This window comes from Cetorhinus maximus, unplaced genomic scaffold, assembly GCF_964194155.1.
Source record: "Cetorhinus maximus unplaced genomic scaffold, sCetMax3.hap1.1 HAP1_SCAFFOLD_2070, whole genome shotgun sequence".
Lineage (NCBI taxonomy): Eukaryota > Metazoa > Chordata > Chondrichthyes > Lamniformes > Cetorhinidae > Cetorhinus > Cetorhinus maximus.
This window is the reverse complement of record NW_027598010.1, coordinates 1-57,213: the sequence shown is the minus strand read 5'-3', so window position 1 is coordinate 57,213 and position 57,213 is coordinate 1. Positions and strand designations below refer to the sequence as shown.

The 57,213-nt window shown below is 49.5% G+C and overlaps 1 protein-coding gene and 1 long non-coding RNA gene across 3 annotated transcripts; both read right to left on the bottom strand.

Annotated features, from left to right (window-relative positions):
- Window positions 1-703: 703 nt before the first annotated feature.
- On the bottom strand, window positions 704-11,200 carry LOC144676910 (uncharacterized). Its single transcript, XR_013575448.1, has 3 exons — window positions 11,073-11,200; window positions 1,590-1,684; window positions 704-904 (listed from the first exon to the last, which is right to left on the bottom strand). It is a non-coding gene; the product is annotated as an uncharacterized LOC144676910 (long non-coding RNA).
- Window positions 11,201-15,710: 4,510 nt separating this feature from the next.
- On the bottom strand, window positions 15,711-57,002 carry sin3b (SIN3 transcription regulator family member B). 2 transcript variants are annotated; one of them, XM_078537227.1, is made up of 20 exons: window positions 56,747-57,002; window positions 52,409-52,573; window positions 50,689-50,807; window positions 49,318-49,477; window positions 45,689-46,009; window positions 41,646-41,798; window positions 40,397-40,525; window positions 39,179-39,268; window positions 33,698-33,816; window positions 31,927-32,137; window positions 28,743-28,859; window positions 28,140-28,378; window positions 27,230-27,413; window positions 26,028-26,622; window positions 25,546-25,715; window positions 21,082-21,255; window positions 19,749-19,841; window positions 19,297-19,391; window positions 18,862-19,066; window positions 15,711-17,288 (listed from the first exon to the last, which is right to left on the bottom strand). In XM_078537227.1, exons 1-20 carry the CDS (start codon window positions 56,969-56,971, stop codon window positions 17,058-17,060), a joined length of 3,795 nt encoding a protein of 1,264 aa, XP_078393353.1. In that variant the 5' UTR covers window positions 56,972-57,002; the 3' UTR covers window positions 15,711-17,057. The 2 variants fall into 2 exon arrangements, with proteins under 2 accessions (XP_078393353.1, XP_078393354.1); XM_078537228.1 differs by having other exon boundaries at window positions 50,689-50,795.
- Between the last annotated feature and the right edge of the window lie 211 nt (window positions 57,003-57,213).

Below are 57,213 nucleotides of genomic sequence, written 5' to 3'. Positions count from 1 at the left end.
CTTTACAATCATGTCGGTGACTTCGGTGTTCTGGTTATTATATGACTACAAGTTATGCTGAACCAATACAGTACTTTGCATTTCTTTGTGCAACTAGCGGTTGAGGCATTTGACAGTGGTCATTCTGTGTTTTAAAACAGATATCCACTCTGTTTACAGTAATCATTTCATTTTAAAGCTAAGCTACTTCCTGCTTTACATATAGCACAGTGAACATGTCCTCCTTGTGCTTTTAAACAGGTCTCAATTTTCAGTTAAATATGTCTGACCCCTTTTGATGCCTAGAGCCATGTGTCACCCCCCTTTCTATATAGTTGTCTAATAATTTCTGTATCTATATCTTCCTTCAATTCCCCACCCCCCCCCCCGACCTCCATGTGGCCCTTGGCGGTGCCCAGGAAAGCCATTACCATTGGTGGTGCTCGCTCCTTGCCCCTGTTTCCAGTGGCCAGTTGGTAAATTGGATTCGTGAGTTCCAATGGGTCTGTACACTTATATTACATACCTCCCCAGTAGCTCCTGCCTATCTGCCCACAACCCTTTGGATAGTGCCTTCGCCAGTGCCTTCACCAGTGCCCGCTGGCATTGATGCTGGTAGTGAATTCCCCATTCATTCACAAGCCCGAGCCAAACTATCAGCTGTACCAGCACCAACATATATGATGCAATCCTCACCCATGGGTGTATCTCCAACGCTGCTACCCCAGTCCCAGAGCCTCCACGTCGTGTTCCAGCTGCTGCAACTCTCGGCATATCTGATGGAACCGCTCCACTGCCCCTCAGGCCTCCTTCCACACTCCCATCAGTTCCTCTGGTATTTGGGGAATGGTGACCCCATCGTGCTCCAGATACCTCGTCAGTCCTTCCATGATGTTGATCTGTTCCTTCAGTGGAGGAAGGTGTTCTAGTACATGAGTCACAAAAAGTTAGTATGCAGATACAGCAAGTAATTAAGAAGGCTAATGGAATGCTTGAACATGAAAGTAAGGATGTTATGCTTCAGTTATACAGGGCTTTGGTGAGACCGCACCTCGAATACTGTGTGCAGTTTTGGTCTCCTTATTTAAGGAAGGATGTAAAAACATTGGAGGTGGTTCAAAGGAGGTTTACTAGATTGCTACCTGGAATGAGCGGGTTGTCTTATGAGGAAAGGTTGGACAGACTGATTGAAGTATATAAGGTCCTGAACGGCCTTGAGAAGGTGGTCGTAAAAAAGGATGTTTCCTCTTGTGGGTGAGTCCAGAATTAGGGGGCACTGTTTTAAAATTAGGGGTCACTCTTTTAGGACAGAGATGAGGAGAAATTTTTTCTCTTGTGCGACTTTGGAACTCTCTGCCTCAGGAGGCGATGGAGGGTCATTGAATATTTTTATGACAGAGGTAGATAGATTCTTGTTAGGCAAGGGAATCTAAGGTTATCGGGATTAGATGGGAATGTGGAAATCGAAACATAAGAAGATCAGCCATGATCTTATTGAATGGCGGAGCAGGCTCGAGAGGCCGAATGGTCCACTCCTGTTCCTTTTTCTTATGTTCTTATGATGCAAGTATGTTATTGGCATTAGTCCGATGGTCGTGGGGAGTTCCGGCCTGAAGCAGAAGCTGGTGTCTTTGATGGGCCAGAGCGAGGGAGCAGGTCATTCAACAGCGGCCGTAGTGGTCTGGCAATGCCCGGCTCCCGATGCCTGGAAAGCAATGTGTGATATAACTCTCTAGTTTTGTCCCCATGCCACACAGAGTTCTACCTGCCTTATATTTAGTATCACTGATAGCATTTCATGCTGTACATTTTCAAACAGGATTTTATCGGTGCCCCTTAAAACTAACCTGCTCTGTGGCCCTACTCATGTTGTTGGGCATTTTGGGGGTTCGTTAGAAGCAGTAATAACAGGTGCCCTTCAGGGTCCTGGTTGTTGGTATACGTGTTGTGGTTGCGTGCTTCTTGTCCCAGCACATCACCCACCTGGGACACCCTGAGGTAAAGCCCTGGGGCAGGTCAAGTCCGAACCCATCGGTATATCTGCAGGTGGTTGAATATTACCCCTTACGATGCACAGGGAGGCCAACTGGAACCTCCCATAGCGCTGGGGCCATCCATACAAAACTGACCGTCCACCCTCCTCCCTCATCTGCCCCAGCGAAGGTCCTGGTACCTCGAGCACACCCTGTACATATCCGCTCCCCTTCACTCACCTCCAAATGCCCCAGCCTAACGGCACATATTTCATCCTGGGGTAAATCATTTGGGGTGAGTCACCCATGTCTGTATTTGCACGTTTGACTTCTGGGCGCCACAAACTATCCCATAGGTTCCGGTGAAGATCAGCATCCTCAGTGTGATCACCCTGTGGATAGTGAGCAGAGGCGGATTTCCCAGCCATCACTGCTTGGTCCTTATTCAGTTCTTTACACCTTTTAAGTTGCAGCCACTGCTTCCATCTGCTGTGCCTCTCACACCTGCACAAGCATAGGTATCACTGCTGAGGAACAATCTCATATGGTCCATCTCGGCGCTACCTTGACCATCACTTATCCTGGGTCCTCGCCCTGCTCTGCTCCAGTTCTAAGTCCTCGATTAACAGTCTGTCTCTGACCTCCTGTCTGACACATTCCCTTCACAAAGCTCTCAGCCCGCTCCCTGCCTGGGCCCATACCCTCCGTCCCAGTGCATGTCCCATCATTGCTCACCCTGTCATCAGCTCGAATGGTGTCAATCCCATAGCCCTAAGTCTCCTTGGGATACTGGGCAACCTGTCCGCCCATCCCTTCCCACCCTTGGCTATGGCCTTGGCTGACAATGTCTTATGTGCCCGTTTCATCTGTTCTGCCATTCCCAAAATCTGCGGGTGGTATGGGATGTGAAATTTCTGTTTTATCCCCATCCAAGTGTGCACTTATTTGATAACCTTGCCTGTGAAATGTGTCCTTTGATCAGTATCTATTTGCAAGGGGCACCCCACTCAGGCGAATATGCAACTCACCTGTTGGCCGGACAGTCCCTAATGGTGAAGACCTGAAGCCAGCTCATAAATTGATCTATTACGAGTAAACAATGTCCCTTGCCTCTGCTGGGGGCAACGGTCCTATAAGGTCCACTTGGGGGTGTTCCCAGGGACCCTCTGGCAGCGGTTGATGGGATCCTTTTACCTTTATGGCCTTCTCTGTGTGATACTGGGCACACACGATACACCTCCTGCTCCATGCCGGGCCACCACCAGTATTGTTCAAGATGTGCGATCATGGCAGGGCATCCTGAGTGCTGATATCCATGTTAGAGCTGGACTATGGCCCGTCGTATGCACTCGGGTGTTACCACTCACTCATCCTTTCTTCACATCCCATCCTTCCCCTCAACCGCACCGGCTTTATTCCATTCATCTCTCTCCTGCCAGCTGCTATCCGCTCGCACCACCTATAGAAACATAGAAACTAGGAGCAGGAGTAGGCCATTCGGCCCTACGAGCCTGCTCCACCATTCATTATGATCATGGCTGATCATCCAATTCAATAGCCTGCTCCCGCTTTCTTCCCATACCCTTTGATCCCTTTCGCCCCAAGAGCTATATCTAACTCATTCTTGAAAACATACAATGTTTTGGCTTCAAACAACTTTGTGGTAGCGAATTCCACAGGCTCACCACTCTCTGTGTCCTCAGACTGTGACCCCTGGTTCTGGACTTCCCCACCATCGGGAATATCCTTCCTGCATCTACCCTGTTAGAATTTTATAGGTTTCTATGAGATCCCCCCTCATTCTTCTGAACTCCATCGAATATAATCCTAACCTACTCAATCCCTCCTCATATGTCAGTCCCGCCATCCCAGGAATAAGTCTGATAAACCTTTGCTACACTCCCTCTATAGCAAGAACATCCTTCCTCAGGTAAGACCAAAACTGCACACAATATTCCAGGTGTGGTCTCACCAAGACCCTGTATAATTGCAGCAAAACCTCTCTGCTCCTGTACTCGAATCCTCTCACTATGAAGGCATTTGCCTTCTTTACCACCTGCTGCACCTGTATGCTTACCTTCAGCGACTGGTGTATGAGGACACCCAGGTCTCGTTGCACATTCCCCTCTCTCAATTTATAGCCATTCAGATAATAATCTGCCTTCCTGTTTTTCCTACCAAAGTGGATAACCTCACATTTATCCACATTTTATTGCATCTGCCATGCATTTGCCCACTCACTCAGCTTGTCCAAATCACCCTGAAGCATCTCTGCATCCTCCTCACAGCTCACCCTCCTGCTGTGGAGATATTACATTTAGCTCCCTCATCTAAATCATTAATATATATTGTGAACAGCTGAGTTCCAAACACCGATCCCTGTGGTACCCCACTAGTCACTGCCTGCCATTCGGAAAAAGACCCATTTATTCCTACTCTTTGTTTCCTGTCTGTCAACCAGTTTTCTATTCATCTCAATACACTACCCCAATCCCATACGCTTTAATTTTACACGCTAGTCTCTTATGTGGGACTTTGTCGAAAGCCTTCTGAAAGTCCAAATAAACCACATCCACTGGCTCCCCCTCATCAGCTCTACTAGTTACATTCTCGAAAAATTCCAGTAGATTTGTCAAGTATGATTTCCCTTTCGTAAATCCATGCTGACTCTGTCCGATTCTGCCACTGTTTTCCAAGTGCTCAGTTATTAAATCTTTTATAATGGACTCTAGAATTTTCCCCACTACCGATGTCAGGCTGACTGATCTATGATTCCCTGTTTTCTCTCTACCTCCCTTTTTAAATAGTGGGGTTACATTAGCTACCCTCCAATCTGTAGGAACTGTTCCAGAGTCTATAGAATCTCGGAAGATGACCACCAATGCATCCACTATTTCTAGGGCCACTTCCTTAAGTACTCTGGGATGTAGATTATCAGGCCCTGGGGATTTATCGGCCCTCAATCTCATCAATTTCTCCAACACCATTTCCCTACTAATACTGATTTCTTTCAGTTCCTCCCTCTCCCTAAACCCTGTGTTCCCCAACATTTCTGGTATGTTATTTGTGTCCTCCTTTGTGAAGACAGAACCAAAGTATGTGTTTAGCTGGTCAGCCATTTCTTTGTTCCCCATTATAAATTCCCCTGTTTCAGACAGTAAGGGACCTACAGTGCTGTTAGGGAGGGCGTTCTAGGATTTTGATCCAGCATCAGTGAAGGAACGGCGATATATTTCCAAGTCAGGATGGTGATTGACTTGGAGGGGAACTTCCAGGTGGTGGTGTTCCCATCTATCTGCTGTCCTTGTCCTTCTAGATGGTAGCGGTTGTGGGTTTGGAAGATGCTGTCTCAGGATCCTTGGTGAATTCCTGCAATGCATCTTGTAGATGGTACACACTGCTGCAACTGTGCGTCAGTGGTGGAGGGAGTGAATGTTTATGGATGTAGTGCCAATCAAGTGGGCTGCTTTGTCCTGAATGGTGTCAACCTTCTTGAATGTTGTGGGAGCTGCATTCATCCAGGTAAGTGGGGAGTATTCCAACACACTCCTGAGTTGTGCCTTGTAGATGGTGGACAGGCTTTGGGGAGTCAGGAGGTGAGTTACTCACCACAGGATTCCTAGCCTCTGACCTACAGCCACAGTGTTTATATGGCTAGTCCAGTTCAGTTTCCAGTCAATGGTAACCCCCCAGGATGTTGATAGTGGGGGATTCAGTGATGGTAATACCATTGAACATCAAGGGGCGATGGTTGGATTCTCTCTTGTTGGAGATGGTCATTGCCTGACACTTGTGTGGCGCGAATGTTACTTGCCACTTGTCAGCCCAAGCCTGGATATTGTCCAGGTCTTGCTGCATATGGACATGAACTGCTTCAGTATCTGAGGAGTCGCAAATGGTGCTGAACATTGTGCAATCATCAGCAAACATCCCCACTCCTGACGTTATGATGGAAGGAAGGTCATTGATGAAGCAGCTGAAGATGGTTGGGCCGAGGACACTACCCTGAGGAACTCCTGCAGTGATGTCCTGGAGCTGAGATGATTGATCTCCAACAAACACAACCATCTTTCTTTATGCTAGGTATGGCTCCATGGAGTGGAGAGTTTTCCCCTGATTCCCATTGACTCCAGTTTTGCTAGGGCTCCTTGATGCCACACTCGGTCAAATGCTGCCTTGATGTCAAGGGCAGTCACCCTCACCTCACCTCGGGAGTTCAGCTCTTTATTCCATGTTTGAACTAAGGCTGGAATGAGGTCAGGAGCTGAGTGGTCCTGGCGGAATCTAAACTGGGCGTCAGTGAGCAGGTTATTGCGAAGCAAGTGCCACTTGATAGCATTGTTTATGACCCCTTCCATCACTTTACTGATGATCAAGAGTAGACTGATAGGGCATGATTGGCCGGGTTGAATTTGTCCTGCTTTTTGTGTACAGGACATACCTGGGCAATTTTGCATATAGCCGGGTAGGTGCCAGTGTTGTAGCTGTACTGGAACAGCTTGACTAGGGGCGCAGCAAGTTCTGAAGCACAAGTCTTCAGTACTATTGCCAGAATGTTGTCAGGGCCCATAGCTTTTGCAGTATCCAGTGCCTTCAGCTGTTTTTTGATATCACGTTGAGTGAATTGAATTAGCTGAAGACTGGCATCTGTGATGCTGAGGACCTCCGGAATCGGCCGAGAGGCAGCCTTATCTTTTGCACTGATATGCTGGGCTCCCCCGTCATTGAGGATGGGGATATTTGTGGAGCCTCCTCCTCCAGTGAGTTGTTTCATTGTCCACCACCAATCATGATTGGATGTGGCAGGACTGCAGAGTTTAGATCTGATCCGTTAGTTGTGGGATCGCTTTGCTCTGTCTATCACTTGCTGCTTATGCTGTTTGGCACACAAGTAGCCCTGTGTTATAGCTTCACCAGGTTGACACCTCATTTTTAGGTATGCCTGGTGCTGCTCCTGGCATGCCCTCCTGCACTCTTCATTGAACCAGGGTTGATCCCCTGGCTTGATGGTAATGGTAGAATGGGGGATATGCCGGGCCATGAGGTCACAGATTGTGTTTGAGTACAATTCTGATGCTGCTGATGGCCCACAGCACCTCATGGATGCCCAGTCTTGAGTTGCTAAATCTGTTTGAAATCTATCCCACTTAGCACAGTGGTAGTGCCACACAACACAATGGAGGGCATCCTCAATGAAGGCGGGACTTCGTCTCCACAAGGACTGTGTGGTGGTCACTCCTACCGGTATTGTCATGGACAGATGCACCTGCAGCAGGCAGGTTGGTGAGGATGAGGTCAAGTATGTTTTTCCCTCTTGTTGATTCCCTCACCACCTGCTGCAGACCCAGTCTAGCAGTTATGTCATTTAGGACTTGGCCAGCTCGGTCAGTAGTGGTGCCACTGAGCCACTCTTGGTGATGGACATTGAACAGCTCTACCCAGAGTACATTCTGCACCCTTACCACCCTCAGTGTTGCTCAACACGGAGGAGCTCTGATTCATCAGCTGAGGGAGGGCAGCACATGGTAATCAGCAGGAGGTTTCCTAGCCCATGTTTGACCTGATGCCACGAGACTTCATGAGGTCCAGAGTTGATGTTGAGGACACACAGGGCAACTCTCTCCTGACTGTAAACCACTGTGCCGCCACCTCAGCTGGTCTGCCAGTGGGACAGAACATACCCAGGGATGGTGATGGTGGTGTCTGGGACATTATCTGTAAGGTAAGATTCCGTGAGGACCGCTATGTCAGGCTGTTGCTTGTCTACTCTGCGAGACAGCTCTCCCCATTGTGGCACTAGCCCCCACAGGTTAGTAAGGAGGTCTTTGCAAGGTCAACAGGGCTAAGTTTGCTGTTGTCATTTCCGGTGCCTGAGTCAATGCCGGGTGGTCCGTCCAGTTTCATTCCTTTTTTGAGACTTTGTCATGGTTTTATACAACTGAGTGGCTTGCTGGGTCGTTTCAGAGTTAGCCACATTGCTGTGGGTCTGGTGTCACGTGTAGGCCCAGACCAGGTAAGGACGACAAATTTCATTCCCTAAAGGGCATTTTTACATCAATTGACAATGGTTTCATGGTCATCATTTGACTTTTAATTCCAGGTTTTTATTGAATCCAAATTCCAGCATCTGCCGTGGTGGGATTCAAACCCGGACCCCCAGAACATTCCCCTGGGTCTCTAGATCACCAGTCCAGCAAGTGTCGGTGTATATATTCACGGCCTTGCCTTCTCCTAACTTCAAAGCTTCACTGAGGGCTGTTAACTCCGCTACTTGGGCAGGGCAGACAGTTCCCCAGGAAGGGTTCCTTTCACTGGGATATCTCCTTCCACATCTACCACCGCCCACCCTGGTTCTGGGGCAGCCGGCCACATATCGACGTGACCCACCCGTGAACGAGGTGAGGTCTACCTCGCTCCAGGGATCCTCAAGGATACCACACCAGGGTCTGCGATGTCTGGGTCTCCCCCACACTCACCCGGTATCTAAGCAGCTTCAGCGGCGCTGCTGCCAAATCCCCCATTAGCTGCACCGACTTGTCTCTGGGCAACAGCCGCTCCCGGGTCTGTACATTCCGGCCTCACCCCATCCCCCTGAGCCTGGTGACCAGGGCGCTGTGCGCCCTGCGGTCCTTATTAGTGAACAGATGGAGGGGCTGCCCCATTTGGGGTAGAGCCAGGGTGGGGGCACATGTGAGTGCTCGGGGGCACATCTGCCTCTTCCTACTCCCCACCCCCCCTCACCCTGCCCCCCACTCAACGGGGTCCAGGGCTGCTCAGCCCCTGTTCACCGGGCTCTGCGCTGGGGCGGCCCATCTCTGTGAAGCCTGCAATAAAATTGCAGCATTAATTAAAAAGCCCCCGGACTACCCCACCTCCCAACCCCTCACCACCAACCCCCCCTCCCAACCCCTCACCACCCCCCCACCCCTCACCCCCCCAACCCCTCACCACCCCCCCACCCCTCACCCCCCCAACCCCTCACCCCCCCAACCCCTCACACCCCCCACCCCTCACTCATCCGCCAACCCCGCTCACCGCCCTCTCACCCCCAACCCCACTCACCCCCCAACCCCACTCACCCCCCCATCACCCCCTCTCACCCCCACCCACCCCTCAACCCCCACCCACCCCTCAACCCCTCTCACCCCCACTCACCCCTCAACCCCCACCCACTCTCACCCCCTCTCACCCCCCTCACCCCCACTCTCCCCTCCTCACCCCCACCCCCTCTCCCACCCCACCCCTCTCACACCCCCACCCCTCACCCCTCAACCACCCCTCACCCCTCAACCACCCCTCACACCCACCCCTTCTCACCCCCCCTCACCCCCAACCCCTCTCACCCCCCATCACCCCTTCTCACCCCTTCTCATCCCCCATCACCTCACCCCCTCTCACCCCCACCCCCTCACTTACCCTCCCTTACCCTCCCTCACCCCCCACCCCTCCACTTACCCTCCCTCACCCCCCACCCCTCCACTTACCCTCCCTCACCCCCCCACCCCTCCCCCTTTTACCCTCCCTCACCCCCCCACCCCTTACCCTTCCTCACCCCCCAACACTCACCCCCTCCCCCTCTACCCCTCTTATCCTCCCTCACGCTCCCCACACCTCACCTCCTCTCACCCCCACCCCTCTTACCCTCCCTCACCACCCCCCCCTCTCTCACCCCCCACCCCCCCTCTCTCCCCCTACCCCACACGTTGGCCGGGCGAGGCATCTTATCAACAGCCTCCTTCCGATCCCCTGTGTGGCGGAGGTGAGAAGTGAATGGTCCACATTATGTCGGATTCTGCTGCTCCCAGGACACCACCCATGGCCCAGGGGAATATCCGGCCCCTGTGACACCCGGTCCACGTGTATTGGGTCATCCAAGGTGAAGGCGAGTTTCTGCCAGTCTCAGCAGGGTATCGCCCAGGGGCCATTGGCTGTGTCCAGTCCTGTGGATACCTGGTGTCTGGGGGCTGGGCTCTTCCCAATGGGGGAAGCTCCCGGGGCTACTCCATTCAGGGCAGTGCGGCTGACCGGGAGTCGGCAGGGCCGGGTGGGGTTTCTTCACTCGGCCGCCCTGGGGAGGTTGGTGCCGGGCGTGGTGGGGTCTCAGGAACCCCCCCCCCCGTGTTAATGGGCTATGATCGCTTGGCGGGTCTCAGCTTTTATTGGGTGATGTGTGGCTGCCTGTCCCGGGCCCGCACTTCGGGAACACGCCGGCCACTCACACCCACCCCACCTTGTTGTTGACCATTTGGCCCGTTTATCTCCCCGTCCTTCTTTGACCAGTTGTTTAAATGTCTATTTTTTTCCCGCGCCACTAATTTAAACCCAACTGCGCCCGACACTATGTTGCTCATCTCTAACCCCAGGGACCACAGGGTCTGGGCAGTTTGGAGCGGACCAGGTCCTGAGCCTGTGGAATGTCCCATCATTTCCTCTGGCTTATCCCGGAGTTGGGTGTTTGGTCTGCTTGTGCCTCGGGCTGTTTGTAGGCAGCTCTTGGCCATCACTCGTTTCTCAGCCGGAGTGAAGGGCACACGTTCCTCGAGTTGCCTCTAACACCCTGTCCCTGCTGCTGTGTTATGGGTGCCATTGGCACACAATCCCCCCCCACCCTTGGGTGGTAAAGTGGGACTTGGCCCATTAGACATGGGGAGGGTTCCCCCCACCCACCCAATGTCACTGTCACATGGCGCGACTTCCCCGTCTAGACCAACCTCTCCAAGTCCTTTCTACCTGGACCCATGAACCGTGGCTCCTCCTGTCGGTAAATTCCCGGATCGATCTTCTCAATTCCAAATAACTCATCACAATCACTATCCCTCATCTTCCCTGTCCTTGTTCGGGGTGTCCCACTTGGCGGATCCCCCAATTCCAGCTCCTCTCCAACATCATCTGTTACTCTCTCTTACCCACCCAAAATGTAGCTATTGACCCCCTCGGGCCCCCAGCTAAAGTTGTCGTTATCAGACATGTCCCTGACCACCACTTCATGTGGCTTCTCCTTATATTAAAGCCGTCCTTTGCTCCTGGCCTCTGCCCTGCAGTGATTCTCACCCCTATCAATCCGCGGCTCTGGCTCTACCCCCTCCCGGCTTAACCCACCTGGCGCTTTCGTGCGTTAACCCTTTGACTTGCCTCCAAATTTGCTCTCAGTGGTCCGTGCGTCCGGCCGCCAGACTAACGCCCTATCCTATGGGTGGTAAATAAAGGACTGGAATAACTGGAGCACAGAGGGCCATAAATACAAAATCTGAAATAAAAACAGAAAATGCTCAAAATGGAAGTCTGAGAAACAGGAAAGAGAGATATTAAATTATTTAAAGTCGTTGAACTCAAATGTTGAGTTCAGAAGTTTGCAAAGTGTCTAATCAAAAGGGTTAGGGTGGATCAGGGTATCACAGGATTGAGGTGTGTAAAATTATAAGGGGCATAGATAGGTTAGAGAGGAAGGAACTTTCCCCCTTGGTGGAGGGATCAATAACCAGGGGGGCAGAGATTTAAGGTAAGGGGCAGGAGGTTTAGAGGGGATGTGAGGGAGGATTTTTTCACCCAGAGGGTGGTGGGAATCTGGAGCTCACTGCCTGAAAGGGTGGTAGAGACAGAAACCCTCATAACATTTAAGAAGTACTTGGATGTGTCGGTGAGATGCCATGGCATACAAGGCTATGGGCCTAGTGCTGGAAAATGGGATTAGAATAGTTAGGTACTTGTTTGACTGGTGCAGACTCGAGGGGCCGAAGGGTCTTTTTCTGTGCTGTAGACTTCAATGACTCTACTGAAAGATGGAGTGGGGGGTTCTGGAAGATGTGGAGGTAGACGGTTGAGGTGGCTTGTGATGTTCCACTGCTAAGTGCAAGGGGAATTTGATCATGGTTTTTGGGGCAGGATGGGAGGGGGTGAGAGGAGTAGTGACGGATGCGGGTTAGACACAACCAAAGCTCCTGTCAACCAGGAGAGCAGGTGAAACCTCAGTTGAGGAAAAAGGGTATTTCAGAAGCCCCATCCACCCGCACCACTCCCACCAGGCATTGGCACTGAGAGCATTTCTAACGGCCTTCCACCCCACTCCTGTGCCTCCAGCAGCCCAGGCACTGAGGGCAATAGTCAAATCAGATATAGAAGTATCAAGTTCTTCACCATTTTCTGCCCCACTGACTTCAGCCCCTCTCCCATCCGCCCAACTCCCCATCCCACCCAAACCTCAATGCAATTCCCATACCCACACCCTTACTGACTCCCATACCCACACCCTCACTGACTCCCATACCCACACCCTCACTGACTCCCATACCCACACCCTCACTGACTCCCATACCCACACCTACCCCCTCACTGACTCCCATACCCACACCCACCCCCCTTCACTAACTCCCATACCCACACCCTCAGACTCCCATACCCACACCTACCCCCCTCACAGACTCCCATACCCACACCTACCCCCCTCACTGACTCCCATACCCACACCTACCCCCCTCACTGACTCCCATACCCACCCCTCACTGACTCCCAAACCCACACCCCTTCACTAACTCCCATACCCACACCCTCACTGACTCCCATACCCACACCTACCCCCCTGACTCCCATACCCACCCCTCACTGACTCCCATACCCACACCCACCCCCCTTCACTGACTCCCATACCCACACCCACCCCCCTTCACTAACTCCCATACCCACCCCTCACCGACTCCCATACCCACCCCCCCCTCAGACTCCCATACCCACCCACCCCTCGCTGACTCCCATACCCACACCCACCCCCACTTCGCTGACTCCCATTTCCACTCCCACCCCCCCTCACTGACTCCCATACCCACACCCCCTTCACTGACTCCCATAGCCACACCCATCTCCCCCACTGACTCCCATATCCATACCCACCCCCTCACTGACCCCCATACCCCTCAACCATAGCACACCCAAACCCTCACTGACTCCCATTCCCACACCCCCTTCACTGACTCCCATAGCCACACCCATCGCCCCCACTGACTCCCATACCCATACCCACCCCCCTCACTGATCCCCATACCCCTCAGACAACCATAGCACACCCACATCCTCACTGACTCCCATGCCAGCAAACTGCCAGAGTCCAGGAACAATCCATTTTTCGCTTTTATTATTTTGAGTGAAGGTACAATGTTTCAAAGAGTGAGGAACACTGGAATGCAGGGAATTGGAATCGCTGACCACCCTCCTCCCCAAATACCCCCTCCCTGTACAGCTCTGTTTCAAATCAATCTGAATGAAGAATCATCAGCAATGATAGAGAACTTAAATACTCAGAATTACAAACCCCCAGGACCCCTGCCCCCAGTGGGGATCAGAACCCCCAGGACCCCTGCTCCCAGTGGGGATCAGAACCCCCGGGACCCCTGCCCCCAGTGGGGATCAGGACCTCCAGGACCCCTGCCCCCAGTGGGGATCAGGACCCCCGGGACCCCTGCCCCCAGTGGGGATCAGGACCTCCAGGACCCCTGCCCCCAGTGGGGATCAGGACCCTCAGGCTCCTCAAGCCCGTCCCCCAGTGGGGATCACGACCCTCAGGCTTTCCCCCACCCTGTGGAGATCCAGCCCCACCCCTTGTGGGGATCAGGCCCATCTCCCCCCCCTCCCAACCCTCCCTCCCCCTCCCCCACAGTGGGGATCTGGCTCCTCAAGCACCCCCCCGCCCCCCTCCCCCCAGTCTGAAAGAGTTTATATGTCAGTGAAGGTGTTTTGAACGGGGCAGAAGCAAAGTTTAAATCGAGAGAGAAAGTTCCGGTAAAAGTGACCTCACAAATAACCATCCTCATTACAAAAACAACCAGACGCAGCACAGCATCGACACAAAGATTTTCTTTTAAACATTGATAATTCCATAGATTCAGATTATCACAATTAAAATCACATCAAGTGTTTCACACACATTAGGAACAAAATGAAATTTATTCATTGTAACCAGGCAACATTCCAGCAGCTAGCCCGCTACCGAAGGATTGGTCTCCGTGGCAATGTCCTTATCTGGCACACCCCCATTTAGCGGTGCGCACTCATGGCCTCTTACTCTCTAGTATAACTCCCGTCAAGTGAACTTTTAAATTTCCTCTCCCCGCAGCTCCCCCCCACCCCCCCTCCTCCCCGCCTGCTTCACCAGGCAATGCTGCAGGGTGAGGGTGGGGGGGCTTGAAGTCCAAACAGTGAATCGGGGGCCCTCCCCTCCCAAATATAATAAATAAAAGTGGGATGTTTCAGAGGCAGGCTGGCGGTGAGGGGTCACACCAAACACCCCCATACCCCCCCCCACACTGGAACTGAACATGCCACTTAGTGCATCTTAACATTTTCATTTTAAAAAGCATCATCAAAATGCTTGCTAAAGACATTATGTATAACTCTCCCTCCCAGCCCCTTATTTAACAAGTCAGGTTACAGCTAAGGGCTGTAAGTGCCCCTCCACGGGGTCCCCCCCCCCTGGCTTTGTGCTAATGTCCGTGATTGGTTGTGTGGCGGAGACCCTGCAGAGTGGCTCGGGAAGCCCTGTGCCTCTGGGCTCCCGGCTCCCCCACCCTCCTCCTACCCCGCTTCCCCTCTGCAGGCGGACAAAGTGCAACAGTGACATCGGGAGGCAAAGACTCGGTACTGCGCACACTTCCAAATCACAGCAGCAATCCGGGACCGGAGGCATTCCAAACACCGAGCTGCGAACGGGGCAGCTTTCAATCCAGAACAGGGTCCATGATCTCTCCAAAAGTGCAGCCCTCCTCCTCATTGATAACTTAACCTGGCAGATACTGCAGAGTCACAGAGTGTCCATTGCATTGAGCTGTGGGACTGGGTGGCTGTAACGGACAATGGTACAGACTCCTTGTCTGTGTTTCACAGAATAAACACACAGCCCCTTCCACAGGTGTGGTATTGAGTTTCAGTGATCAGGGACTCTGGGTCCCTATCCCAGCTCTGTGCTAAGTCAGCTGATCTGATTCCTGCACATCACCATCAGGGGACGCAGGAGCCATTTCAGCCAGTGTCCATAACTGGACGAGACAGTCAAACAGAAGCAGTATCAAGAGCTCAGACAGAGAGGTGACCAGCACCAACAGGTCAGCCCACACCAGGTCCACAATAAACAAAACTTTGATATGATGGAAAGCTTATTATTTGGCACCAGTTTTCTCCATTGTCCTCCATAAAGCCACTCAGTATCTCACCCAAGTGGCCATTCTTTCAGGCATTATGTTAGACAGTGGGGTGCCAGGGGGATAATCCAGCATGGCAGAATTACACTCAAACCCAATTCTATCCTCACTCGACATCTGCACAAGCATCTTGCCAGTTAAGGTCAGCGGATAATGAGCATAAATAGGAGCCCCTCTGGTTGCCCCTCCTTGACTGAGATCAGCATGAACCATGGATCTGAGAGACTTGGTTACTGACCCAGGCATTCAGGGAGCTTCTGGTAAACTCTCCACGGCCACAAGCAATCATTCTGCCTCCCACACACCTCCGCTGCTTACCATCCTGAAACCTAAACAAGCCAAGATCATCCCTTGTTTAAAGGTGAAGAGTTTCTAAACCTCCCGGAAAAGATGCTCCTGCACACAAAACCATTTCAAAAATTCTCCTTGGGACAGTGAAACTCCAACAAGACACCAACTTAAACTGTGATCTTTCCACAAGTGAAAGAGTCTAAAACCTGAAACCTTTCCATAATACTCTCACAAAAGAATCCCCTGAATTTCAGGCAGTTAATACAAAAACGCATTTGTGTGTTTGCTTTTGCATTTCCAGACTCTCATCCAGCCAACTCACTCAGAGGGTAATGTACATTATCACTTCATACACAGCACAGCTTCAGAGAAAGTTAAACACTCAACAGGGTTCAAACAAATGTCACTGTGAAGATCAGAGAAACAAAAGGAGCCCTGTGAAATAAGCAGGTTCTCGACTCCAAGAAAAACCATCTCCATTCACTGATCCTTCTCCACTGTAGTCAGAGTCGGAGTCAACTTAGTCCATCTCTGAGCAAGCGGCAGTTTGAGCTCACAGCCCAGACTGAGTTTCAGTTCACAAAGACACACTAATTACTTTGAAGTTTCAATTGGTAGCTTTGACTCCGTTTGTATGTTCACAGACTCAACTCTCACTAACTTGGCTTCCATACATCAAGAACAGGAATACTTTCTCAGACAGGAATACTGAACGCTGGGTATAGACTGGAACAAAGCTGCCCACCAGCTCTAACATCAGAACATCATAGCTCACAGACAGTCCCAATGTTTAATAACACTCAATAGCCGCAAATTGAGAAAACAACAGGTTTCAGCAACTTGGTAACTCCTCGGGTTCATTCAAAGCTGGACTGTGTGGGTCCTGATGAGTTTGGATTGGTGTAGAGTTTGAGCCCTCAGTTGAATGCAGCACTCCAGGGTTGACTGATGCCTCAGGCAGGTGCAGACTCCACAGTAACAGCGGCTCAGCCTCAAGTCTGACTGTCGAGGTCAATGCACAGCTTCCCGAGTCGACAGATTCACAAATCTCCCAATGTTTCTCAAAGGCTGCGCCGGATATATACTACGTGTAAAAGGTGAGCTACATCTTCAAGCAATGATACCCTCTGCTTTTCTTTCAGGACGGGGGAGTGTGGGGAGAGGGGGCAATGGCGAGACCACACGAGTCAACACTTACCAGTCCTACTATCCAGTGGTCCAGTTGCTTCAGTCCATCTCCTGTGCACAGAATCACACAGTGTACACATCAGCAAGCTGTGCATTACCAAAAATATCTCATGCAGTGTCACAAAGTTTGACCAATCTTTTGCAAGATGTTGGGGATGCGAATACAGCAATTGGCAGGGAAGGGGCAGGAGTGGGATGAAGAGAGAAAGAAAACGGGGTCAAGGATCACAAGTAGATTCATGTCAAATGCATTTCCTCATTGATAATACTGGCTGTGTTCAGTAGGTTGGTGCTGCAATGATCATTCTCTTATACAGGAGTCAGGCAGCTAACACAATCACCTCACCAGCCTTAAGCATCGTGTATTGACCACACGTGGGTACGCAGTACACTTGCGACTGCAGTGTGTGAGTGTGTAAGCACAAGTGCGTGCAGAAGCGTTTCATGGCGACGGAGGGAAGCGGCTGTATTGAACACGGTATCTGTTGACAGCAATGTCATGGATGGTGTCGGTTTCACAAATGGTTTTACATGGGATTAGATCCTCGACGTCTTCGCCCATCAGCCAATCCTGAACCAGCTCTCCCATCTCATCAGTCACATGGTTCTCCAGCCAGCGGTTGTGCCATTCCAGAAACTGCTGGTGCTGGTATCTGGTAACTTGGCACTGCGACTGCAGGGGACAGGAGGTGGGGGGGGAGAGAAGGGGAGGCGGGGTGGGGGGAGGAGAAGGGGAGGCAGGAGGGGGAGAGAAAGAGGAAGAGAGGCGGGAGAGGGAGGGAGGCAGGAGAGAGGGAGGGAGGCAGGAGAGGGAGGGAGGGAGGGAGGTGGGAGAGTGAGAGAGGGAGGCGGGAGTGAGAGAGGGAGGGAGGCGGGAGAGAGGGAGGGAGGCGGGAGTGAGAGGGAGGCAGGAGAGGGGGAGGCGGGAGTGGGAGAGGGGGAGGCAGGAGTGTGAGAGGGGGAGGCGGGAGTGAGAGAGGGGGAGGCGGGAGTGAGAGAGGGGGAGGCGGGAGTGGGAGAGGGGGAGGCGGGAGTGAGAGAGGGGGAGGCGGGAGTGAGAGAGGGGGAGGCAGGAGTGTGAGAGGGGGAGGCGGGAGTGAGAGAGGGGGAGGCGGGAGTGAGAGAGGGGGAGGCGGGAGTGAGAGAGGGGGAGGGAGGCGGAGTGAGAGAGGGGGAGGGAGGCGGGAGTGAGAGAGGGAAGGCGGGAGTGAAGGGGGAGGCGGGAGTGAGGAGGGAGGCGGGAGTGAGGGGGGAGGCGGGAGTGAGGGGGGAGGCGGGAGTGAGGGGGGAGGCGGGGAGGTAATATCAAGGGAAAGGAAATAAGGGAACAGGTGCAGAGACAGAGAGAAAATCAGAATAGGAGTGTCAATGTTTGTAGCATAAAGCACAGACATTCACTACAGTGTGCAACCCATTGATAAATTTCAGTAACAAATAAATGCAGGCAGTGCAGAATGTTGGAGCTGCAGATAACAGACACGCAAACACACAACTGCTCTTTGAGTTGAGCCTGTCAGTACCATGAATGGAATAAATTCCATTTCATGCACCCACTAACCCTGAGTAGGTTCAGCATAGCATTAGGTACAGAGTAAAGCTCCCTCTACACCGTCCCCATCAAACACTCCCAGGACAGGTACAGCACGGGGTTAGATACAGAGTAAAGCTCCCTCTACACCGTCCCCATCAAACACTCCCAGGACAGGTACAGCACGGTGTTAGATACAGAGTAAAGCTTCCTCTACACTGTCCCCATCAAACACTCCCAGGACAGGTACAGCACGGGGTTAGATACAGAGTAAAGCTCCCTCTACACCGTCCCCATCAAACACTCCCAGGACAGGTACAGCACGGGGTTAGATACAGAGTAAAGCTCCCTCTACACCGTCCCCATCAAATACTCCCAGGGCAGGTACAGCACGGGGTTAGATATAGAGTAAAGCTCCCTCTACACTGTTCCAGATGGGTCTCAGTCCCCCCAACTCAGAAGAACCCTGGTTTTTAGGGATCTATCATTCTAACATCACGCTGAAACAGTGGCCCTGACACCCAATCCTTTTCTTCCAGTCTGATATGTATGAAGGCAACAGAGAAGGGCGGTGGATGGGCAGGTGGCTACTAATTATTGCAGCCGTGTTACAGGCATGTGGGGGAAGGGTAATTCAAACTGAGTGTGTCTGCCATATTCCAATGGTTCACAATATATAATATCTCTGGGAGCGTTTGAGAGATGGAAAAGCAGTTACCTCACGAGCCCGGTGCAAGGCTCCACAACGATACATGAAATCTTCAGAGTTCATGACATACACAAGCTTGTGAGTGTTCAGCTTAAACTTGCAGTCAATATTGTTTGAGTTCTCTACGCCTACACAGCATTGCTTGTTGTTCCTGCTCTCATTTCTCATTGACAGAAACTGCTTCTGTTGCCATTTCCGAAATTTCCGAAGATTTCTGCAAAACACAGAAGCTATGTTAACAACCGTGGACTTGTTGAACTAAACCTTTCTTTCCCTCCACATCTTCAAAGTTGCTATTTAAAGATATAAGGACCTGAGAAATGGTGCTGTATAAAAGGTCAGATTAGTCGGGTAAAGTGATAATGTATTATACATAGGACAGGGTTATCAGGAATAAAAGGGAAATAGACGCTCTATTTTGTACACAGCTCAGTATGAACTCACCTGGGTAAAAACACTGGTTTATAAAAGAATCCATCTGTCTGCTCGAACTGCATCGCCTCCGGGCCAGCGTACTGCTCCATATAGCTTGTCAAATTCTGCCAATCGGAAAGATGAGGGAGGAGAGTTACAATCAATATGGCTATGCAGAGGCTCAGCTGGAACACAACTAGAGATGAACTGAAAGCAGATCACTGCAGGCGCTGGGAATCTCAAACAAGAATGATGAGTATAAATAGGACTGGTCTTTCAAAGAGTTTGCACAGGCATGATGGGTCAAACGACCTCCCTGTGCTGCATCATTAAATTATTCCTACACGAGAAAACATTCCACTGTAATAACTGAGTATTTAAATCACAGCCCTGACTCCCAGATACAGCAGTGGGACACTCAGGGATGTGAGTTCTGTGCAGCCCATACAGGCAATGCACTGTGAGGCAAGGACAATTCTTACCTGCAGTTCCAAGGGGTCATCGGAAGGGGCCTCCTCCGTGTCCAATAGCTCAATCGTCATGGAAACATGTCCCTTACTCTGGATAAACATAATCTGCAGCAAAAAGTGACATGAATTTACTGAATCTCATTACACTGATTCACAAGCTCTGTCATTAATCCTCTCCCATCTCATCCCTATGTCTTCCTCTACCCAGCCCCATCCACATTCACATCACTCCCTTAATCACAGCCTCCCTCTCATCATCCCCATACCTATGCAGCAGATCATGTGACAGTTCTCACTTTGTTCTGGCCTGATCAATCTGGCTGAATGTTATCCTACCTATCAACAGTTAGCCCCAAAGCCTTTGAGCCAATTATTCTTTTCCCCCTAGGTTAGTCCTTTCACTGCACCTTGTCTAGCTTTAATTGATTATGTTGCCGTGTGTCCCAATTCTTTGTAAAGTCTGTGGGTGCAGAAACATTAGTCACAACAACCCATCTCCGAGAGCACAAACCACCAAGATCTCATTCACAAAACAGAATCTCGAGAAACTTCACTGCTGGCGATGGGGGGAAAAAATGCGAATATCCTAAGCAGACTGAACATGGCAACACAGCTCACCAGGAGCAGACCACCTATATCGGCACAGCTCACTAGGAGCAAACCGCCTGTATCAGCACAGCTCACCGGGAGCAGACCGCTTGTACCGGCACAGTTCACTGAGAGCAGACCACCTGTATCGGCACAGTTCACTGGGAGCAGAATGCCTGTATCAGCGCAGCTCACCGGGAGCAGACCGCCTGTACCGGCACAGTTCACTGGGAACAGAACGCCTGTATCAGCGCAGCTCACTGGGAACAGAACGCCTGTATCAGCACAGCTCACTGGGAGCAGACCGCTTGTATCGGCACAGTTCACTGGGAGCAGACCGCCTGTATCAGCGCAGCTCACCGGGAGCAGACCGCTTGTACTGGCACAGTTCACTGAGAGCAGACCGCCTGTATCAGCGCAGCTCACCGGGAGCAGACCGCCTGTATCAGCGCAGCCCACCAGGAGCAGACCGCCTGTATCAGCGCAGCTCACCAGGAGCAGACCGCCTGTATCAGCGCAGCTCACCAGGAGCAGACCGCCTGTATCAGCGCAGCTCACCAGGAGCAGACCGCCTGTATCAGCGCAGCTCACCAGGAGCAGACCGCCTGTATCAGCGCAGCTCACCAGGAGCAGACCGCCTGTATCAGCGCAGCTCACCAGGAGCAGACCGCCTGTATCAGCGCAGCTCACCGGGAGCAGACCGCCCGTATCAGTGCAGCTCAGTGGGAAAGATCACAGATTTAGTGAGCAGTCTTACCTTGAAGCAATTTTCATCTGGCATGATGCGCTCAGCCTTCAGCTGGTAGGCTGCTTCTAGGGTTGCTCTAACACACTGGGAGGGCAAACTCCCTCCAGCTGCTCCTCGCTTCCTCTCACTCAGGTAAACCTCGGTCGCCTGCACACACACATCATCACTTACCAGATGCTGCAGCTGTGGGAGACAAGAAACCAAGATTCAAGTGTTAGCTGTGGCTCAGTGGATTCAAGTCCCACTCCAGGACTTGAACAGAGTTAAAGCAGGCACTCCGTTGCAGTGTACCGAGGCAATGTTACACAACCAGAGGTGTCATTAATTACAATTATGAGGTCTGTGAGATGGTTATGTTTTGAAACTCTGTCTTTAATCTGAAATAAAGTGGAGGGGGTCATGTGACCTGTAACAAAATTTGCTTGACAACAGGTCTGGGGCGGTTAAAGGCCAACGGAGGCCCAAATTGTGTAACTGATAGGGGAGGCGTATGCGTGGTGGTATTGTGGCTGGACCAGTAATCCAGAGACCCAGGGTAATGCTCTGGGTACCAGGGTTCGAATCCCACCACGGCAGAAACCACTGTTGATTAAACCATTGTCGATTGTTGTAGGGTAGGAAATCTGCCGTCCTTACCTGGTCTGGCCTACTCTTAAATGCCCTCTGGCTAAATGGCCTAGCAAGCCACTCAGTTGTTTCAAAGCACTACAAAGTCACAAAAAAAGAAATGAAACCAGACAGACCGCCCGGCATCGACCTAGACACCAAAATGACAATGGCAATCGCAGCCCTGTTGACCCTGCAAAGTCCTCCTTACTAACATCTGGGGGCTAGTGCCAAAATGGGGAGAACTGTCTAACAGACTCATCAAGCAACAGCCTGACATAGTCATCCTCACGCAATCTATGCTTACAGATAATGTCCCATACGCAACCATCACCCATTCCTGGGTATGTCCTCAACTCAATCGACTCCAGGGACCCCATGAAGTCTCGTGGCATCAGGTCAAACATGGGCAAGGAAGCCTCCTGCTGATTACCACGTACCGCCCTCCCTCAGCTGATGAATCGGTGCTCCTCCATGTTGAACACCACTTGGAGGAAGCACTGAGGGTGGTAAGGACGCAAAATGTTCTCTGGGTGGGGGACTTCAATGTCCATCACAAAGAGTGGCTCAGTAGCACCACCACTGACCGAGCTGGCCAAGTCCTAAAGGACATAGCTGCTAGACTGGGAAGAGTGGAGGGCATGCCAAGAGCACCACCACCTGGAGTTCCCCTCCAAATCACTCACCATCCTGACATGGAAATATATCACTGTTCCTTCACTGTTGCTGGATCAAAATCCTGGAACTCCCTTCCTAACAGCACTGTGAGTGTACCAACACCACATGGACTGCAGCGGTTCAAGAAGGCAGCTCAACTCCACCTTCTGAAGGGCAACTAGGGATGGGCAATAAATGCTGGCCAGGCCAGCGAAGCCCACATCTCATAACTAAAAATGAGGTGTCAACCTGGTGAAGCTATAACACAGGACTACTTGTGTGCCAAACAGCATAAGCAGCAAGTGATAGACAAGCAATCCCACAACCAACGAATCAGATCTAAGCTCTGCAGTCCTGCCACATCTAGTTGTAAATGGTGGTGGACAATTAAACAACTCACTGGAGGAGGAGGCTCCACAAATATCCCCATCCTCAATGATGGGGGAGTCCAGTGCATCAGTGCAAAAGATAAGCCTAAAGCATTTGCTACAATCTTCAGCCACAAGTGTCGAGTGGATGATCCACCTCGCCCTCCTCCAGAGGTCCCCAGCATCACAGATGCCAGCCTTCAGGTAGTTCAATTCACTCCACGTGATATGAAGAAATGCTGAAGGCACTGGATAGTGTAAAGGCTATGGGCCTGACAATATTCCGGCAATAGGACTGAAGACTTGTGCTCCAGAACTTGCTGTGCCCCTAGCCAAGCTGTGCCAGTGCAGCTACAACACTGGAATCTACCCAGGACTCTGGTAAATTGCCCAGGTATGTCCTGTACACAAAAAGGACAAATCCAACCCAGCCAGTTACCGCCCCATCAGTCTACTCTCCATCATCAGTGAAGTAATGGAAGGGGTCATCAACAGTACTATCAAGCGGCACTTGCTTAGCAATAACCTGCTCACTGACACCCAGTTTGGGTTCCACCAGGGCCACTCAGCTCCTGACCTCATTACAGCCTTGGTTCAAACAGGGACAAAAGAGCAGAACTCCTGAAGTGAGGTGAGAGTGACTGCTCTTGACATCAAGGCCACATTTGACCGAGTTGTACTGTGATTCAGTGGTGGGGGGAGTGAATGTTTGTGGATGTGGTGCCAATCAAGTGGACTGCTTTGTTCTGGATGGTGTCAAGCTTCCTGAGTGTTGTGGGAGCTGCACTCATCCAGTCAAATGGGGAGTATTCCATCACACTCCTGACTTGTGCCTTGTAGGTAGTGGACAGGCTTTGGGGAGTCAGGAGGTGAATTATTCATTGCAGGATTCCTGGTCTCTGACCTGCTCTTGTGGCCACAGTATTCATATGGCTTGTCCAGTTCAGTTTCTGGTCAGGGTGTTGCTAGTGGGGAGTTCAGTGATGGTAAAGCCATTGAATGTCAAGGGGCCATGGTTAGATTCTCTCTTGTTGGAGATGGTCATTGCCTGGCACTTGTGTGGCTTAAATGTTACTTGACACTTGTCAGCCCAAGCCTGGATATTGCATCAAGGAGCCCTAACCAAACTGGAGTCAATGGGAATCAGAAGGAAAACTCTCCACTGGTTGGAGTCATACCTAGCACAAAGGAAAATGGTTGTGCTTGTTGGAGGTCAGTCATCTCAGTTCCAGGACATCACTGCAGGAGTTCCTCAGGGTAGTGTCCTAGGCCCAACCATCTTCAGCTGCTTCAACAATGACCTTCCTTTCATCATAACATCAGAAGTGGGGATGTTCACAGATGATTGCACAATGTTCAGCACCATTCACGACTCCTTAGATACTGAAGCAGTTCATGTCCATATGCAGCAAGACCTGGACAATATCCAGGCTTGGGCTGACAAGTGGCAAGTAACATTCGTGCCACACAAGTGCCAGAAAATGGCCAACTCCAACAAGAGAAAATCTAACCATGATGTTCAATAGCTTTACCATCACTGAATCCCCCACTATCAACATCCTGGGGGTTACCACTGACAGAAACTGAACTGGACAAGCCATGTAAATACTGTGGCTACAAGAGCAGGTCAGAGGCCAGGAATCCTGCGACGAATAATTCACCTCCTGACTCAAAACCTGTCCACCATCTTCAAGGCACAAGTCAGGAGTGTGATGGAATACTCTCCACTTGCCTGGATGAGTGCAGCTCCCACAACACTCAGGAAGCTTGACACCATCCAGAACAAAGCAGCCCGCTTGATTGGCACCACATCCACAAACATTCACTCCCTCCACCACCGACGCACAGTAGCAGCAGTGTGTACCATCTACAAAATGCGCTGCAGGAATTCACCAAGGCTCCTTAGACAGCACCTCCCAACCCACGACTATTACCATCTAGAAGGACAAGGGCAGCAGACAGATGGGAACACCACCACCTGGAAGTTCCCCTCCAAATCACTCACCATCCTGACATGGAAATATATCACTGTTCCTTCACTGTTGCTGGATCAAAATCCTGGAACTCCCTTCCTAACAGCACTGTGAGTGTACCAACACCACATGGACTGCAGCGGTTCAAGAAGGCAGCTCAACTCCACCTTCTGAAGGGCAACTAGGGATGGGCAATAAATGCTGGCCTGGCCAGCGAAGCTCACATCTCATGAGTGAATGAAAAAAAAACTGGGACGATGGCATGTGCATTCACAGCTATAGACAATGGTAGCCGTCGCAGCATTCACAATAGGTAGACTCAGAGTCTCCCAAAGTCCCAGAAAGATGTTGAATGAATCAGGTTGTAAGCAGTTGTGCTGTAAACTGTCCAGCTACTTCTAAGATGAAAGAGACTCAAAGTCAAGAATATCTAAATCAGCATTTCTACCAAAGATCATCTGTTTCACGTTGCCATGGGGAGAGTGCAGAGGAAGCCAAGTTTGAGATCAGGTTACAGGCTTTCCTACAAAACGATGAATATCACAGATAGATCGCAGTTTTGTGTGGTCAGCAAAGAGAAGAGGCTGCTTGGCTTTGTGAGCTACCACAGCCAGATGCAGGAGGGAGACGGTCTCTAGTCGAAGAGACCCACCCCACAGCTTGAGGCACAGTGCAGCAACAGACTTAGTTCATGATGTTCTGGACCTGTGACTCAACATCAGTGCAATAACCTTCATCTCACCTATACCCCCTCTCCACACTGAGAGAGCTGAAACCAGATTGCATCCCAAATCTCCTACCTAGCCCCATCCCCTCAATGAGAAAGCACTAGCACTCACCTGCTAGTAGATCCTCAGAGTGGCACTCACCTGCCTTACGATGTTCTGAATCAGCTTATCAACTGTGAAGCCAATGTAGGCATGGATGGTGAACATTTCACGCAATGTATCTTCATACTGTGTAGGCTCAATGTTTCCATCCAGCAGATTCCTTACCATGTCTAGGAAGGCTGGGTAATACTCCTCCAACTCAATCTCGCCTAAAGATCCAAACATAGAAATATTTCAAAATATCAACCACCTCAACGTTTAGACATACATGAGATTGAAAATAAGAGGGCTGAAGCTTTGATCCTCAGTCTGTGCCAAGTTATCTGAGCTCAGCCAGATGGGGCGAGGTTCAGCTACAATGCTTCCGACAAATAGCCTGACCACATTCCCTGTGTTGGCTCACACATGATCTAACTGAATGGCAGGACCGTTTTGAGGGGCTGAATGGCCTCCTCCTGCCAGCACTGTTGGGAGAGAAAGGGGGAAAACAGAGAACAAATTGTTGGGAAACGGAATCGTACTTTGCTGTTTGAGCCTGAGCTCCACGGCAGGATCACTCGCTTTCTCTTTCCTCCCATCCTGCAATTGTTTCTCCTTCTCCTTCTCCATTTGATATTCCAGCAGTTGTTTCTCAGCCTGTCTATAAATTCGCAGCAGCCGGTAGCACAAAATCTGATGTAATCTCAGGAAAAAGTACCAATTGTTATTTACAAAGAAGAGATTGTAGACATCATCCAGGTTTTTCTGATATTCTGCCACTTGGTCACGCAGGTCCAGCCGCTCCTCAGCTAGGCTACTCTCTGGAGATGCTGCTCCTTTCTGTCCCGTGTCTGCGTTGCTACTCTGACTATGCCTCGGAACACTCTCCATCTCATCGTCTGTTGAATCCTCCGACTCGCTCAGCTCACCACGCTGGGTAAAGAACAAGTCTGGCACAAAGTGGTAGATGATGCGCTTGATGTGGTCCTTGTCCTCCTTCTGAATGGTTGGCTGTCGCTTCACATGATAAATGATGAGAGATGCAGCATCTTCCATGATCTGTTTATCCTCGTAGACGAACATCAGGTGGGGCCCATTGACACCTGGGCAGCCCTCCTCAGAGTTCTGCTCTTGGCGCTAAATCAACAGGAGAGAAAGGGTTAACTTCCCAGATCTTTACATTTGTACCAGGCAGAAAAATACCGACGGTTGTAGTCTCAGGACTGACCAACTAACCCTAAAGTGGGTCTAGTACCTGGCTGGCTGATTACCCTAACCAGGCCTGACTGACAGGAGAACTTATCCTAACTTGGTTATAGCTATGGAAGTCATTCCTCCAGTGGAAGGCAAACTGGAAATCGGAAATAAAAGGAGGATGTGGCCTCCCATCTTTCAGATCCTGTTACTGTTGTCGAACTCTCCCTTGCCTCTCAGACCCACCCCCCGCACAGAACATTCTTCCTGAATCAAACTTTAAAGCAGTGACAAATTAAAGATACTTCAACTAAATTATGAGAAATCATACAAGTTCCTTCAGGTGTCTGCACTGTTTCCAGGGGGTGCCAATCTTTCAATGTGGGCTGTGGCTGGGACTTTGTCCCTTGTTAATGAGACTCACCGCCACAAAATTAAACAAAGGTCTGTGCTGAGAAATTCTTTTACATGCCTCCACATGCTCTGTTTACAATACCTGTCATTTAGCTGGCAAGCTGTGGGGTTTATCATTGGAGAAATGTCAGGTTACCTCATCATAAACGCTCTCGATCTCATTCAGCAGACTCTTGGAGCGGAGCGCCTTGGTGTCATTCTGCTTGAAGTTGACACCCTGGTGGTCCAGTGATTTCAGGTAGGATTTCTCGTACTGTTCCCGCCAGATCTTGTTGAACCCTTGCTGTGCCTCCCGCCACTCCTCTTCCTTGGCTTTCAATCTGCGACAGTCCAAATTTAATAAAACTTCCAAATCTGTAACTTGGTTACAAACCTTTACACTGAGGGCTGGGCTTTGAGGAATAAGACTCGCAAAGAACAGTTAATTCTCAACAGTGCAAGACTTTTGCTCATTGTTTAGACTGAATCACCAGCAAAAAGGGGCTAAACACCAAACACCCCCGAAACACCCCACCACTGCCCCTCCATCCCACTTAAAACAGGAATGTAGTTGCTGAAATCTTTGAACATATTTCAAACTGTGCCACTCAAATGTTCCAATTGACCCTAAATAGGGCTCCTTGAGGAATAACTAGCTTCATCCACCTCAATCGCAGAGGTGTGCTGGTGTGGAGCACATCACCTGCTGTTAACTGCTAACCTGATGTTAGTACTTCTACTGATACTGTAACATGGAGGGCACTACAATTGCTGCCAAATAAGTGATCAGATTGAGGGGATTTCCAGCTGGGGTGATATGGATTTAAGAGATACACTTTTGTTGTGTCATATTGGAATGCAGTCCAAAATAGAGAGAGTTGGTTATCACCAAGGCAATTTAAATCGGTACGGCCAGGGAGCTGACAGATAGTTCAGAGTGAACCAGCACAGGCACGATGGGCCAAATGGACTCATTGTGTTCTGTAACATTCTGCAATTCTAATGTGTCCTGAAGGTTTGTTTGGTGACAGAGCCCCAATGAGGAGTCTCATTATATTAAACTTCACCTTTTCAGCACCACAGGTACAGCTGTTGCTGGATTTTTCTTAAGCCCATCGATTATTTCTGGCGCTTTATCTCCATAAATACGATAGATGGCTCTGCGGTGGATGACTTCCGATGTTCCTCCCAGACAATTATCGAGACGATATTTATCCTGATCCTCCGGAGACATCCGAGTTAGTTTTTTCTGGACGCTCTCAAGCACACGGATTGTGGCAAGGTTGGTTTCCAATACAACATCAAGCTTTATGTAAAGAAACAACCCAAAAGTGGAAATTCAATGGTTAACTGAAGCAGAGCATCACTGCCAATGTACCCCTCTCCAAACTCAATTCCAGATTAACTGTGACAATGACACCTCCATCAAATGCAAACCAATCCCTAGGGCAATAAGGGCACCTACCTTTCCCCAAATTAAATCCCAAGACAACCACTGCAACCTTCCCTAATCCTAAAACAATCCCGCTGCCTACAACCCAACCCCTCCCCTAACCCAACATCAGGTACCAATGCTAATTCTGGTGAAAGGTCAAGTCTGAAACAATAAAAGTTTTCACAGCTACTGTGACTGACTTATTGCAGTGTGTTTTGCAAAGGCAGCTCATTACCTCAAACCTCTCATCCTCACAGCGATGAAGCTGCTCTTCATACGGAGTTTTCTTCGAGCTGACAAAGGTGGAATCTTCTGACCAAGAGGGGAATGAGACCCAAGTATCATTAAGAACCTAAAAAGAGAGGGTGAAACACGAGCACATCGATCAGAGGCAGAATCAATGAAGGTTGACAGGTGCCTGGTGATTTTGGTGGGTTCAAGGATGATGGAAAAAATGGTGGAAGAAGTGAATCAAATTAGAAACAAAGGGGAACCCTTCAAGCAACAAGACTTGCAGCATTCACACCCCAAACCTGTTTGAACTGGAGAGCAGGACATGCACTGCAGTGCACCAAGGTAGGCTGGGGTGTGGGGGAGGTATGGCACATAGACCATGAGCAATGGAATTTGAGATGTGCACCAGGGCAAGTGTTGTTCCACATCCACAAACTTCACTGCTACAAACACAGGAATTCAGCTTTTAACAACATGGCTTCTGCCTGGACTGTTTCAAACACCAGTCAGAATGGCGATTTAGAGAGAAATAGAACTCTGGAGATTCTTTAATTGAGAGCACTTGTTAATTAAATTTAAACATGTAGTTTCTGGGTATTAGGAACTTAAGCATTACAGAAAGGTGAAAAAAATTGGATTTCACTGTGATCTGTGTAAGATTTCTTTGTTCCTTTTGGAAAAAACGCTCAGCTCTCGAGGAAACAAGGTAAAGATGAGAATGTCCTTTAGGGAAGGAAATCCGCTGTCTTTACCTGGTATGGCCTACGTGTGACTCAGGCATGTGACTCTTGAATACCCTCTGAAATGGCCTAGCAAGCCACTCAGTTGTATCAAAGCACTACAAAGTCTCAAAAAAGGAATGAAACTGGACAGACCACCCGGCATTGACTCAGGTACCGGAAATGACAACAGCAAACTTAGCCCTGTTGACCTTGCAAAGTCCTCCTTACTAACATGTGGGGGCTAGTGCCAGAATGGGGAGAGCTGTCTCGCAGAGTAGACAAGCAACAGCCTGACATAGCCGTCCTCATGGAATCATATCTTACAGATAATGTCCCAGACACCACCATCACCATCCCTGGGTATGTTCTGTCCCACCAGCAGGACAGACCCAGCAGAGGTGATGCTATAGTGGTATACAGTCAGGAGGGAGTTGCCCTGGGAGTCCTCAACATCGACTCTGGACCCCATGAAGTCTCATGGCATCAGGTCAAACGTGGGCAAGGAAACCTCCTGCTGATTACCACGTACCACCCTCCCTCACCTGATGAATCAGTTCTCCTCCATGTTGAACATCACTTGGAGCAAGCACTGAGGGTGGCAAGGGCGCAGAATGTACTCTGGGTGGGGCTCTTCAATGTCCATCACCAAGAGTGGCTCAATAGCATCACTACTGACCAAACTGGCTGAATCCTAAATGACACAGCTGTTAGACTGGGTCTGCGGCAGGTGGTGAGGGAACAAGCAAGAAGGAAAAACATACTTGAGCTCATCCTCACCAACCTGCCTGCCGCAGGTGCATCTGTCCATGACAATACCGGTAGGAGTGACCACCACACAGTCCTTGTGGAGACGAATTCTCGCCTTCACATTGAGGATACCCTCCATTGTGTTGTGTGGCACTACCACCGTGCTAAATGGCATAGATTTCAAACAGATCTAGCAACTCAAGTTTGGGCATCCATGAGGCACTGTGGGCCATCAGCAGCAGCAGCAATGTACTCAAACACAATCTGTAACCTCATGGCCTGGCATATCCCTCACTCTACCATTACAACCAAGCCAGAGGATCAACCCTGGTTCAATGAAGAGTGCAGGAGGGCATGCCAGGAGCAGCACCAGGCATACCTAAAAATGAGGTGTCAACCTGGTGAAGCTATAATACAAGGCTACCTGCGTGCCAAACAGCATAAGCAGCAAGTGATAGACAGAGCAAAGCGATCCCACAACCAACGGATCAGATCTAAGCTCTCCTACCACATCCAGTTATGATTGGTGGTGGACAATTAAACAACTCACTGGAGGCGGCTCCACAAATATCCCCATCCTCAGTAATGGGGGAGCCCAGCACATCAGTGCAAAAGGTAAGGCTGAAGCATTTGCTACAATCTTCACTGATGATTGCACAATGTTCAGCACCAGTCACGACTCCTCAGATACTGAAGCAGTCATGTCCAAATGCAGCATGACCTGAACAATACCCAGGCTTGGGCTGACAAGTAACATTCGGCCCACACAAGTGCCATGCAATGACCATCTCCAACAAGAGAGAATCCAACCATCGCCCCATGACGTTCAATGGCATTACCATCACTGAATCCCCCACTGTCAACATCCTGGGGATTACCATTGACCAGAAACTGAACTGGACTAGCCATATAAATACTGTGGCTACAAGAGTAGGTCAGAGGCTAGGAATCCTGTGGTGAGTAACTCACCTTCCGACTCTCCAATGCCTGACCACCATCTACAAGGCACAAGTCAGGAGCGTGATGGATTACTCCCCACTTGACTGGATGAATGCAGCTCCCACAACATTCAAGAAGCTTGACACCATCCAAGACAAAGCAGCCCACTTGATTGGCACCACATCCACAAACACTCACTGCCTCCACCACCGACGCACAGTAGTAGCAGTGTGTATCATCTACAAGATGCACTGCAGCAACTCACCAAGGCTCCTAGGCAATACCTTCCAAACCCACAACCACTACCATCTAGAAGGACAAGGGCAGCAGACACATGGCAACACCACCACCTGGAAGTTCCCCTCCAAGCCACTCACCATCCTCCCTTGGAAATATATCGCCGTTCCTTCACTGTCGCTGGGTCAAAATCCTGGAACTCCCTCCCTAACAGCACTGTAGGTGTACCTACACCACATGGACTGCAGCGGTTCAAGAAGGCAATTCACCACCACCTTCTCAAGGGCAACTTGGGATGGGCAATAAATGTTTGCCTAACCAGTGAAGCCCACATCCCATGAATGAATTAAAAAAAAGAAAACACAAGAGAGAAGAGTCAGATCATCTTCCCGCCAGGAGAAGGGAGTTTGGAACAAGCTCCTGTAAATGACCTCACATACATCTGTTATACACTCTTTATTTTAAAGTGCCTCTAGTTTCAGTAAATGAGTAAAACAATCAAATGCTTGATTTTCACAGAGTCTGAGGAATTGTTCATACCTCCTTGCAGACTGCAGTCCGCCCACTGCACTTGGGTTGCTGGTAGGTTTTGGGTAAAGCTCTGTAACTGGAGCCCAGCCGCTTACATGAGGCATAGTCAATCTCCCGGGCAATTCCATCCACAGGCCGGTCTCTTTGTAAAGGCTGTGTGAGTGAGAGTTCCCTCTGGCCCAAGAACAACTTGAAACGTGCAAAAAGCTCAGGGAACTTCCTGTTTGATTAAGTGCCAGAGAGAGGGAAAGAGGGAGAGGGCAACAGAGCAAGCGAGGGACCAAATGAGGGAGTGAACATTTAGGTGGATGAGGGAAGGGAGCGGGGGGGGCGTGGCGAGGAGGGAGCGGGGGGAGGTGGGGGGAGCGGAGAGGGCGTGGCGAGGGGGAGCAGAGGGGGCGCGGCGAGCGGAGGGGGCGCGGCGAGGGGTGAGCGGAGGGGGCGCGGTGAGGGGCGAGTGAGGGGGCGCGGAGGGGGGAGCGAGGGGCGAGTGAGGGGGAGCGGAGGGGGGAGCGAGGGGCGAGTGAGGGGGAGCGAAGGGGGTGCAAGGGGGAGCGAAGGGGGGCGCGGAGGGGGGAGCGAAGGGGCGCGGGGGGGGAACGAAGGGGCGCGGAGGGGGGAACGAAGGGGCGCGGAGGGGGGAACGAAGGGGCGCGGAGGGGGGAACGAAGGGGCGCGACGGGGGAGCGAGGGGGCGCGGAGGGGGAGCGAGGGGGCGCGGAGGGGGAGCGAGGGGCACGGAGGGTGGAGCGAGGGGGAGCGAGGGGCGCAGAGGGGGAGCGAGGGGGCGCGGAGGGGGAGCGAGGGGGCGCGGAGGGGGGAGCGAGGGGGCGCGGAGGGGGAGCGAGGGGGCGCGGAGGGGGGAGAGAGGGGGCGCGGAGGGGGGAGCGAGGGGGCACGGAGGGGGGAGTGAGGGGGCGCAGAGGGGGAGCGAGGGGGCGCGGAGGGGGGAGCGAGGGGGCACGGAGGGGGGAGCGAGGGGGAGTGAGGGGCGCAGAGGGGGAGCGAGGGGGCGCGGAGGGGGGAGTGAGGGGGCGCGGAGGGGGAGCGAGGGGGCGCGGAGGGGGGAGAGAGGGGGCGCGGAGGGGGGAGCGAGGGGGCGCGGAGGGGGAGCGAGGGGGCGCGGAGGGGGGAGCGAGGGGGCGCGGAGGGGGGAGAGAGGGGGCGCGGAGGGGGGAGCGAGGGGGCGCGGAGGGGGGAGCGAGGGGGCGCGGAGGGGGGAGCGAGGGGGCGCGGAGGGGGCGCGAGGGGGGAGCGAGGGGGCGCGGAGGGGGAGTGAGGGGATGGAGGTGTGTCAGGGAGGGAGAGGGATGCATGAAAGAATGAAAAAGTTGAGGAAAAAAATGAAGCATGCATTAGTCACCTTCAGTAGAGGGAAACATCCTTTGGTTTTCACAGCACAGAGTAGCTGGTAACAAATCCAATCTTTCCCTCCCACGTACTAAGATATTCACATGTACTGCAACCAAAATGTATAACACATTCGATAACAGTGTAGATCAACCCCGATCACCAGCACTGTTACTGTACTAACCTCACACAGGCGTAAAAAGGAATTTAAATTCCTGTCTCCCACAGCTGTTGTTAAACAACTGAAATAAATGTCAAATCACACTCATCATGAACCTGACTCCATTCATGGTGTTGCATACTCAGATTGAAGTGAGACATCTGTGTGTTCTGCAAGTTTCTGAGTGAAACTATGAATGAAGCTATTGATGGATACTGTTGGACATTCCAGCCTTTAGTCAGAGTGAGTGAACAAGCTGAACTGACTTACCCCAGGAATGGAGTGACCAACTGGAGAAGCTCTGAGCCAGAAACCACCTCCTGGTTGAACAGGGCGATGCAGCGCAAGAAATTCTCGTACACTTCCTGGCTCTTCAGAATCCTGCGTACCTGAGAAAAGAAACAATCCAGCAGGATCACTCAGAGAGTCCGATACTCCTCACTCAACAGCACTGAAGAAAGGGCATTCCTGCGCCCAGCTAAAACAGTGACTGGGTGAAGATATTTTACACAGTGATGAGCAAACACACTGTGCAACGTCCCAGTAACCAGCTCAGTGCCCGTCTATGTACGAGTGATTCACTGATCAGTGATCGGCAGCACTCATGACAGAAACACTGCCCCCCCTACACACTGCAGAAACAAACTAGACATTAAAAGATCACTGGAACGATAAAACATCAGAGCACAGAGAGTCTCTGTGACCCTCTCAAAGAGTTTTTCAATTAATCCCGCTCTCCCTTGCTCTCTGCCCTTAGCCCTCTAAATTCTCCTTTGAAAGTTCCTGCTGAATTTGCATGTTGCACTATGCTGATAGCACTGATATCCCATCGCTGCCAACCCTGCTATAACATGGTGTGCGGTGATCCCAATAATGAGATCTTGAGGTTTGTATATTTAAACATGAACTGTTTATTGTTAACCCTGAAGTATTTACGGGTCCCAGGTTACTGTCATGCATGGAGCTTTTGTCTCCATGCAGGCTGGATCCAGTGTGTTCTCTCTAGGCTGTTCTCTCAGTCTATTGCCATTTGACTCTATACATCATACTACGGGCAGTGCTATTCTCCGGTCTCACATTAACCCTTGCTCTGCCAAGCACCTTTACATTACAATGGCATGCAGGCACACACAGCATCATACAACATCCCCTTTTCTTCTCTGCAGAAAACTTTCCTCCCTTCCAATGGAGTATAACTATTTGTAATACCATCTTTACTTGCTATCCCTGCTTCCCCATCTCAAGTCTCTGACTTTATAAATTCAAGACAGTCTTGAGAGTTCTTCCATATTGCAGTCCTTCACGTTTAGAGGAATGGTAGTGGTACTCTGTTTCTGGTACTTGGCTGTCTTCACTTGATTTACTTTTTGCGCTCCCTTGAGTTGTGTTTCTCTTTATTAACAACCCATCTGCTTTTTTCGGACACTGTGGGTTTGTACCATTCCTTCCAAAGGGAATGTGCACTCTGCTCCTAGAGTAGACTCGAATTTTCTTTTTCCATGATGTCTGCCATGTTCTTGCTGAACGTATACACTTTGCAAATGGAACCTTCATTTCCACTTGTTTCACAATTTCAGCCAATATTTGTTTGCTGTTTTATTTTCAAACAGTTTTGTAAGCTTATGAATCTTTTCATTCAGCTCAATGGTTCTCATACATTTGCGACATCCAGTGCTTTTCCTTCTTCTAGTTCCTTGCATTTCAGTGTCAGATTTACATTTTACGATGTTATTTCTGTCTTTTCTTTCTCTGTCTGCAACAGAACTTTGTCCTTGTCCTTCATTTTGGTTTCACTGTTGGCCAGGTCTGTATCCAGCGAAGTCTGAGCTTGTTTCAGTTCTGTAATTGTGCTACTCATGGCTTCATTATCCTCTCAGTTTGGAAACTTCAACAGCTTTTCCTTTCAATGCCTCATCTTTTCCATTCAACTGCTTCTTCAGCTCTTCAGTCTATTTCTTGTAGCTTTCACCTTCCTCCTGGCATATAGAACTTTGCTGAGTCTTCTCTGCCAACTGATTCATCAGTTCAGAGTGATTATAAATTCATTTTCCTTCTTTTCGTAATTTTCCAGAGGAATAAACTTTGTCCCAAGGAATTCTTCTAGCATGTGAAGGTCTGTCAACAGGTTTTCCTTTTCTTTGCGAAGCTCATTTGCTTCATCTTGAACTTTCCTGTAATTCAGCATAGTCTCGAGTTCCCTCTGCTATGCTTCTATTCTACTGTTTAAGACAGTCTTCATTTCTTCATGGTTACACATTCCTTTTGCATTCGATCTTGAAGGACAAGCAACTCTTTTCTCAATTGTTCATTTTCTTGTTAACCTCTTGCCAACTAACTGAGCTTCAGTGCATCAGTTTATTGCTACTGATAGTTCTGGTGCTGCTTTTTCTGAAGTAATAGTCAAGGTCCTCTGTAGCTCATGTTTTTCCATAGCTACATATTGATTCTTCAAGGAGTCTTTCAGGGTGGCAACTTCTTTGCGTGCCTTTTCTGGCTGCTGTTTTGCCTGGTTGTACATCTGATTGAGTTTTCCCAACTCCTGCTTTGATTTCCAAACAGTGGAATTGAGGATTGTTATTTCCTCCTGATACCTTTGTGTCGTCTCTAAAAATTGTTTCCTCAGATCTCAAACAGCTTGGTTCATTGAAGACTTCAGTTTATCGTGCGTTTTCAAAGGTATATAATCAGCTTGAATTTTGCATTTCAAAGCTTCCAGTTCAGCTCTGACGCAAACATTATCCTGTAGAACCGCTTCATGTACTTTTTGCATGTTTTTCTTCTTTTGAGTTACCTCAGAAAGCTTTCCTATATTCATAGTCATCTGCTCACTCTGCACTGCCATCGGTCTCCCTCTTTCTGGTGTCTTTTGGATCCCTCTGGTGTTTTCTGTCAGGCCGCCCGCCCGCAGGGGCCCTGCGGAACCCACTCTCGGTGGCCTTTCGTTGCCCTCTCTCCGGGTTTTTGGCTGCCCTCCCTCGGGGGTCTTTTGCTGCCCTCTCTCTGGGGTCTCTTGTTGCCCTTGGCACAGTTACCCTCTCTCTGGGGTCTCTTCCAATTTTCTGTCCGTTTTCTTTTCTTGTAGCTACAGCTTTAATTTGTCTTGTTCCTTTAAGGCTGAGTGCAGCAACCATTTTTTTTAACTCAGGCTGTAGTTGCTAGGATGCAGTTGACTTCCCTCTAAAGTCTTTTTTTTGAGCCTTGTGGCTGGGGAGCTTTTGGCTCAATTTAAAAAAAACTGCTTTGCAGGTGTCGTATTTTGCAACAAATATACCAAGCCAGGTACAGTGTATTCCAGCTTTTTGTACTGTACTGGGCTGGAAGAACAGCAATACTTTTTATTTTATATACAGGAAAAGGGTTGCCTTTCTCTTAAACACTGCAGGCTTTTTCCTTTTTTATTTACTGTGCCCTGCGAGTTTCTCTATTTAAACTTTTGACTCCACCAGTTGATTTTTACAATTTTTTTTAAACCTTGGTGTTTTACTTGCAGCTCTCTTTCCGCTACTCTTTGGATGCTGAGCACTTGGGGCCACTACCTATTCTAAAATGTAAGTACGGCTACTTTTTAGTATTTTTGCTCACCATCTCATGAACTGTGTCACTCAGGTTCTTGTAATTTTCTGCAATGGACTTCCACTGGCGCTGGTGGATTCCTCACTTCCAAGTCTGTAGTGTAGTTTTCTTCTTAGGTGCATGTCACTCTGATTAGGCTTCAATTGCTTTTAGTGTTTCATGCCTTGGAATGCAGTTCTGGGTTCATGCTTTTAGCTGCCACTTTTCATATCACTGCAGATCACCATGTCAGATTATGGTACTCTGTCTGATGTGATACCTTGTAGGAGCGGCCACCGCTGCCAACCATGTTTTAATATGGTGCGTGATAGTGTCCCAACAATAAGATCTTGAGATTTACATATTTAAATATGTAAAAACGTTTATTGTTAACCCTTAACTATTTACAGATCCCAGGTTACTGTCATGCATTAAGCGGGTTCCAGAGTGCTCTCTCTAGACCAGGTTTGTCCAACATGCGGCCTGTGAAGGCCCTCTATGTGACGCCCGAAGCCAGTTTTCAAAATTCAGGTCAAATGGGCAAGTTTCAATGCAAGGTTCTGCATGGAGCAGCTCCTCCAATCAGAGACTGCTTCGCTCCTGCGTTGAGGGAGATGGAAAGCGGGAAATGAGGCAAATGAGGGAAAGAAACAGTCTCCGATTGGAGGAGCAGCGGACACCAGCGTTGGTGAACATGCTGAGGGCTGCTGGGCCCCGGGGGAGCCGAGGCTGGTCGGGGCCGGGGCCCAGGGGTGGGGGGCCAAGGTGCATCAGAATTGGAGAGGGTGGTGGGGGGGTGATGTTGCATCGGGCCCAGGGAGGGAACTGTGCTGTGCTGCGTCTGTGCATAAGGTGGGGAGTGTGAGAGACTGAGTGCATGTGTGGGGCTGGCAGTGCAAGAGACTGTAGATGGGGTAGGTGGGGTGTGGAGAGAGAATGGGAGACTGACCAAATGTGAGGGCGGTGAGGACGGGGGTGCGAGAGACTGTGTGTGTGGGGGGGTTGGGAGGAGGATTGCCAGAGACTGAGTGTGTGGGCTGTCAGGGAGTGCAAGTCTGCCTTGCGTCCAGTTTCAAGTTTCTCACTCACTCTCGCCACCACACACCAACACACACACCCGCTCACAGTGGGTGAGGGTGTGTGTGTGTGAGCCCCAAGGCCAGGAGTGAGCTGTACACACACACACACTGACCCTCTCACACTCTGGTCATTTTTATTAATTACTTTTTTTTAATTTAACAATTTACTGCTATGATATTTTTGTACTTTTGCTCAGCAATTGTTTCTTTCCTTAAAGCCCAAAATTTTTTTTGAAATTCCATTTAATGTGTAGGGGCAGGGGTGGAGTGCAAGAGACCAAGTGTGTGGCTGTGCCAAACCTTATCTTTCCGAAATTTGCTCATCAGCCCCTTGAGAGAGAAAAGTATGCAAATGTGCCCCCGCCAAGCGAAAAGGTTGAAGAAGCCTGCTCAAGACTGTTCTCTCAGTCCATTACCAAATGACTCTATACATCATACTGTGGGTGGTGCTATTCTCCAGTCCCACATTAACCCTTGCTCCGCCAAGCACCTTTAATTACAATGGCATGCAGGCGCACTCAGCATCATACAACAATGCATACACCTCCCTTTCAGGCAGTGCATTCCAGCTCAGAACAACTTGCTGCACAAAAAAAAATTCTCCCCACCTCCCTTTCTGGTACTTTTGTTAATTACCTCTAATCTGTTACCAACTGTCCTGCCAGTGGAAACAGTTTCTCCATGTATACTCTATCAAAGCTATGAACATCTGTAATAAATCCCCTTTTAACTTCCTCTGCTCGAAGGAGAACAATCCTGGCTTCTCCAGAATCACCACATATCTGAAGTCCCTCATCCCTGGGAATATTCTCATAAATCTCCCCTGCACCCTATCCAAGGCCTTGACATCTTTTCTAAGTGTGGTGCCCACAGGTGGACACATTACTCCAGCTGGGGCCTAAACAATGATCTACAAAGGTTTAGCATAACTTCCTTACTTTTGTACTATATTCTACAATTAATGAAGCCTAACTGGATCAATATCTCCTGCCTCCTTCGAAGATTTGTGCACATATACACCCCCCACCGTCTCTCTCTTGCTACACAAATTTATTGTACAAATTTAGGATGATGTTTGAGGATAAAGTAGCCAATACTCCCGTGCCATCAGCTAACTCACTCTGTCGAAGAAGCTGAATTCTCGCAGGGTGCCGTGCTTGCCTGCGGAGGCCAATGACCGGTCCTTCACACTTGACAACTTCAGCTTTTTCTGAAAAACATTTAAATAAAGACAGACAGAGCTGTGGTTAAAAGATAAGCACAGCAGTCAGTGAGGGCTGCAACACCAAAGCGATTATTGCCATGTGTTCAAGCATTCACACTGGCTGATCAATCAGAGAGCGATCAAAATCTGGAAGAGCCTTATGGACCTGATATGTGAAAAGTTACAATCAGCCTCTGGAGCACCTCACTCAGTAAGCGGGGTAAATTAAATAAAGCTACCTAAACAATTCAGTATAATTATTTGGTAACACACTTACTGAACCAATTTCATGAAGGAGGCAGGTTACCCCACCCTTAGGTAGTTAAAAACCTGGACATACTTATCTTCCATTCAAACAAATCTTTATCTAACCCCATGCTGTAGCTGCCCTGGGAGAGTTTGATGGGGACAGTGTAGAGGGAGCTTTACTCTGTATCTAACCCCATGCTGTACCTGTCCTGGGAGTGTTTGATGGGGACAGTGTAGAGGGAGCTTTACTCTGTATCTAACCCCGTGCTGTACCTGCCCTGCGAGTGTTTGGTGGGGACAGTGTAGAGGGAGATTTACTCTGTATCTAACCCCGTGCTGTACCTGCCCTGCGAGTGTTTGGTGGGGACAGTGTAGAGGGAGATTTACTCTGTATCTAACCCCGTGCTGTACCTGCCCTGGGAGTGTTTGATGGGGATAGTGTAGAGGGAGATTTCCTCTGTATCCAACCCTGTGCTGTACCTGTCCTGGGAGTGTTTGATGGGGATGGTGTAGAGGGAGCTTTACTCTGTATCTAACCCTGTGCTGTACCTGTCCTGGGAGTGTTTGATGGGGATAGTGTAGAGGGAGCTTTACTCTGTTATCTAACCCTGTGCTGTACCTGTCCTGGGAGTGTTTGATGGGGACAGTGTAGAGGGAGCTTTACTCTGTATCTAACCCTGCGCTGTACATGTCCTCAGAGTATTTGATCTGATGCTGCAACTAACAGCCCTCAGCTTGATAAGCACAAAATTTAAACAAATTACAGGTGAGTTCTGGACTCCTCTAACTGTGTCATCACTATGCAAACAACAAGCTGGGCATCTGTCACATGGTTGACGAAAATACTTTTTCAATGCATGCAGCAGTTAGAGTGTGCGCATTTACCTTGAGAGGAGGCGGCACCTGGGGCAGGAGCGCTGGCCTCAAACGTTTCTTGCTTTGACTGTGTTTCGATCCCTCGTCCTCATCGACCGTTTTACTCTCGTCCTTTTCAGATGCTGCATTTCCAGTGAACTGAAAATCAAATGGGAAACTTTAATCCTCAGTAATGTATACAGACTGCGACTCTGTAATAGAGGCTAGATATATAACAAACAAATCACTCTCTTCCCTGTGAACTCCACTCTTTCAATGCAGTCATTCACAGCCTGACTCTTTTTGGGGGGATTGCATCAGTCTTTACATTCATTCATGGGATGCGAGCATCACTGGCAAGGCCGGCATTTAATGCCTGTCCCTATGTGTCCCTGAGAAGCTGACAGTGAGGTGCCTTTTTGGATACAACTGAGCAGCTTGCGAGGCCATTTCAGAGAACAGTTAAGAGTCAACCACATTACTGTCGATCCGGAGTAAGGACGGTAGATTTTCTTCCCTAAAGGACATTAATGAACCAGATGGATTTTTACAATAATCCATTAGTTTCATGATTACCATTAGTAATAAGTTTTTATTCCAGATTTATTTAAGTAATTGAATTTAAATTCCCCAGTTGCCAGGTGGATTTGAACTCTGGGCCTCTGGATTATTAATCCAGTAATGAGACCACTATGTTACCCTACCTGTAATCTCTATCTTTGAATATGCAGATGGGGCCTGGGTTTAATTATTTCATTTGCAGGATGCATTGACAACAATGCAGCACTCCCATGGTCCTGCGCTGGATGCTCAGCCTGGGTTATGTGCTCAAACATCTGGAGCAGGATTCCTGCTGTCAACCTTTAGACCAGAAGCTGCAGAGACAGCAGCCGAGCCAGACCAACAAGATGATTTGCTATATAAACATTCTGACTTGCTTTGTATGATTATTTTAAATCTCTATCAACAAGATGGAGAAGTCCACAGGAATAAACTGTGGGGCAGTCAGGCATAACAAGCAGGAAATCTCCTGCCTCATCAAAAAAACTCACCTCCACTGAACTGCACCACAAATTGACAGCTAACACGCTGCATCATCGTGACAGTTCGGAGAAAAGGACCTCAATTTCAAATAACAGCTTCTCATGAGTACAATAAATTTAGGTATGGTTGCCAATTCTTCACTTAATATTCAATTCCTGGAGCCTCCAGGGCAATCCTGGAGGGTTGGTAACTCCACCATTTCTGTCTAATTCACCAGCACCAGTTTGTTACATACCAAAGATCGCTTGGCGTCTGGGAGAAACTGGCCAAACTCAGTCAGCAAATCCTCCTGGCCTCTGAATAGGTTGGCAACTTTCGCAAAGACTTCATCCTCGGTCATGCTGCAGTAAGGCTTCCCCTTGGTATCCTTCACTATCAGCTGCTCCTTCTAACAAGACAGAAGACACAGCATGAGGGAACTGGTTACCTGCAAAGTAAATCTCCACTGATACTAGAAGCACATCCTTCTCCATTCTGAGACATTCCATTCTCTGCACCATCAGAGCTTTCTGCATTCCACAGAATAGACAACACAAACAGGCCATTCAGTCCAACTAGTCCATGGTGTTTATGCTCCACATGAATCTCCTCCCACCCTCATCTCCATTTAATCACATCAACAGATCCTCAATATCCTTTCTCCTTCATGTGTCTATCCAGCTTCACCTTGTATGTATCCACATATCCACATTATTGATACGATTCAGCTCAACAACTCCCTATGGGAGCGAGTTCCACACTCTCACCACTTTGAGTAAAGGAGTTTCTCCTGAATTCCCTATTGGATTTATTAGTGTCTTTCTTATATTTTTGATCCCTAGTTCTGGATTCCACCATAATCTTCACTGTGTCTATCCAATCAAACCTTTTCATAATTTTAAAGACCTCAATCAGGTTGCCCTTCAGTCTTCCCTTTGCTCGGAGAAGAGTGTGCAGCCTGGTCCAATCTGAGCCCCACAGGGGGCTTCATTAAGTAGGCTAATGTTCCCTGAAGCTCGGTTCAGTCATCCTATACTCACTGCGTTTAACTATTTAAACCGGGGTGGCCAAGTGAAGGCAGAGATCAAACACACAGCAATTACCACCAAAGATGCTGGGAGTTGATGTCTAGTTCAAGTGCTCACCTCAGCCCCTGCGTCTGAGCTAGGATCACAACCAGATTCCAGAGTCTTCACAGCTTTGTAGACCATTCAATAAAAACTCAAAATTGAAGAATAAGCTCGCCCACAGAAAAGTTGGCAGCTTTATTAAAACAAATACCAGTGGAAATTTTGAACACATCACTTAGTGACATTTAAAACTGCATGAAATCTTACTTCAGTGGCAATGTTATGCCAGGTTTTCGGTTAACAAATGTTCGAGAAATACAAGATTGTGATTACTTTTCCTTTGGAGAATATGAGGCAAAAAATTGTTTTTTTTTTCAGACGTGCAATATCTAGGTTTACAGATGCTAAACAGGCTTTCTTGCAACATATGCTCAGATTGAAAAACAGTGAGTAGAGCAGAGCAGAGCATTGAACAGGAATCTGTCCAGAAAAACATGCACCAGAACTCAGACTCTCATGACACCAAGTTGATTCCAAACGCCATTTGTAGCAACAGCCCTTTGAGTGGGTGGGAAAGGGGAAGTTGGCGGGATGGGGGGGTGGGTGGTGGTGATTAGAGGGGGGCAGAGGGCAGAGGGGAGGGGGGCGGAGGAGGGGAGATGGGAGATGGGGAGTGGGGGTGGGTTGAGGGGAGAGGGAGGGGGTGGTGGGGAGCAGAGGAAGAAAGGGGGAATTAGAAGAGTCGGATGGGGGAAGGTAAGATAAACAGGAAAAGCTCATAACTATATGACCTAACACAGTTACAATAGCAAGGACAGCACTCCCTGTAGTTCTGCTCTTGTCAGCAATGTCTAAATGTCTCTGGAAGTGCTCCAGGGTACAAGCTCATTTGCCTCCTCAAATAAACTTAAACTCATCCAAAATTCTGCTGCGGTATTCTAAGTCCTATTCGCCCATCATCGTTGTGCTTGCTGACCTATATTGACTCTCGATTCAGCAACATTCCAACTTTTAAATTACCATCTCTTATTTGAATTATACAAACATACGAATTAGGAGGAGGAGGCCACTCGGCCCCTCGAGCCTGCACCACCATTTAATAAGGTCATGGCTGATCTGATTGTAACCTCAACTTCACATTCCCACCTACCTCGATAACCTTTCACCCCTTGCTTATCAAGAATCTATCCACCTCTGCCTTAAAAATATTCAAAGACTCTGCTTCCACTGCCTTTTGAGGAAGAGAGTTCCAAAGACTCTCTACCCTGAGATAAGAAAAAATTTGCATCTCCATCCTAAATGGGCGACCCCTTATTTTTAAACAGTGACCCCTAATCCTAGATTTTCCCACAAGAGGAAACATCCTCTCCACATCCACCCTGTCAAGACCCCTCAGGACCTGATGTGTTTCAGTCAAGTTGCCTCTTACTCTTTTAAACTCCAGCGGATATAAGCCTAGCCTGTCCAACCTTTCCTCATAAGACAACCTGCCCATTCCAGGTATTAGTTTAATAAATCTTTCTGAACTGTTCCCAACACATTTATTTCTTTCCTTAAATAAGAACACCAGCACTGTACACAGTACTCCAGATGTCATCTTACCAATGCCCTCTACAACTGAAGCACAATGACCCTACTTTTGTAATCAATTCTCCTCACAATAAATAACATTCTATTAGCTTTCCTAATTACCTGCGATACGTGCATACTAGCCTTTGACGGTTCATGCACTAGGACTCCTAGATTCCTCTGGATCTCAGAGCTCTGCAATCTCTCACCATTTTGATAATATGCTTTTTTTATTCTTCCTGCCAAAATGAATTTCACATTTGTCCACATTGTACTCCATTTTCCAGATCTTTGCCCACTCACTTAACCTATCTATATCCCTTTATAGCCTCTTTGTCTCCTCTACACATCCTACTATTTTCGTGTCATTGGCAAATCCCTCCATTGCCTTACCATCTCCTTATTTCTGTAACCCCATTTAGCCCTACAATCATTTGAGGTCTCTGCCCCAAATCTGGCCACGCTGTAAAGGGCATATCTTTTTATTTTCTGTTGGACTGTGGATTAGAATTACAATGGCTAAAGATTGAAAGACATGTCCACTGGAACAGGGCGAGAGGCATATACAATGTTGCAGTCCTGAAACGGAGGGTGCCATGAAAGACAGGATGGTGCCGGAAAGGAGTCCTGTACCAAGGGAGCTACCTGACAACAGCATTTTAACTGGCTCCTGAACAGGGTTCGTGTGAAGAGCAGGGCAGCAGAATAGCTCCTAGCCTGAAAAGAACAAGACCAAAAACCTCTTTCTCCTGTATGTGGAAGATTCCAGTAATTCCACAATAATAGCTAGCTGGCTTTTCTCCTCATATCTCTATAACCTGTTCTCTCTCTCTCTGAGGAAACCGCTGTAAAAAGGAAAATGGAAAAACCACTGTTGGAGACATTGAAAAGCAAGTTCTCAATCTGTGAACTAAATACTGAAAGTGCTGGAAGACCACCTCATGTCATTAACAAGAACTGAAAGGAATTTGGAAGACATCGATCAAAATCAACCCATCAAATCCTGTACTCTGAATTGGTGTTACTGAACTGTTTTATCCCACCCTTAAAAATCCAGGTTTTGTATGTCTTGCATGTGTGTGTGTGTGTGTGTGTGTGTTAGAAATTAGTGTTAAAAGTTAGCAGTTCATATTTCTTTCTTTTGCCACTGGTTAATGACAGTTTGTTCAATAAACAGTTATTTACTTATTAAGTTTACAAACCTGGTGTTCATATTCTGTTAACCTAAATTAAACAGTTAGGTAGAATTGAGGCAATCTGGTGGTTTAGTCAAACTTTTCACATTTGTCACGGCTCAGGGAACAGTGGGACTTGATATTACAGCGCACTATCCCCAGTGAGTCGTGACAACGCGCATCCCCAATTTCAATAACTCCACGGTTGGTGGCTGTGTCTTCAGCTGCCTGGGCCCTAAGCTCTGGATTTCCCACCCTAAACCTCTCTGCCTCTCCTCCTTTAAGATGCTGCTTAAAAGAGATCTCTTTGAGTAAGCTTTTGGTCACCTGTCCTAATATCTCCTTATGAGGCTGAGTGTTCACTTTTGTTTAATAATCGCTCTGTGAAGTCCCTTTGCAACATTTTATTACTTTACATATAAATACAAGCTGTTATAGTTATGGAGGAATCAGATAGACATGAAATCAGTTTATTTGATTTTTACCTGATAAGTGTGCAGAATCTCCAGGAAGGATTTGTAAACTTCAGGGCGTTCCAAGTATCGGTTTTTGATTTTATTCACATAACTTATTGCATTGTCGAACTCCACAGGATGCGGGTCATTAGATGCAATGTCATCATGGTGATCGAGCAGTCGCGGAGTCAGTTCCTCTCGGATCGGGCGGCGTTCCGCACGCTCATCCTTGTGAACCACCAGGGGGCTCTGGGATGGAGCGGGATCAGAACGGGTAACCGGAGTGACGGTACCAGCGGTGGCATTAGGGGGAGTGGCAGCAGCGTGTTCGTGGGCTGCTTCAGACAGCACCTGTCACAGAGAGAGAGAGAGAGAGAGAGAAAGAGAGAGAGAGAGAGAGAGAGCAGGCAGACTGAGCCTGGGGGGAATCAAATCATCAAACCATCAGACTGACCACAGGGGACAATTACACCCACAGACTGACACTGGTGGCAATTAAACCTGCATTGTCGGAGGGCCGGCGCCGAGGGGGCGCGGCGCTGTAGGAGGGTTGGCACTGAGGGGACGCAGCGCTGTCGGAGGTTTGGCGCTGAGGGGGCGCTGCAATGTCAGAGGTTCGTCACTGTAGGAGGGTTGGCGCTGAGGAGGCACGGTGCTGTCGGAGGGTTGGCGCTGAGGGGGCACGGCGCTGTCGGAGAGTTGGCGCTGAGGGGGCGCTGCGCTATAGGAGGGCTGGCGCTGAGGGGGCGCTGCGCTGAAGGAGGGTTGGCGTTAGGGGGCGCGGCGCTGTCAGAGGGTCGGCGCTGAGGGGGCGCGGCGCTGTCGGAGAGTTGGCGCTGAGGGGGCGCTGCGCTACAGGAGGGTTGGCGCTGAGGGGGCGCTGCACTGAAGGAGGGTTGGCGTTAGGGGGCGTGGCGCTGTCAGAGGGTCGGCGCTGAGGGGGCGCAGCGCTGTCGGAGAGTTGGTGCTGAGGGGGCGCTGCGCTATAGGAGGATTGGCGCTGAGGGGGCGCTGCGCTGAAGGATGGTTGGCATTAGGGGACGCAGCGCTGTCAGAGGGTCGGCGCTGAGGGGGCGCTGCACTGTAGGAGGGTTGGTGGAGGGGGCGCTGCACTGTAGGAGGGTCGGGGCTGAGAGGGCCCTGCGCTGTAGGAGGGTTGGCGTTGAGGGGGCACAGCGCTGTAGGAGTGTTGGCGCTGTCGGAGGGTTGGGGCTGAGGAGGCGCTGCGCTGTCGGAGGGCCGGCGCTGAGGGGGCGCGGCGCTGTAGGAGGGTTGGCGCTGAGGGGGCATGGCACTGTAGGAGGGTTGGTGCTGAGGGGGCACGGCACTGTAGGAGGGTTGGCGCTGAGGGGGCACAGCGCTGTCGGAGGGTTGGCGCTGAGGGGGCACAGCGCTGTAGGAGTGTTGGCGCTGTCGGAGGGTTGGCGCTGAGGGGGCACGGCGCTGTAGGAGTGTTGGCGCTGTCGGAGGGTTGGGGCTGAGGAGGTTTGTCGTTATCGGAGCTTCGGCGCTGAGGGGGCGCGGCGCTGTAGGAGGGTTGGCACTGAGGGGGCGCTGCGCTGTCGGAGGTTTGGCGCTGAGGCGACGCTGCGATGTCAGAGGTTCATCACTGTAGGAAGGTTGGCGCTGTCGGAGGGTCGAGGCTGAGGGGGCACAGCGTTGTAGGATGGATGACGCTGAGGGGGCACAGCGCTGTAGGAGGGATGACGCTGGGGGGCACAGCGCTGTAGGAGAGTTGGCGCTGAGGGGGCGCTGCGCTATAGGAGGGTTGGCGCTAGGGGGCGCTGCGCTGTAGGAGAGTTGGCGTTGAGGGGGCGCTGCGCTATAGGAGGGTTGGTGCTAGGGGGCGCTGCGCTGTAGGAGGGATGACGCTGGGGGGCACAGCGCTGTAGGAGAGTTGGCGCTGAGGGGGCGCTGCGCTATAGGAGGGTTGGCGCTAGGGGGCGCTGCGCTGTAGGAGGGTTGGCGCTAGGGGGCGCTGCGCTGTAGGAGGGTTGGCGCTAGGGGGCGCTGCGCTGTGGGAGGGTTGGCACTAGGGGGCGCTGCGCTGTTGGATAGTTGGCGCTAGGGGGCGCTGCGCTATAGGAGGGTTGGCGCTAGGGGGCGCTGCGCTATAGGATGGTTGGCGCTAGGGGGCGCTGCACTGTAGGAGAGTTGGCGCTAGGGGGCGCTGCGCTATAGGAGAGTTGGCGCTGAGGGCGCGGCGCTATAGGAGAGTTGGCGCTAGGGGGCGCTGCGCTATAGGAGAGTTGGCGCTAGGGGGCGCTGCGCTATAGGAGGGTTGGCGCTAGGGGGCACTGCGCTATAGGATGGTTGGCGCTAGGGGGCGCTGCGCTGTAGGAGAGTCGGCGCTAGGGGGCGCTGCGCTGTGGGAGGGTTGGCGCTAGGGGGCGCGGCGCTGTCAGAGGGTCGGCGCAGTAGGAGGGTTGGTGGAGGGGACGCTGCACTGTAGGAGGGTCGGGGCTGAGGGGGCGCTGCGCTGTAGGAGGTTCGTCACTGAGGGGGCGCGGCGCTGTCGGAGGTTGGTCGCTGTCGGAGCTTCGGCGCTGAGGGGGCGCAGCGCTGTCAGAGGGCCGGCGCTATGGGGGCGCGGTGCTGTCGGAGGGCCGGCGCTGAGGGGGCGCGGCGCTGTTGGAGGTTCGTCACTGTCAGAGGGTCGGTGCTGAGTGGGTGCGGCGCTGTCAGAGGGTCGGTGCTGAGTGGGTGCAGCGCTGACAGAGGGTCGGTGCTGAGGGGGTGCGGCGCTGTCAGAGGGTCGGTGCTGAGGGGGTGCGGCGCTGTCAAGAGGATGGGTGCTGAGTGGGTGCGGCGCTGTCAGAGGGTCGGTGCTGAGTGGGTGCGGCGCTGTCAGAGGGTCGGTGCTGAGTGGGTGCGGCGCTGTCAGAGGGGCGGTGCTGAGGGGGTGCGGCGCTGTCAGAGGGTCAGTGCTGAGGGGGTGCGGCGCTGTCAGAGGGTCGGTGCTGAGGGGGTGCGGCGCTGTCAAGAGGATGGGTGCTGAGTGGGTGCGGCGCTGTCAGAGGGTCGGTGCTGAGTGGGTGCGGCGCTGTCAGAGGGTCGGTGCTGAGTGGGTGCGGCGCTGTCAGAGGGGCGGAGCTGAGGGGGTGCGGCGCTGTCAGAGGGTCGGTGCTGAGGGGGTGCGGCGCTGTCAGAGGGTCAGTGCTAAGTGGGTGCAGCGCTGACAGAGGGGCGGTGCTGAGGGGGTGCGGCGCTGTCAGAGGGTCGGTGCTGAGTGGGTACGGCGCTGTCAGAGGGTCGGTGCTGAGTGGGTGTACCGCTGTCGGAGGGTCAGTGCCAAGGGAATGCTGCACTGAAGGTGAGGCAGCCCTTTGAATGAGACTTCAAACCAAATCCCTGGATTGCTCTAAAGAGCTGGTATGGACTTGATGGACCAAATAGCCTCCTTCTGTGCTGTAAATGACTCTATGAAAGGCCCTTCAAATGTGACTTTAGATAAGGAATAGCGTTAGGTTATTTCATCAGCAGGGAGCAGGGAACAGAGACAGACAGACACACAAGCGCTCTCTCACACGCGCGCGTGCATACCCTCTTGCATGCGCTCCCTCGCGACACACACACACTCTCACGCACAGCACACTCACTCTTGCGCTGGTGTGCGCACTCACACAAACACACACACTCTTGCAGCTCTGTTGATGTACCTGAGTCTCAGCTGGCGTGGGTCCATGCACACTAACTGCCTTGTTCTTCTGGATTTCTATCCTGTAACCTGGTGGCAGGAAAGCATTGAACCCCAGTATAAGGTCAGGGTGGCCCTGGAAGAGACGCGAAACCCTGTCGATCACACCAGGCGTATCGATGCTGAAACCCGGAACAAGAAATATTTAGTAACACAATCAAGGAGGTTACAACATGACTTGTTTAATACAAACCCCTCCCACTACCAACAGCTCAAACCCCTTGCTTAAATCCAGCTGATAAATCAGTTTTGCAACCTGACCTGATAGAAGTGCACAAGTTTGTGACATGTTTAGATGATAGACAAGGAAAAATTCTTCCCATTAGCTGATTGTACAAGCACCGGGAGGGGGGGCAGATTTAAGATTTTGGGCAAGAGATGCAAGGGGAACGTGAGGAAGAAATTTTTTATGCTGCGAATGATAGTAACCTGTTACTCGCTGCTCTAAAGGTGCTGGGTGTGGAAACAATCAATGATTTCAAAAGGAAATTGGATGGGCACTTGAAGGAAATAAATTTGCAGGATTACGGGGATCAAGCAGAGTAGTGGGACTAAATCAATTGATCTAGAGATCTGGTGTGGACCTGATGGTATGGTTCCCTGGCACTCAGAGAAAAATGAAGCTGTGATACTGAGGAACCTGGATGCTGATGAATAGGAGGCCATTCAGCCCCTTGAGCCTATTCTGGAACTATGACTCTAGATCTATGACTCAATTCCAACCACCAACTTTATTTTGTAACCTCTGATACCCTTATTCAACAAAAAAAGCTATCTGCTGTGGCTCAATCGGTAAGATTCTTGCCTTTGAATCACAAGGTTTCAGGTTCAAGTCCCACTCCAGCATAAAAATCAAGGCTGACTGATGCAGAACTGAGGGAGCGCTGCAGTGTTGGAGATGCTGTCTTTCAGGCAGATGTAGAAAATCCCATGGCACTATTTTGAAGAACAGGACAGTTCTCCCCAGTGTCCTGGCCAATATTTATCTCTCAATCAACATCACAAAAATCAGATTATTTGGTCATTAACACATCGCTGTTTGGTGGATCTTGCTGAGTGCAAATTGGCTGTCATGTTTCCTACAACAGTGACTACATTTCAGAAGTATTTCATTTGCTGTCAAGTGCTTTGAGACGTCTGGTGGCCATGAAAGGCGCTACAGAAATTCAAGTCTTTATTTACTAAACGTTCCATGGGCTCCCAGCATTCCGAGCCTTTAAGTGAAAGTCTGACGAGCTGAAGGTATTTCTAATGCAACTTCTACTAGTGTGAGATAGCCATTTTCACACTGCTCTCAGTTTGAGGTGGTGGTGCCCACAGCCTGTTTACGTACCTTTGTGATTTAAATTCCTTCATGATGTCAAGGAACTCATTGTAAACAGCCGGGTTGTTCCCAAATTGCATCTTAACCTGGTCCAGGTACGACAAGGCATCTTCCACCTGAAAAGCACACTAATAACGCATGAGGTTGTATTAACAGGACTATTCAGTACAAAACAAAACACACCATTTTATCCTTGTATAAAACCCTGCTTAGAGCACATTTAGAAACTTGCACCCCTCTCTTTGAGGCTTAAAACATCATAGCTAACCAGATAAAAACAAAAAACTACTGCGGATGCTGGAAATCCAAAACAAAAACAAAATGACCAAATTACTCTTTTCTTCTCCGCCGATGCTGTCAGACCTGCTGAGTTTTTCCAGGTAATTTTGTTTTTGTTATAGCTAACCAGATAACTGGATTCTGCAGAGGTAAATAGACTTCAGAGTTATTTCATCATTCCTACTGACAGATTATTTCAATCTGGGCAAGGCCAGGGGCCACAAGTATACGTTAGGTGAGCATAGGACCAGGTTTGAAGTTTAATCATTCTTAGGGGCCTATGGAACAATTTGCCAGCTCGCACAATGACTGCTGATTCTGCATACATGCCAATGAGAGCTGGGGGTATGATCAAGTATTATACAAATTAGCGATAAAATATATTTTTTTAAATCCAGGAATATTAGCACAGTCAATGTGATCTCCTGAGCAAGTTTCAATCCCAAGGGACTCAGAGGGGAATTGTCCAGATTTTTAACCTGATTGTTTGCCCCTCTCAGGAAACCAGTGCACTGCTGCTCATGGGTTGAAGGTCAAGGGCAGTCCAATCACAATGTTTCAGCATTACAGCAGTGTGGGGCAAGCTTGATGAACCCGATTGCCTTTTCCTGCCAGCTATGTTTTTATGAATGCTGCAGCATGCCAAAAAGTCTATCTGCATTAAATAACACAAATACATCACATGTTCATGCAGGCTCACACACAAATATACACACAGGCGTGCACACACTCAAACACAGTGTCGCAGTCCAAGCATTTCTCTTCAATAGACTCTGAAATTCTCTGAGGCAAGGATCCCAAACCCCTCTGGGACAAGAAGTGTCACCTCCACGTCAGGGAGTTTCTGACAAAGGAACTGAAATCAATCATAAACTTCTTCGGTAGTTTAATGGTTGTGAATCCTCCTTCAGCCAGTAATACACTTGCTTCCCCAAATTAGCATTGCTGCTTACAACGGTCCCCATGTCAGCACTCGCACAGGTCCCCACAGGGCATGACTTCTCCAGAGAAACATTCACAATTTATTGTAACATCACCAACACAAGCTGCCGGATCAGCGTGTTTATACACAATGCAGGAGGAACATTCAAATGTGACCTCTCCTTCAGTACACCTGTCCAGACTGTGTGCTTCAAGTTTCTTTATAGGATACAGGATAATTGTAACCTTAGGCTCTTACCCTGAGACAGTACGTCTCTGCCATGTATTGGCTAAATTTAACACTTATTTAGCTGAGAGGAACATCACTATTCCTGAAAACGCAGGGTACTCCGAGTTATTTTACCTAATTAAGCCAGGAAGTAAAGCGAACTCTTTCACCAGCTGAAGGCGTCTCCAGAACAGTGAGTGCACCTCTTGGTAAATGTACTTCAGATGCATTGGCAGTGGATTCTGTCACATGCATAGCTAGGAGCCCAGTGCATTCCTTCAATCTGTCAGGAAGTCTTACCTTGAGCCTCTGGAACTGCTGTTGCTGGGCCTGTTTTTGTACAACAAAGCTCTGAGCCTGAATCTGCTGAAGATGGGCCTGAATCTTGGCCATGGTCTCTCCTCCACGCCGCTGTATTTGGGACAGTGGAGGTTCCAGGTCTGAGCCTTGGTTCACCCCAGGCATCTATTGGAGAAAGGACAGAAAATGAGGCCTTCAGTCTAAGGTGGGACAAGGAGCAGGGAGGAAGAGAGAAGCTGTGAGAGTGTGGAGGAAGAAGGGAAGAGGAATACAGATACTTATCCGGGATTGTGATCTAGGGTCTGTATGGAAGCATTCTCCTTTCCAACCAGAGACGAGCACCTGTGTTGAGTTAACAAACTGCAGTTCCTCATTCCTGTCAGTGTCATCTCCCAAACAGCTGCCTAAATGCAGAGCAACAACCCCAGATACTGCAACCCTAGCACCAAGTATAGGGTCAGTTTGGTATCCTAACTAAGCATAGGTTCAGCTATGAAACCTCACTCTTTCCCTCTCTATGCAGCTCAGCCACAACTCAGAACAGTCCAGTAACACACACCACCAGAGAATGAGACAGCTCACATCCACAATCGACAAAGACATAAAAAAAGCTAATGAGAGCAGTCAGGAGTGCAGCAGGAGGGATGGTGGTGTGGTGGTATTGTCACTGGACTAAAAATCCAGAGGCCTAGCTAATGGTCTGGGGAACACAGGTTCAAATCCCACTACAGCAGCTGGTGGAATTTAAATTCAATTAATAAATCTGGAATTGAAAGCTAGACTCAGTAATGGTGACCGTGAAACTATCATTGTTTGTTGCAAAAACTCATCTGGTTCACTAATGTCTCTTTAGAGAAGGAAATCTGCCATCCTTACCTGGTCTGGTCTACATGTGACTCAAGATCCACAGCAATGTGATTAACTCTTGGCCGCCCCCAAAATGGCCTAGCAAGCCGCTCAGTTCAAGGGCAATTAGGGATGGGCAACAAATACTGGCCTTGCCAGTGATGCCCATATCCCATGAAAGAATAAAGAAAAAAAAAGGTATAATGTTGGCCATTCAGTCCTTCCAGCCTGTTACACAGGCACAGTAAGAAGCCATTCAGCCCCTTGAGCCTCTGGAAAGCTTCATTTGTCCCCCAAATATTGAAGGAGAATGTTGCAGGTTTCCACTCCCTTTGAGTGAAAAAGTACCTTCTGATTTTATTAACAAGTGCCCTCTGGTTCTGGGATTCCTCTACCAAAGGAAATAATTCCATCCCAACAACGTGGCTAACGTAAATACTAAAATTATTTCAGTGAAAATTCTCCTTCACTGCAACATAAAAATACAACCTCTCAGATTACTGTCTCCATCACAGGCCAACTACAGTAGGTGCCAGATACACCACTTTAACTCCCAGGTTTTTCTGCTCCACAAGTCCCTCAGGCCACCCACAGACTAATCCTAGAAAAATGTTGAGACTACCACTAGGAACTCTTCATTGTATTCACTGACCTGACTAAAACATTTTTGACTCTAAATCGCAAAGCTCTGGGGATTGTGCTCCAAATATTTGGATGTCCAAAAAATTTCATCACAATCCTGCAACTGTTTCATGATTGAAATAACTGCAACTGTCATGAGTGGGAGATGTGAAACAGATGTTATCAAAATCTGATGTTATCAAATCAAACAAGGCTGTGTGATAGTCCCCATACTATTTACAATCCACCTGACAGTGGCCAGTCACCTCATCAAAGATCAACTGCCATCTGCTGAGAGTACTAAGTACCACATAGATAGAAAACTCTTTAACCTCAGTTGCCTCCATGCCAAAACTAAACCGACCACCATACAGTTTGCGGATGACTGCAGTGTTGCTGCCCACCCTGCAGCAGATTTGCAAGCCATTTGTGATCTCTTCAATTCTGCATAGAAGAGACTGTATGGCCTGTCCTTGAATGTTGCCAAAACAAAACTCACATCAACCCACATTTGGTCAGCCAGATATTTCACCTCCCATATATGATGAAAGAAGCACTCTGGAAAATGCTCAGCGCTTTCCATCCTTGGCAGCCACCTCTCTAAAGGCCACCGTTGATGAGGAGATCTAACACTGGATCAGCTGCGCCAGCTCAGCTTTCTATAAACTACGGCAGCGAGTGTTTGACAACAAAGACCTTCACAAGTCACCAAAAGTTTTAATGTACAGAGCAGTTGTCATCACTATGCTCCTGCACTGCAGTGATACCCTGGCTCTGTATCAGTGACACATAACAGCGCCAGAGAAATTCCATCAGCAATGCCTCTGGCACATCCTCCAGATTCAATGGAAGGACCATCAAGCAAATGCCAGTGTCCTTCTTGAAGCATTTCAGCAAAACTCGAGAAATCAATTTCAATGGATTGGACACCATGTCCAGATGGCCAAAAACCATCTCCCCCACAAGGTCCTGTTTCCTCACCTCCTAAGTGGCCAACATTTCAGTGGAGGACCAAGAAAACACTTCAACGACACTCTGAAGCTCTCCTTGAAGCACAGCAGCATTGATATTAATGACTGGGAGGAGCTTGTTACCAATCGTTCAAAATGGTGACACCTTGTCCATCGAGCCGTATCATGCTTTGAGTCACAGCTCCTGCTGATAAGGCAGAGAAGGAAAGGAAGCAAATCCTGCACTCCGGATCCCACTACCTCGTGGGACGTCCTGTCCCATGTGCCCAAAGACCTGCAGGTCGAGAATCGGCCAGTTCAGTCACATGAAGACCCGTGGCAGAAACCTGCCACCCCAAGTAAACGTCATCCTCAAATCGAGGGACAGTTGATGCCAACAAAGAGATGGTGTTTTTTCACAGAATTGTTACATGGCAGGAGGCCATTCTGTCCATTATGTCTGCACCAGCTCTCCAAATGAGCAAATCACTCAGTAACATTCTCCCGCCTTCTCCCTGTAAACATGCACATTTTTCATTTTCATATAACAATTTAATTCCCTTTTGAATGCAACAGAATCTGCCTCCACAACATACTCAGGCGGTGCATTACAGACCTTAACCACTCATCGTGTGAATAAGTTCCCTCTCATATCACGTTTGCTTCTTTTGCAAATCATTTTAACTCGGTGCCCTCTCGTTCTCAATCCTTTCACGATTGGTAAGGTTCTACCTATCTACTCTGTCCAGGCCCCTCATGATTTTGAATACCTCTATCAAAGCTCCTCTCAGCCTTATTTTCTCCAAAGAGAACAGTCCTAACTTCTCCAATCTATCTTCATAACTGAACTTCCTCATCTCTGGAACCATTGTCTTTTCTGCACTCTCTCCAATGCCTTCATATCCTTCCTAAAGTGCGGTGCCCAGAACTGGATGCAATACTCCAGCTGATACTGAACTAGTGACTTATACAGGTTCAACATAACCTCCTTGCTCTTGTACTCTATGCCCCATTAATAACGCCCAGGCTACTATTTGCTTTATTAACCGCTGTCTCAATCTGTCCTGCCACCTTCAATGGTTTATGCACGTATACACCCAGGTCCCTCTGCCCCTGCACCCACTTTAGAGTTGTACATCTTATTTTATATTATCTCTCCATGTTCTTCCTACCAAACTGAATCACTTCACATTTCTCCACATTGAACTTCATCTGCTACCTCTCAGCTCATTCCACCAACTTGTCTATGTCCTTTTGAAGTTTGACACTATCCTCCTCACAGTTCACAATGATTCCTAAGTTTTATATCATCCACAAACTTTGAAATTGTGCCTGTACACCATGGTCTAGATCATTAATATATATCAGGAAATGCAAGGGTCCCAACACTGACACCTAGGAAACTCTACTACAAAGCTTCTTCCAGTCCAAAAAACATCCATTAACCACTATTGTCTGTTTCCTGTCATTCAGCTAATTCCATATCCACATTGCTACTGTCCCTTTTATTCCATGAGCTATAATTTTGCTCACAGGTTTGTTGTGTGGCACTGTATCGAATGGTTTTTGGAAGTCCATGTACACTTCATCAATTGCATTGCCCTCATCAAACCTCTCTGTTACCTCTTCAAAAAACTCCAGCAAGTTAGTTAAACATGATTTTCCCTTAAGAAATCCATGTTAGCTTTCCTTAATTAATCCACATTTGTCCAGATGACTATTAATTTTGTCCCTACATTGTTTCTAAAAGTTTCTCCATCACCGAAGTTAAACTGACTGGTCTGTAGTTGCTGAGCTTATCCTTACACCCTTTTTTAAACAAGGCTGTGACATTGGCAATTCTCCAGTTCTCCGGCATCACCCCCAAGTCTAAGGAAGACTGAAAAATTATGGCCAGTGCCTCAACAATTTCCACACTCACTTCCCTCGGTATCCTTGGATGCATCTTATCCGGTCCTGTGCCGAAAGTATGTTCAACCCATCCAATATCCTTATAAATTTTGAACCCTTCTAGTTTCTGAATTGCCTCCTCTTTCACCACGACCTGGGCAGCATCTTCTTCCTTGGTAACGACACATGCAAAGTATTTCTTTAATAGCTCAGCCATGCCCCCTGACTCCATGCGTAAATCCCCTTTTTGGTCCATGATTGATCCTACTCCTCCTTTTACTCTCTATATGCTTACAGAAGACTTTGGGATTCCCTTTCATGATAGCTGCCAGTCTCTTTTCATACTCCCCCTTTGCTTCTCCACTTGCTTTTTCACCTCCCCTCTGAACCTTCTATATTCAGCCTGGTTCACAATTGTATTTTCCATCTATCACCTGTCATAAGCACACATTTTCTTTCTTATCTTAATCTCTATCTCTTTTGTTATCCAGGGAGCTC

Coding starts and splice junctions, on each gene's coding strand:
- sin3b (XM_078537227.1), bottom strand. CDS start 56,971: ATGGACCAAAAAGGGGATTTACGCATGGAGTCAGGGGGCATGGCTGAG. Junction 46,010..49,317: donor CCACGCCAGCTGAGACTCAG/GTACATCAACAG, acceptor TCTCTGTGACAG/GTGCTGTCTGAAGCAGCCCA. Junction 32,138..33,697: donor TTGGTCACTCCATTCCTGGG/GTAAGTCAGTTC, acceptor TTAATCAAACAG/GAAGTTCCCTGAGCTTTTTG.